The following is a 71,052-nucleotide window of genomic DNA, read 5'->3' on the forward strand; positions in this document are numbered from 1 at the left end:
GAATGAGAGTGATGGAGTGCTGCATCAGATGACCTGGCCTCCTCTGTCTTGCTTGTCCTATGTTGCTATGTCTTGCTTGTTCTATGGTGCTATTGTCTATATTGTAATTGTTTTTAATAACCTGCCCAGGGACTGCGGTTGAAAATTAGCCGGCTGGCTAAAACCGGCACTTTTACTGAAACATTGATTAATGTGCACTGTCCCTGTAAAAATAAAATAAACTAAACTAAACAATCCCCCGACCTCAACCCAATTGAGATGGTTTGGGATGAGTTGGACCGCAGAGTGAAGGAAAAGCAGTCAACAAGTGCTCAGCATGTGCTCAGCATATGTGGAAACTCCTTGGAAAATCATTCCAGGTGAAGCTGATTGAGAGTATGTCAAGAGTGTGTAAAGCTGTCATCAAGGCAGAGGGTGGCTACTTGGAAGAATCTCAAATATATTTTGATTTGTTTAATACTTTTTTGGTTACTACATGATTCCATGTGTTATTTCATAGTTTTGATGTATTCACTATTATTCTACAATGTAGAAAATAGTAAAAATAAAGAAAAACCTTTGAATGAGTAGGTGTGTCCAAACTTTTGACTGATACTGTACATCTACTGCATTTATCGCCATAAAGACAATCATGTGAAAAATTATGCAAATCTTGAAAAGAAAAGGCTTCCAGTGAAGAATACAACATGTCGATTCACAGAACTGACAACAGTGAGCTCAACATATTATCTTTGTTTTGTTTTACAAAAACTGCAGAAAAGACTTAATCCCAAAAGCTGCACAGAGGAGGAGTGGTATGCTTTCTATTTAATGAAAGAAATATAGAGCAGACTTTATTGTTTTAGAACTGTTGCTGTCATCCCACAGTAGACCTCTAGCCCCACACACACACACACACACACACACACACACACACACACACACACACCAAAAAGGTAACACACGTGTTACAAAACAAACAACATAAGATACCGTGCCTGGCTGTGTTGTCGTTTTGATAAAAATGACCGAAACAACAATGAAAATAATGGACACCCTGGCCTAGTTGCTAAGGACCACAGCTTCCCTAAGAAGGCAAGGTCTTTGGCATCTCTCTGTGTAAATAGCATACTCCAAACACTTACTCACACCACAAGTCTGCCTACATGCTCTTTTATGTTCTGTCAATGAGTCCACCCTCTGTTTGTGCTGTTTTTCCAGCTCTTATGATCATTGTCACAGAGAGTTTGCAAGACAGCACAAACATATCTGGAACCAGGCTAGTCCATCCCTACTGTCTCACATGGTAACATGGAGAGGAGAGGGTATTGTCTCTGTCTGCAGAGCAGAGCTGGGTCATTTGGCCTGGTCCTCTTCCCGAGTCTCCTCCTCAATCACCATTATCCTTAGGCATGAGATCTGCCCGTTAGCATCCAGCTCTACCCCTTCTACCTGGCTCTGCTGCCCGGCTTCGAGAACCTCCCCCTGAACAACCATTCCCTCCCCTCCCTTCCCCTCCTCCGAGACAATGGTCACATCCATCCCACCATGGACGACCATGGCGGAACCCTCCTCCCCAACCTCAGCCTTTCCTTCTTGGGCCAGCTGTAGCTCCATCACCGCCCCCATGGTCTGGTCAACCGGGGCAGGGTCAATCTCGGTCACTATCGTTTGTGCCTGGCTCTTGTCCTCTACTCCCTCCACCAATCCCTCCTGTATCATCCCTTCCTGGTGGAGTACCATTGGCCCACTTTCCACAACTTGGCCCATGGGCTGCTCAACCATCATCTCCCCACTGACGGTCACCCCTCCCTGGGTGAGTTGGACCAGCTCCAAGGGACTCATCATGGTTCCTCCCAGCTGACTTGGGTCCTGGAGGGTGGTGCCCACCAGCGTCAGCCCTTGGGATGGTTGGAGGGTCAAGGTCTCGGTCTTGCCGTCGGCCCCAACCATGGTGGTGATGTATTGGGTGAAGGTCTGGGTGCCAGCGGGTAGGGTGTGGAGGGTCACCGTGTTGTTCTGTTGACCCAGCGTGGCCATGGGGAGGCCTGACAGGCCAGACAAGCCAGACAGGGAGAAGGGCTGGCCCATGGAAGAGAATGAAATGGGGGAAAGTACAGTGAACTGCTGGGGCTGCAGGGTGGCTGTCTGGGGCTGGGAGAGGGAAGAGGTGAGGGGGGTGGTGGAGGCTGGCCGTTGCAAGCGAGGTCGTTTGGCCTTTGGCTTGGTGGGTTTGCCTCCTGGGGTGTGACTGATGTTGTTATCGGGCTGGGGGTGGCAGAGCTGAGCTCTGAAGTGCTGCTGTCGTCTCTGTTCCTCCAGCTGCAGCTCCAGGTCTGTGGAGATCAGTCAGAGGTCAGAAATGACTCAGATTGAGCTCTACAGTAATCAACCGTACCAATTAGCAAGTTTGAGGCCAGATCCAATACAGGTCCATCTTTACTATTGAATGTAGACTTGGCTTTTTTGTTTAAATAATATGACTAAAATGGAAATGATCCAAAACATCATAGGAATATTTATATACATATCTCAATCTCCCTTCCTCTGCCTGAAGTTACTGAATTGAACATTACTCACTGGTCAGTGTGCTAATGACCTGCTCCTCTCCAGGGTCAGTCTGTTCTCTCCTTACATTCAGGATGTGTTTGACTGAGTCCAGCAGGCCAAACACCTGGGCCAGGTTACTCAACACCGCCACCTCTACCAGACAGGAATCTGTGAACCATCAGTGGGCAACCAATCACATGGTCAGTAACAACACATCCATCAACCAATCACAGGGTCGCTTACAACACATCCATCCACCACCCCCCACCACTCCCTCATATCGTCTGTAACAACACATCATCAGTCAATCAATTAATCAAAGCAAAGAAGTGTAAACTTTATTCACTTACTAAAGTAAGACAATTAAACAAGACATAAAATGTGTCCCCTATTTTGGGGGATACCCCACAAAAGACCCATAATGTAGACTTTACTTTATTTAATCCCCAGACTTGATCAACAGAAACCAACATTGCACCTGTGTGACACCATGCATATACCCTTAGAAAGTACCCTATTCCCTGTGTCTTAGGTGCCAGTACCCACCCGCGTCCTGCAGGGCAGCCTGCTCGCTGCGTAGCTGCACTCCTCTCAGCATCTCCAACAGCTCTGTCCTGATGTTGTCTACCACCTCCCCCATCAGGCCCACGTCAGCTATGCCTTTCCAGAAGTTCAATGTCTCTTCTGGGGAACAAAGGACACAGCAGAGTTCAAAGTAGTTTATATGCCATTTGAGTAACAAGGTAGGGAGAGATGAGAAAGACCTTAAGTCAATTACTTGTCACATACTTTCAAATACTTGCGATGTGGTTGGTTTAGCTTGACCGGCGTATATAGGGTGGGCAGAGTTTGCACTTTGGGGATTATTCCATTGGTTCCATTTTACCGGTCGAGCTAATCCAATGGCACCCAATAGCAAGTATCTGACATAATGTATTTGACCCAGGTACGAACCTTAGATTGATACAAGACTAATGACCAGAAAACTACATTGAACAAAAATATAAATGCAACATGTAAAGTATTGGTCCCATGTTTCATGAGCTTAAATAAAAGATCCCAGAAATTTTCCATATGAAAAACTTTCTCTCAGGTTGAGCACAAATTTGTTTACATACCTGTTACTGAGCATTTCTCCTTTGCCAAGATAATCCATCCAGCTAACAGGTGTGGCATATCAAGAAGCTGATTAAACAGCATAATCATTACACAGGTGCCCCTTGTGCTGGGGACAATAAATGCTGACAGCAGGAATGTCCACCAGAGCTGTTGCCAAATAATTGTTTATTTCTCTACCATAAGCCACCTCCAACATCGTTTTAGAGAATTTGGCAGTACGGCCAACCGGCTTCAAAGCGCAGACCCCTGGTGTGTGCGAGGAGTTTGCTATTGTCAACGTCGTGAACAGAGTGCCCCATGGTGGCGGTGGAGTTATGTTATGGGCAGGCATAAGTTACGAACAAACACAATTGTATTTTATCAATGGCAATATGAATACATAAAAATATTGTGAGTTTTTTTAAAGGTATATGTGACCAACAGATGCATATCTGTGTTCTCAGTCATGTGAAATCCATATATTTTTTATAGATATTTTTTATTTATTTAACCTTTACTTAAATAGGCAAGTCAGTTAAAAATCTCTGAAGCTGGAGACTCATATCTCCCTCACTAGCTTTAAGCAGCAGCTGTCAGAGCAGCTCACAGATCACTGCACCTGTACATAGCCCATCTATCTACCTACCTCATCCCCCATACAGTATTTATTTATTTATCTTGCTCCTTTGCACCCCAGTATCTCTACTTGCACATTCATTTTCTGCACATCTACCATTCCAGTGTTTAATTGCTATATTGTAATTACTTCGCCACTATGGCCTATTTATTGCCTTAACTCCCTTATCTTACCTCATTTGCACTCACTGTATATAGACTTTTTGTTTTCTTTTGTTCTACTGTATTATTGACTATGTTTTGTTTATTCCATGTGTAACTCTGTGTTGTTGTATGTGTCGAATTGCTATGCTTTATCTTGGCCAGGTCGCAGTTGCAAATGAGAACTTGTTCTCAACTAGCCTACCTGGTTAAATAAAGGTGAAATAAGTTAATTAATTAAAAGAACAAATTCTTATTTAACAATGACGGTCTACTCCGGCCAAACTCTCCCCTAACCCGGACGACACTGGGTGCGATTGTGCGCCGGCCTATGGGACTCCCGATCACGGCCGGTTGTGATACAGCCCGGGATCAAACCGGTATGTAGTGACGCCTGTAGCACTGAGATGCAGTGCCTTAGACCGCTGCACCACTCGGGCGCCAGATTAGGGCCGAATTAATTTATTTAAACTGACTGATTTTCTCATATGAACTCTAACTCAGTAAAATCAATGAAATTGTTGCATGTCGCATTTATATTTTTGTTCAATATATTTGACATCAGTGTTGTGAGTGCAACTACTGTAAATAGTCACTAGTGGGAGCTGTTTGGGTGAAGAACACACCTGATATCTCACTGGTTTCCTTCTTCTCTGTCTCCATGGCTACAGCCCCTGAACTCCACTCCATTGTTCCAGTCAGAACATCTGACCTCTTCTCTGTTGTCATGGCAACCTGGCCACCATTACCTATCACCACCTGGGCTACATGTCCAACAGGGGAGAGACATGGTCAGCTACACTACTTACAATATTCAATACACAAAATAAAACAAATGGTTCTGGTCCTGGATGCTTATTGACTGATACTGAATTCCAAACTTGTGTATATATCCCAATGAAAATGTCAATTTAATGGACATGTGTACGATATCACCAATTAAAAAATACGTTAAAATGGGAGAAAATAGGATTAAAAGGTCCCTTACAGAAAATAACTGCCTGACAAACTTTTAAATTGTTTTGCTACAGACAACCTGAGATCTTTACAGCCCTCAGTGAGGGGTGTGTCTGGTCTCACCTTGTGAGGAGATGGGCGTGGTGAGTCCGCTGCCGTCAGGGGGGAAGCGTGTGTTGTTGATCAGCAGGTCAAACTTGGTGCTACGACATGTGTTGGTGCACAGAGTGCTGTGTTCATAAAAGTCTAGCTGACCCGAGTCCATCATCTTCCTGAAGAGAGATTATTAGATAAAGGACAAGAGTGAAGAAAGACAGAGGGAAGAGAAGGGACACATCGTCTACATCAATCACATCAGGTTGATTTTCCCCTCAGACCTGGGATCCTAACTGGCAACCCTCCAGTTTCTGGTCCACCTCTCTAACTTCAAACTACCTCTAGATTATGTCTGTCTATCAAATGATCTCAGATCTCTGCACAAGTGCTTAGGGGCTAGAGGGCAGGGGTTAATTTGGGACTGGTCAACTCTACTCTTCACCTGAGCATGACCCCTCCCATCCGGATAGCTCTTTTCCAGTCCTTCAGTGTAGCCTTCCCAGACATGTGGACAAACTGCTTGGGACTGATCAGTTGGTCTTCATACTGTATGGGGCAGACGTTATTGTGAGCGTTTAAAAAGGAACCATACCTGTTCACTGGGATTACAATGGGACTACACCACCTTATTAGAAAGGAGACAGCAAAGAAACAACTGGCCAATGAGAAACATTCAACCGATGTCTAAGGCATTGTTAAAGCAAACAACTGGTCCTGTATGGCTCAGTTATTAGAGCATGGTGTTAGCAATGCCATGGTTGTGGGTTTGATTCCTGGGGCCACTCAGAAGTCAAATGTATGCACACAAGACTAAGTGGCTTTGGATGAAAATGTCTGCTAAATGGCATATATTAAATGGTATGTGACAATCTCTTCTGCTGACAATGTACAAACAGGATTATAAGTATATCCATAGCTGGCAGGCTGAGCTGTTCCTTCTCTGCATACCAACATTTGAAAAACTTGATGATTTCTGTAGAAAATACAATGACCATGACTAACCTTGACACATTTGACGTTTATTCCAGGACAGACAAACCTCTTGACCAGCAGCACCGCTTTACACTCTCCACATGTGATGGGATAACCCAGCTCTACCTCCTCCCCATCAACTGTGGCTTCTTCTGAAGGAACATTTTTTATGATATACTTTGTTTGCTTATTTATGAGTGTGTTTATTTATATATGTGTATATGTCAATTACCTGGGTGTGCCTCCACAGCTGTGTCTGTCTCTCCTGACTCATCCATACTGCAAGGGAAAGTGAAACAACAAATTAAAATGTTGGCAAAAAAACACAGCAGGGTCTGACTATGTTAGCTCACTAACCTAAAGCCTGGGCAATTAGATTGGGAAGCCATCATGTGAGCATGGTTCACCGAACCAACTGTTACGCTAGTCTTGTCCCCTTTTCCCCTATCAGGTCCAAGTAAACATCAGTGTGTACCTACCCTGCTGTGATTGGTTGTAGCTGGAGGATGACCTGTGTGTTGCTGTCCTCATCATCACCATTCTCTTCATCAGTAGCCTTCACCACCACTAGGTCCCCCATAGAGACCGTTGTCACCTCAGTTTGTGCCATCCTCCCAGAGTAGCCTACTGAATGTCCAGGTGAGTATAGGGAAGAAGAACACAACGGTTACAAATACAGTAGATTAGATTAGTGTGTGTGTGTGTGTGTGTGTGTGTGTGTGTGTGTGTGTGTGTGTGTGTGTGTGTGTGTGTGTGTGTGTGTGTGTGTGTGTGTGTGTGTGTGTGTGTGTGTGTGTGTGTGTGTGTGTGTGTGTGTGAGAGAGAGAAAGAGAAAGAGACAAAGACTACAGGAGGACAGACTCGACAAGGCAGAATCTGGATAAGATGCTCTTAGGGCTGACCGTGCCCATAAACAGATTCAATTGCCTCAAGGTTCCAGCCAATGACTATGGCTTTTCAGCATTTTAACCTCCAGTGTTACTCAGTTATTCTGTCATATTTAGAAAAGGGGGCACATCATGGTTGCTAACTTGCTGTGCATAACTAGTAGCTAGCTATTGTTACACCAGATCTAACTGAAACTAGTGTACTGCACTGCCCATACCCACAGAAACGTTGCGTTAGCTAGCTACGAGTTAAGCTTTATGCACGGCAAGTTTTCACTATTTTTCTACTCACAACGTGTATATGGGTATGGGCAGTGTGGTGCATTAGTTAGTCATAAGATCAGGTCTAACATTGATAGCTAGCTGCTAATGAACCATTTTCCCGAATAGCCTACACCAGTGAGGTATATATAAACGGCTAACGCCCTTGCAATGACAATGTACTATCTTGCTAGCAAGATGGCTAGGTTAACTTAAGTAATATACTTTGGGCAGAGGTTTGGAGCTTAAGCAACCGAAGGCTGAGCTGTTACTAGCCACCTTGGATATTTACATAGTGACGGCGGTTACGTGACGCTTTTTTCTTAACAAGCGTGCGCCCGTTCGATCAACTATTTCCTTTTCTCCGCTCCCTCAAAATTACGTCCCTGTGCGGCAGCACGTACACGAAAACATCAACGCGGCGACGGCGTTGCCCCGCCATTCGGAGCGAGCCCGGGGTGTTGCCCCTTTACAAATACCAAACTCTACGTGGAGATAGACGTTGCCGAGCATATAAATCAGTTAGCCCTTATAATCCGAATAAACCTAAAATTACAAAACCATCGTTCTGATTTTCCTTACCGTTTTTACGAAGTCGAATACATCCCTACTGCTGGGCATGCGCACTTCGAGCAGTTACACTTCCTGAGATATAGCGCGGCTCGCCAGTCATGCATGCTGCTTCCCCCCAAAATAGGTCAAACATAAAACACAAGCCTGTTTACAATCAAGTCACTGTAAAAAAAAAAAAATTGACAGCAATCATCACTTATTTCACAGACGTTCGGGTTACGACCTGCTTTAGCAATTGAATATTTAATTTTGTGGACCAGTGGCACAAACCTGTCTGTGTTTGTACAGGCGTCGCACAACAATTAATCACTACTTTATTTGTACATTAAATTGGGGCGCAAAGATTCGCGTTCATTCGCAACCCCAGAAGTTAAAAATTATGCTTCCGAAATCTCTTGATATAGATTCCGCAGGAAAAGTGGTGAATCCCTACCTTCCCTGTGCTAAACATAACAGAAGCCCTTTTTTACGTTAAAACACACAGTTCTACAATCTGCTCTCTGAACACAGGGATTTCAGTCAGGGTAGATAATATAATTACCTTTATTTTACGAAACATGTTCTGTTTGTGATTTTCAGTTGGGTTAAATATGTAAATAATATTTTAGATGACAAAACAAGAGATAGCATTGAATCAAACAGAATTAATTTAATTTTACTGTCATTTTTCTGACACAAAGCATCATGGGATAGATAGGCTGACCTTACAATTGTTTTCCAAATCGACACTACCACCTACCCTCTGCGTCCCATTGCGCCTGAAGTGTGTACTTGTTCACGACTCCCCCGCAAATGTACAAATATTGGATCGATGTACTGGCGTTTCCATCCATATACCATTAATTTATTTCAAATCCATGAAGGGAACAAATGCACACTTCAGAAAAAAATGTGAGATTGTTGGGACACACCTCTAGGGGTCAATCATTCCGGAATGGGAAACTTTGATTGGGGTCCACAAAAAAACGGATCTCATCAATTGATTTAATTGTGCTATTATTGGTCTGCGGATTTCCCATCTCTGATCTAGACCAATCTAGACTCGGTACCAGGCCAAAATCCATGCTCAGTAGGCTTACAAAATACCTTTACTGTCACTTTAATAAAATAATTAACTTTAGAAAGATATGATCATATAAATGAATCAAGTCTTTCTTTAATTTAACATAACATTTATTTTATCTTTCACCACCTATCAAATAATCACACATTTTGGCAGCTTACAAAACCATATGATACAGCTCAGCTAAACTAAAGGTACATTAGAAATTGCACAGAGAGATTTGCACTGTCATTTTAATGGATTTGCACCTTTAGCTTGTGTGTATCTGCATTTCCTCACTCCAGATGTTTAATTGAGAACCACAGTTGTTTCTACCATAAGTCTATATATGGTTTCTAAAGGTGAGCTTGGACAACAGTGGAGGGTGCAAGTGAAAGCAATATCAGTGAACAGCTTCATTTCCACAAGTGATATTAATCTGTTATTGTTGATATTGATTAGTTATACCAATTAACACTTTTGATTTTCAACAGAGGCATATGAAAATTAAAACACACCATCACTGTTATTACCATACACAGCTTTATGTTTTTTAGTTGAAGTTTAGTATTTTATTTGCACTGTGATTCAGCTAAGTGGGTCAGGTATGCAGTTATGTTGTTACCAAAAGAGGACGCCACAACCCTGGCATGGAGCTGGACAATCATAATATGGCACCATGGACATAATGTTGTTTATTGACTGAATACCCCTTTAACAGTAGAGTACTTTGCCCAGAACATTTAGAATAGAAAATAAATAACATTTATTCCATCAAGCTGTGAACTGTGATCAGACTTAGTCAGAGGCAAAATAGAGGCATCAACTGCACTGCTGTGATGCTATGTCTAGTTCTAAGCTTGCCAAAAAACAGAATTTGCAAGAAAAATGCATTAGTGATTTGTCATATGTTGTTGTACTATCATGGACCTAAATAGATTGTTTTGTCGATTGATATTCGAGTTCTCCGCTCCCTCAAAATTACGTCCCTGTGCGGCAGCACGTACACGAAAACATCAACGCGGCAATGAAAATTGCCACTTATTACTTATAATCAACACTTTCTAAAATATCAATTACTAAAATCTAAACTTTTCTAGTTCGACTGGCAATGTGTCTAGATCCAAGAACCAAGCTCAATCTCTTCTTTCAAGTCCTTGAGCCTGATCTGTTGAATATAGCTGGTGCTCCATCTCAGTGACATGGGCATTTCTCCAGATACACCTTTTTCATAGACCGTCATCGGCATCATCATCACCACAGCTTGCTATTTCCTGTTTTCTTCATATCTCATGTAACAATAGAATAAGAATCCGTATCAAATTCAGTGATCAGGAATATGTTGCATTCACTGACAAGCAGCTGTATTACAGCACAAATTATCATTATTATAAGCATTAAAAATACAGCTGTACAAAAAAAACTGTTATAAATTGCACACAAAGCTGAAAAATGAAAGAGGTACGTACTATAAGGAACATGATTTGACTTTAACTTCCTTTGTGGATTAGAATGGAAACATTTGCTGCTTTTCAAAAGGAGTTGAATTGCGATGACTAAACAGACAGCAGCCTACATGATCATACCTCTGAAACCATGTCTGAAAAATATAATTCTCCATTTCTATACATTCCCAGGCAAGACTGTTTTTGTTCATTTAAAGGGTATGTCTCTTCTCCCTAGGCCTCGGTATTGCCTTCTCTTTGTGGATGTGTCCTTCCTAACTGTAACAAGAACATGGGATCAATACAGAGTGTAATAGATATTAGTTAGCCAACTGATTTAACTTTGAATGAAATGAGACATGGGTTATAACCTGTGATAACAGAGGTTTAATCCAAGTCTGTGAATGTTCACTGGAGCTGAAAAAACTGACCACGGCATAACTATAAACCTGGTTAAACCCATGAGTGCGGGAACAACTAAACTATGTTTGCATCAGACTTTGTAAAGCAAGAGGCAAAACATAGGGACTGTATGTAGACAAACACATACTGTTGTTAAGAAATTGTTGTTTGCCAGAATGTATGTAAAGGCTTACAAAAGTTAGTTAGTTAGACATTCCTTTCAACAAGTCAAGTCGCATGGCCATGATACAGCCCGGATGCTCCTGGACCTTGCCCAATGACCAACATAGAACACAATATCCTATAAAGCCACTGTTGCTGAATGCATAATGTCTCTCCTGTCATCTACAGTTTGTAAAATGTCTGGTGAGGTGTGGTGCTGGTGAGAGGTGGACAAGGTGAGCTGAGGGGAAGGAAGGAGGGAGGTAGGAGGAACCAGGCAAAGTGAGCTGTTATCTAGGCCCTGAGCCATGGCTGTACACTCCTATGGTAACACCAGAATCTACAGCCAAGTCTCAGCGCAACTGTTATCTGCACTGGGGTTTGCTGTATAGAGGTAGTAGCGAAAGGAAACTCTCTGCAAGCAGAAAGGGACTATAGACAGAGCAGTGCAAAATTCTGTCTGTCTTGATATCGGAACCATTCTGATGGAGCATGGAAGCCATTAGGGCCAAAATGTCATGTTCTCAACCAGATAATGTAATAATGCCAATAAATTGTTATTATGGCTACAAAAGCCCCATGTGAGCAGTCTTAAAGTCAGCCAATACCTCTCTCCAATTAAAGGAAAATTGTTTGGTGTGGTTTTCCCCCTTGAAGACCCACCTTGGAAGGTTTGTTTTGTTTTTAATATGCCATATAGTATTCAAATACAAAGAGTGACTACCAAATTGTTTGTGGCTTCAGCAATGTACTACAAATGATAGATATGTTTTTAAAAATGTTGAAAACATTACTCGTCTACTCTGAAGTAGGAAGTCCACAACATGAAAATGATTTGTCTTATGTGCACTTACATAGATTAGTAGTCTACAGGACCATATTAGCAGCGGATGGGGGGTCGTGGTGACACATAGAGTACAGTTTATTCTCCCTGCCTATTATCAGTGACGTTTTAACACCAGAGCTAACCATACCGAACATGATGTACAGTCTCAGGGGACTGCAGGCAGAGCAACGACATATATGCACACACACACACACACACACACACACACACACACACACACACACACACACACACACACACACACACACACACACACACACACACACACACACACACACACACACACACACACACACACACACACACACACACACACACACACACACACACACAGCCAACCAACAACAACGTAATGGGAGTGATGCCAGACCACAATAATGCATTGTCCGCAAGTCCTGACCTCGCTTCCTTGAGACTCCAGTAACTCCTGCAGCAGCAAAGGGCATCCAGGAATGAATAGGGTATGTACTGGAATAACTCAAGGCCTGATCGCTCTCATACAGGTGTCTCTGGCTGCAGCCAAATTCTGATCTTTTGCCCACCTATTGGCAAAAGGCCTTTTCTCATTGGCCAAATGAACAATAATTGGGCAAAATATCAGAATTGTCTGCCTGGGAAAATGCAGCCTCTGTGTCTGTCTTACCTAACTGGGCCCAAAGCTACCCAGGTGATGCAAATTGTTGTACGTTTAGCATGTACATGTATGATGATATTCCACTGCAAGGATTTACACTAGTGTTTGGCATAAAGACTCAGACTTTTGTGTTTGTAGAGAAGCTTTTGTCACATCAAGATGTATACTACAGGATGTGTATTGTGTACTCCCATCAGAAAACAGCCCCATCCTGACCTCTGTAGGAACTGATACAGAGGGGACTGGCATCCTATCTACACTAAGCATAAGGTGACACGTGGACGTGTGATGATGATGTCATAGGACAAGGGCCTCACTTTAGACTGTGGCTTAATTTTGATGGGAAACTGACTAAACTGTGAGACGATGTGAGATACTTGTGGAGATAAGAGAGGGGGAACAACAGTGGAGACATGAGTCGTGTTTATTAGGGCGCATATTGGAACACGTTTTCTAAAACGTTTCGCAATGGAAAATAAAAATCTTATTGGACAATTCCAAGTAGTCCCTCTCTTTTTCAGTCAGTTTTCTTCCATTTGGTGCCTAATGAACATGACCATGGATGAGGTCAGGGGTCAGAGATTGAGGCTCAGTCTCTCAGCAGTTGCAGCTCTTCTCCCTTGGCTCCACCTCAATGTCCTCTTCGCCTGGGTACAGGACTCCGGTGGTGAGGCCGCTCTTCACCCCATCCCATCCGTCCCTCGTGGTGATCTCCCCCATCTTCATCAGCTCATAGATGTCCCTGCTGAGCAGCTGGAAGGCCCGGTCCACGTTGCTGTTGCACTTAGCCGATGTCTCCACATAGCGGATCCCCATCTCTGCCGCCAGCTGCTCAGCCTCGTCCCGCGTCACCTTCCGGTCCTTGTTTAGGTCGCTTTTGTGGCCAATCAGAATGTAGACCATGTGGTGCGGCAGAATGTGCTCGCTCACTTCCTTGTGCCACTCTCTCACGTGGTCGAAGGTCTTGCGATTGGTCAGGTCGAACACGAGGAGCCCGCCCACTGAGTTACGGTAGTAGGAAGTAGTGATGGACCTGGAAGATGGAGTAGGAGATGTTACAATTCAGCTCTGACCCATAGTAAAACGTGAATTTAAACAATGCTGACTTGAATCTCAGTGTAACTCTGAACCGAACTACACTCATAGCATGACAATAGCCATATAGGAGTTGGCAAAACAGCATAACAAGATCCACGACTCCTTGCAGGTCCAGGGAAAACATAACTTGTGGCTTACAAAGGAACGATAACTAACAGTACAGACCTGTAGAGACAGTTCATTCATGCCACTGAGAATCTATTTTAGGTGTGTACTATGACCCTCCTAGGGGAAAACGGTCTTTCTTCCATAATATTCTGTCAGAGACATGCAGGTTTGGCTTCAAGAGGAAAGGGAGATCTGAGAGCAGTCTGCAAACATAATGATCTTAGAGGAATTGTATCTGAGACTACAGGCATCAGTGGAGAATGAATTATGTTGTTTACATGTTCTTTTCAACTACAATATACTGGCTCCTGGATGGCTACTGTACATGTCCGGGCATTGCAGACTAGGCTACAATGAGGCACATTACAACATGTATGTAATAGAGAGAGAGAGACATGCCTGCGGATTTACAGGCCATCTCAGCAGCAACAAACGACACTTACAGAATAACTGGATTTGAGTGTACTCCATTCAAAGACAAAAACCTTCTTATCATTGTATTATAAAAGGATATTTAATTAGTGTATTACACAAAACAATATCAAGGCGAGGTTGTTGCCCATCATCAGTGAATGAATGTAACTGATGATGCGCCACAATTTGGTGACTGTTTTTATAATGGAGATTGGAGTAAGGGGCCTCCGTTATTACAGTCATAGGGTAAAACATGACTGACGATGACTGACCTCGTTTCTCTGTGGGTTACTAGAGAGACAATAAAAACAAATATTTTTCTCCACTGTTATTCACCAACAATTGTAAACCAATCACAATAGATATCGTGAGGGCTGGTGCGTGTTACTTATTTGTTACAAATCGGTTAATTTATACTGATGGAAATAATGAATTACATGATCTTGTCAACAGATTATTGATAACAGATATAGGCCTAGGATCAAATTTATTGTCGACATCTCACCTGAATCGTTCCTGTCCAGCCGTGTCCCACAGTTGAAGCTTGATTTTAATCCCTTGCTCAATGTCTAGCGAACGGGCATAAAAATCCACACCGACCGTTGGATCCGCTACATCGCTGTAAATTCCATCTGTAAACCGTTTCAGCAAAGACGATTTCCCTACCGTCGAGTCTCCGAGCAAAATGATCCTGAACTGATATTGCCACAAAATATCCATGACATGGCTAGAGAGAGACCCACAATGGTGGTGGTTCCGAAACAAAGCTGCGCAGCACGTTGTGTTTACAAAGCCAGTGACTGCTGCTGCCTACTGCCTTCTGGTAAGACAGAGATGGGAGCGCCAGCGAGCAAAGAGCGATAGTGCTGCAGTCATGTGATAGGCTTACCTACCCAGGTCCATGCACGGGCTTTATTATAGGGCCTATTGCTTCAGAACATCACCATAAAAAGAATACAGCGTCGCATTTATGTTATGACAACTCTACAGCCTTATTGTATTTTATTCTAGCCTATGGGCCAAGGCTACGAAGCGTAATTTCGATAATGAAAATATGAATCGTACGTGAAGCCTATATAGTGTGAAAATATAGTTAGATAGCAGATGATAAGGCAAGATATTATCTGACTCTTAAATTGGTGTGAAATTCCATGGAGCCTATGCCTGGTCCGTCTATAAATTGCTTATTGACTTGAGATGGCCATGACGGCGTACCATGAGCTGTAGGCGAAACTATTTCCTGCGCTGTACACGAATTGTGAAATGCATTGCATGATATTCTTGTGTTTGTTGTGTTATGTCCGTTCGAAAGGCAATTAAATCCTGGCGTTTCAATGAAACTGTGGTCGCAGCAGTCATGGAACTGTCCCTGGTGCTGAAATGTTGAGACGGGTTTTTGGCGTCAGTCAGTGCGTGCGTTTGTTGGGTTGTTGACTTTGATCAGTTTAAATCTAGTTTTCACTTAGGCTTGCCTAACATCATTGATTAAAGTAACCACTTTAAACACTATTGGCCGACTAAAAATATACACCTCTATTGCATAGATGTCCTACAGACCTACACATCTATTTTCAAATCCGGAAGTTTCCCATTGTTGCCAACTCGTATAGGCATAGGACGTCTGGAATAAATACTAGTGTGTGGGCTTGATCAATCTCAGATGCCTAAATCCAAAAATCACAAAGTGCAGCAATCCATTGATTTGTCTTGTTCAGAACTACATTGACCAGGCGTAATAAATTAGCAATAGCTTCAAGTGAAAATGTTTTTGTATTTCAGGTATTTCTGTTTGGATTTTCATTTTTTTAAACCCGTCTATTTTGGTTGTATTATTTGTTCATTTTTTATTGTTAATCTTATGAGTAGCCAATGCATGCATTAGCTATCTAATTTATGCCACATTCTAGCATTAGTAGCTATGTTGATAGCGGTCTCTGATTTATGGCGAACGTCATATACCGTCATACATCTCGTCCATGTGACACATGTAGACCAATCGCCAGGTTGTCCCACACTATATAAAGCAATAGAGGGTGCATTTTCTCTCTCTTCAGTTCAAGCTAAATGCAAAGGTGAGTCACGAGCAAAAGAGTTATCGCCTGACATCAACTTTTAAAATCAACTGAAAGCTATTTAACTTATTTGCCAATATCACATGTTTTGGGAAAAGCATTTACTTTAATGTTAAAATGGGTTTTCTGACCATTTTGCTATCGGTTCCTAGGACGGGTAGAGTAACTTCCGTCGGGATCTGCACCTTCCTGTGCTCTCGTTGGCTATATAGCTAGCTAAGTTAGCAACTGAAGTAGTTTCTGTGGACCTTGTGGGTAAACTTATGTTAATCGTGAAGTTGCATGTACCATTTCGAAAATGCTTACCTACGCTAGTTCGATACTCATTGTTAGCCAGCTATGTTGGCCTGTGATTTCCACGTGGCGGCTGCTGCTCGCGGCCCTTACTGAAGCCGAGTCAGTACACTCTTCCGGCTGACTCGAACAACAAAGGAGTTATGGTTTTTACCGGACAGAACAGTGGGCTAGAACTGACTTTTTTTAGTGAGCCAGCAACTATGGCAAATCATGTCAAACATTGAGTAGATGGTTGTGCTAACATTTACATTTAAGTCATTTAGCAGACGCTCTTATCCAGAGCGACTTACAAATTGGTGCATTCACCTTATGACATCCAGTGGGACAGTCACTTAACAATAGTGCATCTAAAACTTAGGGGGGGTGGGGTGAGAGGGATTACTTAACCTATCCTAGGTAAGCCTAACAATTGTTACATTTTGTGCAGTGAGTGTAGGCCTACACAGCTAACGTTCGTTGGTTTAAGGTTAGCCCTACTGAGTATACCTCATTGATCTCTGCTTCTAGGTGGACAAACGGCATACGATAAACTCTGCTCAGCCCAATATGGCTGCATTGCTACTGCAGAATAGGTGAGCAGTGTCAAATAACTCTGTACAACCCATTCCAAAACTCAGGCACCTATCGAAGCCGTTCCTGCATTCTTGTAGCAGACATGGTCAACAGGATGCCAAAAACAATACTTTCACCGACGGTCGCTGTCCAGTTTGAAAGTAACTGACGCAGCAACATTAAGGGGAAGGACATTCCATGCACCACTGTACCTAGAAAATGTTGATGTATTGGTCATGTGATGGATGAAGTTTTCTAATTGGATTGCTTCCCTATGCCCTTTAAGCTCAATGGTATCTTCTGAACAGACCCCAGACGGCGGAATAACAAATGGATATGCAGAAGGTACGTTTATGCAGGATGATTTCGTGACGTTTGACCATCCTTCATTCTGGCTGTGATGAGACACTTGCCCTCACTTAGAGGACTGCCTCGATGCTGAGAACTTCTTAGTACTCGTCTGAGCCAAAATATATAATAGATTTAAACTGAATGTAAATTGTGTGGTTTTGACTACAACAACGTATCTCTATACCTGATCCTTATCTTCTAATGCTCTCTACAGGATTAGTCAATCTGAAGACCCTATAAACGGGATTTGAATGAACCAGTGGATGTTTTAATTGGAGGTAAAACTGATTTTATTTTTTATAAATCTGTTTAGGCTGTGATGACAAACTTGCCCTCACTTAGAGGAGTACCTCGTTGATGAGGATTTATAGTACTCGTCTGAGCCAAAATATTGTAATGATAGCAAATTGTGTGGTTTTTACCATGTATATAAAACAAAACACATGCAGCTGTCTCACCTGACTAAATTTTCTATATAGGCTTAACCTAGGATGGCTTGAGAATTAACCACGGAACATTCTGAAGGTAATTCAAAATGTCTGCATTTCATTCTGGCTGTGACACACTTGTCCTCATTGCCTTGGTAATTTAATCTACCTGGTTAAATTAAGGTGAAATGATAAATGAGGACATTCCAGTATTCAACTTCTGAGCCTGTTTATTGAAAGTAGTAATGAATTAAACATCAATGCTTTGGAATGGAAATGAACCTAGATTGATCATCCCACTAAGGTCACTTTGTTTCTCATTAGGTCTCGTACCAACTGAAATGGCAGGGGTGATGACCCAATCACCTTGTGATTGAACAGCCGGTAAGGATTTTTTTAAAACAAAGTTATCTGGTCGCATGCTATCCTAAGGACCCGGGCTCTGTCTGTAGCCTCTGGTTCTCCAAGTTCATGCCAGAGAAATGGGGAGTCTTTGACTGTCCTAGCCTCTCTGTGCCTGAGGCAGTCACTCTACTGTCCTACAGATATTTGGCTGCATCTTTGAACCATAGTAATGTTGCTTTGATAGTTCCACCAATGTAAACCCTGCCGTTGGCGCTTGATTTGTACACGGCTGAATTTCTAATGTCTGACTCTGTATTTCTGCAGGTATGGAGGTACAAGTGTGCCTTAACACTTAAGATGAAATGGCCCAATCTAGGTCCCTTGATGGGAATGTCAATCTGTAGGTATATCCTGAACTTTCATTTTGGGGGGGATAAATCACACTTTATTTATCTTAGAGGGCCTGGTATGTTCTAATCAATGCTGATACCTTTTTATGTGTCTACTGGATGAAAGATCAGAATAAATCCTTGGATATGTGTGTATATATCAAGACGCTAAACTTTATTTCATTTGCAGGTCTTATGAATGGCATTGACCAACTACACTTCAACATTGATATACCCGTAATACGGGTTTTAAGGTACTTCTGTTTTGCCTTGTGCTAATCAGTCATCTGTGCAGGGTCTGGTGTGTTCTGATCAATGATTGATACCTTTTTAAAAATGTGACTGATGGATGAAACATGCGGATATGGGACTGAGATCAGAACGGTACCTTCAAAGTGTATATGATACAAATTGTCTCCAGACACTAAAACATTACTTTATTCTCAGGTCTTGTGAAAAATGATTGAGGCCTGCCATACATCATAACATCCAATCACATTGACGTGGGAATTCTACTAACGAGCTGCTGCTCGAAAAATGGATAAGGCCTACATCCTAATGAGTGAAGCTAAATAAAACCATATTATTTGTGCCTTGGTATAAGCTCATCACATCCCATGAGCCAGGTTGAGTGAAACAATCCTCACTTGTAAAACCCTTTTTACTGCAATAAAGATGAATTAACCCTGCAATGTACAGATGTAATTTCTTGTCCAATATTAGGGGGGCTCCTTAGGACATTCAGTGTTTCAATGACACTCCATCCATTGATTTCATTTCAAGGGAGTTATCCAGGGTAAAGAAACCGTCACATCTTCAGTACTGCATGTTTGACCCAAACTGTCAGTTCCATTTGACATCCTGTTGGGAGCATATAGACATGCCAAACAATCCATTCAGGTCAGGAAAGAAACATCTCTTACAAGCTAATTTAGCCCTTGTCTTGATCCTCCGTTTAGAAAGGGATTTCCTTTTCAACACTTCATTGTTCCTTTCCCTCTGCAAGAGAAATGGTTCCAGCCAAATAAGTTGGGTAGCCAAACATGCTCCGCTTTAAAAGAAAGTCCGAATGAAATTGTTGCTTACCAGTTACATTCCTGTGAGATGGACTCAACTTTCTGAGTCTGGGGTGCTGCTGCCGCTCTGATCACTGTATGTGTCCCTACAGAGATGGTATAGAAACGGCATGTTACTATACAATGAAAGTTCCACAACACTTTCATTTAGCCAGTTCTCGTAACTATGCCTGTAACATTCATCACGGGTTTAGGAATCATACTGAGTGAATATTTGGTTACCGTGGAGACAGACAGCATCCCTTCTGTAGGTAGCTCTGTAGTTTCCCGGCTGATGCCAGCAGGAGGCCAAAGTAGGGAGGCGATGGTTTGATGGGGCGAGAGGTGAACTCAGGATGATACTGCACTCCTATGAAATACGGATGATCTAGAAATAAAAGCAGAGGGGTTAAGAGCTGTAGGTATAAAAGGTACGTGCAAACCAGACAAAACATTTTGTCCACTCATACACATGATCCCGGACACTTACCGTCTAACTCAATGACTTCCATTCGCTCGCCTTCTACGTCTTGACCCACGAAGTGAAAGCCTTTCCCTTCAAAGTGATCCTTCAGCTCTGGGTTCACCTGAGACCGGAAACAAGGTAAGTACACTGAAAAACTAGTGACATGTAGAGAAAGTATAGAGAGAAAGTGACGTGAACATGAACCTCAAAGCGATGTCTGTGTCTCTCATCCACGTACTCAGCATCTCCGTAAAGTCTTCCTGCAATGAAACAAGTATAAAACACAGCAGGTGAAGCTTTTTCCACATCGTTACCTTAGACTTACTGTAAAATGGATGAAAGTTTTTTCCCCTAATCAATCTACAAATCTGTTCCCTATAATGAAGCAAAAAAGGGTTTGAAGTTTTTGCAAATTCATTTAAAATAAACAAATATATTTACAGAAGTATTCAGACCCTTTGTTTACACCATATTTAGCTGAATCACATCCGGCAGCATCGAGTCTTGGGTATGACGCCACACGCTTGGCACGGCTATATTTGGAGAGTTTCTCCCATTCTTCTCTGCAGATCCTCTCAAGCCCTGTCAGGTTTGATCGGGTTAGAGTCCGTGCTCTGGCTGGGTCACAGACATTCAGAGACTTGTCCCGAAGCCATTCCTGCATCATCTTGGCTTTGTGCTTAAGGTCGTTGTCCTGTTGGAAGGTGAACCTTCGCACCCAGTCTGAGGTCCTGAGCAGGTTTTCATCAAGGATCTCTCTCTATACTTAACTCCGTTCACCATTCCCTCGATCCTGACTAGTCTTCCAGTCCCTGCCACTGAAAAACATCCCCACAGCATGATGCTGCCACCACCATGCTTCAACGCAGGGATGGTGCCTGGTTTCCTGCATACGTAAAGCTTGGCATTCAGGCCAAAGAGTTCAAATGGTTTCATCAGACCAGAGAATCTTTTTTTATCATGGTCAGATTCTTTAGGGGCCCTTTGGCAAACTCCAAGCGGGCTGTAATGTACCATTTACTGAAGAGTGGCTTTGTCTGGCCACTACCATGAAGGCCTGATTGATGGAGTGCTGCAGAGATGGTTGTCCTTCTGGAAGGTTCTCCCATCTCCACAGAGGAACTCTGAATCTCTGCCAGTGACCATTGGGTTCTTGGTCACCTCCCTGACCAAGGCCCTTTCCCCCAGATTGCTCAGCTTGGCCGGGAGGCCAGCTCTAGAGTCGTGGTGGTTCCAAACTCCTTCCATTTAAGATTGATGGATGCCACTGTGTTGTTAGGGACCTTTCAATGCTGCACAAATGTTTTGGTACCCTTTCTACAAGTTCAACAGTTTCTACAAGTCCCCAGATCTCTTCCTCGGAGCTCTATGGACAATTTCTTCGACCTCATGGCTTTGTTTTTGCTCTGACATGCACTGTCAACTGTGTGACCTTATAAAGACAGGTGTGAGCCTTTCCAAATAATTTCAAATCAATTTAATTCACCACAGGTGGACTCCAATCAAGATGTAGAAACATCAAGGAAGATGAATGGAAACAGGATGCACCAGAGCTCAATTTCTAGTCTCATAGCAAAGGGCCTGAATATTTGTAAATAAGGTATCTTTTTATTATTATAAATGTGCAAAAAGATCCTAAAAAATAGTTTTCACTTTAACAATGTGAAGTATTGTGTGTAGATTGATTTAAATAAAACATTTTCCTAATCCATTTTAAAATAAATCTAACATAACAAATGTTGAAAAAGTCAAGGGGTCTAAATACTTTCAGAATGCACTGTATAGTGTGTGATTACAACAGTGACTTTACTCTCAAAGTTTGGTCTCTTACTTAGTATACTGTTGGTAGTCTTGAAAATGGTCCGTCTCTTTCCCAGCCTCATGGTCCCACCCATCTGCCCAGGATTGTGTTCTGGCATGTCAATCACCTAGAAAGAACCAGTAAGGAATCAGATTGATTTTTGTTGGCCTTCACGACCAGTAAAAAAAAGGGAGGCGAGATCTTATGAAGGTGGAACCTACAACAGGATGCTTTGATTCGGGATGAAACTCTGTAGAGTTGGCATCTTCCCATTCTAGCACATTCCTGGCAAATTCACACACAGCCAGCTGCATCCCTAGACACACACCTGCAAACCCATAGAAGTCAGGTTAACGCTGCACATACATGAAGGAATGTGAATGGAAAGCTTTAATTCCACCATTAGGTGTAATTTGTTCCTTGATGTAAAGACTGCATCCTCATGGCTGCCTGCCACCAACACAGACAATTCTGTACCTAGGAAGGGTTTCTTCTGTTTGCGTGCCCAGTTGATGGCTTGGATCTTCCCCTCTGTCCCTCTGACTCCAAACCCTCCAGGTACCAGGATGCCACTGTGGAGGGAGGGAAACACCATTATCATGAACATAGTCACAATATTGACCCTGTTCTCTACCAGTCCAACTGACCCCCCGTGATGCCATATCTCAGTGTTTCTCCCCGTGTCCCCCCCAGCCACTTCTACTAAATACTTCTACTTGATGTATTTAAGTTCAGGCATACCCTATTCAACTGGATATATCAGCTGTGCTGGTACTGGACTACCTTACATAAAATAAGTAGAACTGTCTGGGGGTATAAGAAGAGGATTGGAGAACAATACCATAAAAGATGCCACATCCCACAGCTAGACCTTCTACCCCGGACCCTACCATACTTACTCAGCACTGCAGAGTTTTTGCCATGCCTCATGGTACTTCACAGGCTCCTCCTTCAGTGTGTTTGGCTCCAGGTCTGCTGAGTCAATATACTGAGAAAAAAAAATAGACGAGGGGAGGGGCAGACATGAGAATGGGTTGCTATTGACTTGATCGGACGTAGCTTATCCAATACATGTCAAACGATTTTACGGAGTTAAAGTTCATAGAAGGAAATCAGTCAATTTAAATCAAATTAATTCGGCCATAATCTATGAATTTCACATGACTGGGTAGGGGCAGAGCCATGGGTAGGCATAGGGTCACCCACTGGGGAGCCAGGCCAAGCCAATCAGAATTAGTTTTTCCCCCACAAAAAGCTTTAAAGACAAAACACTCCTCAGCAGCCCCCCGGTGAATAAGCCGGATATGGAGGTCCTGGACTGGCGTGGTTACATGTGGTCTGCAGTTGAAGCTGGTTGGATGTACTGCCAAATTCTCTAAAACAACGTTGGAGGCAGCTTATGGTAGAGAAATTACCCTTCAATTCTCTGGCAACCGCTCTGTTGGACATTCCAGCTGTCAGCATGCCAATTTGCACGCTCCCTCAAAACTTGACATCTGTGACATTGGGTTGTGACAAAACTGCACATTTTTGAGTGGCCTTTTAATTGTCCCCAGCACACGGTACACCTGTGTAATGATCATGATATTAAATCAGCTTCTTGATATGCCACACCTGTCAAGGTGGATCGATTATCTATGCAAAGGATACAGGCTCACTAACAGAAATGTAAACAAATTTGAGCAAAATAAGCTTTTTGTGCATATGAAACATTCCTGGGATCTTTTATTTCAGCTCTTGAAAAACGGGACCAACGCTTTAAATGTTGCGTTTATATTTTTGTTCAGTATCATTGACATGACTGCACAAACAAGTAAGACTTAAACATGAAATCACACATTATAGCAGCAATCTTCTTCAAAATAAAACCTATTCCTGAGGACATCCAAGCTAGAGGAACAGTATAATTTAGCCATGCTGTGAAATAAACTAAATAGAAAAAGAAGCACCGTCATGCACAGGTTAAGATGCTTGTGGATGTTGGGCTGGTCTCCCAGACACAGATTAAGCCTAATCCTGGACTAGAATGCGCTTTCTTCCTTGAAAGTCTTTCTTAGTCCAGGACTAGTCTTATTATATGTCCAGGAAACCAGCCAGTAGAGCCTTTCCAAATGTGTAGTTTGTACATGTGTTTTAGCCTGGCTGTGTGCGTTTTACCTTGATATCCAGTTTGTGGCAGATGGCTAAGGCCGAGTGTTCTAGCGCTTTGATGACTGACGCGTAGGAGTCTGTGAACTTGGTGTATTTCCCCACCAGGGCTATAGAACACTGCTCTAGGAGCCTGTCTGACCTGGGATTCAAAAACACCACAGGCAAAGTTATATGCCGTGTTCAAAACGGAGACCTCTGAAATCTCCAACTTCAGTGTTTTCAAGACAACTGGGAACTCGGAAACTATGACATTTTTCTAGAGCTCCCGACTTGAAGATAACCACTGTCATGATTTGACCCCCTTTTTCAGAGTTCCCAGTTGGCTTAAAGCACCAATCATCTGAATACAGGTCACTCCATAGCGCTGCAATACAACAGGTGAATAGGCAGAGTAATCAAACAGCATCATTACACGCCTCTGTAATTCTTTATCCAGAGGTCAAACTCAAACCCGGTGGGTCTAAATATGGGCTGCTCAATTCTGGTCCTGGAGGGTCGACACACTTGTTTTTTGTTTCTACCTGGTAGTTAATTCACAGGTAGTATCACATTTTCATTTCATTTCATTACAGTACAACGGTTTGATTTGTTTGATCGTAGCTAGCTACATAGCTAGCTACATAGCCGTCTTTGTATCAAAGATAATTGTGTAGTCTAGAGCGATTTTCTAGGTTAGCTAGCCAGCTATTGTCGTTCTTTTAACGCAACGTAATCAACACTGCTAGCTAGCCAGCTGGCCCCCGAATAGCAGCACTGTCGAAACTATTACACTCAACGGAACGACTTGATTAGTGTAGTGTCAACAACGCAGCCACTGCCAGCTAGCCTACAAAGTCAACAACGCAGCCACTGCCAGCTAGCCTACTTCAGCAGTACTGTATCATTTTAGTCAATAAAATTCTTGCTACGTAAGCTTAACTTTCTGAACATTCGAGACGTGTAGTCCACTTGTCATTCCAATCTCCTTTGCATTAGCGTAGCCTCTTCTGTAGCCTGTCAACTATGTGTCTGTCTATCCCTGTTCTCTCCTCTCTGCACAGACCATACAAACGCTCCACACCGCGTGGCCGCGGCCACCCTAATCTGGTGGTCCCAGCGCGCACGACCCACGTGGAGTTCCAGGTCTCCGGTAGCCTCTGGAACTGCCGATCTGCGGCCAACAAGGCAGAGTTCATCTCAGCCTATGCCTCCCTCCAGTCCCTCGACTTCTTGGCACTGACGGAAACATGGATCACCACAGACAACACTGCTACTCCTACTGCTCTCTCTTCGTCCGCCCACGTGTTCTCGCACACCCAGAGAGCTTCTGGTCAGCGGGGTGGTGGCACCGGGATCCTCATCTCTCCCAAGTGGTCATTCTCTCTTTCTCCCCTTACCCATCTGTCTATCGCCTCCTTTGAATTCCATGCTGTCACAGTTACCAGCCCTTTCAAGCTTAACATCCTTATCATTTATCTCCCTCCAGGTTCCCTCGGAGAGTTCATCAATGAGCTTGATGCCTTGATAAGCTCCTTTCCTGAGGACGGCTCACCTCTCACAGTTCTGGGCGACTTTAACCTCCCCACGTCTACCTTTGACTCATTCCTCTCTGCCTCCTTCTTTCCACTCCTCTCCTCTTTTGACCTCACTCTCTCACCTTCCCCCCCTACTCACAAGGCAGGCAATACGCTCGACCTCATCTTTACTAGATGCTGTTCTTCCACTAACCTCATTGCAACTCCCCTCCAAGTCTCCGACCACTACCTTGTATCCTTTTCCCTCTCGCTCTCATCCAACACCTCCTACACTGCCCCTACTCGGATGGTATCGCGCCGTCCCAACCTTCGCTCTCTCTCCCCCGCTACTCTCTCCTCTTCCATCCTATCATCTCTTCCCTCTGCTCAAATCTTCTCCAACCTATCTCCTGATTCTGCCTCCTCAACCCTCCTCTCCTCCCTCTCTGCATCCTTTGACTCTCTATGCCCCCTATCCTCCAGGCCGGCTCGGTCCTCCCCTCCCGCTCCGTGGCTCGACGACTCATTGCGAGCTCACAGAACAGGGCTCCGGGCAGCCGAGCGGAAATGGAGGAAAACTCGCCTCCCTGCGGACCTGGCATCCTTTCACTCCCTCCTCTCTACATTTTCCTCCTCTGTCTCTGCTGCTAAAGCCACTTTCTATCACTCTAAATTCCAAGCATCTGCCTCTAACCCTAGGAAGCTCTTTGCCACCTTCTCCTCCCTCCTGAATCCCCCCTCTGCAGATGACTTCGTCAACCATTTTGAAAAGAAGGTCGACGACATCCGATCCTCGTTTGCTAAGTCAAATGACACCGCTGGTTCTGCTCACACTGTCCTACCCTGTGCTCTGACCTCTTTCTCCCCTCTCTCTCCAGATGAAATCTCGCGTCTTGTGACGGCCGGCCACCCAACAACCTGCCCGCTTGACCCTATCCCCTCCTCTCTTCTCCAGACCATTTCCGGAGACCTTCTCCCTTACCTCACCCCGCTCATCAACTCATCCCTGACCGCTGGCTACTTCCCTTCCGTCTTCAAGAGAGCAAGAGTTGCACCCCTTCTGAAAAAACCTACACTCGATCCCTCCGATGTCAACAACTACAGACCAGTATCCCTTCTTTCTTTTCTCTCCAAAACTCTTGAACGTGCCGTCCTTGGCCAGCTCTCCCGCTATCTCTCTCTGAATGACCTTCTTGATCCAAATCAGTCAGGTTTCAAGACTAGTCATTCAACTGAGACTGCTCTCCTCTGTATCACGGAGGCGCTCCGCACTGCTAAAGCTAACTCTCTCTCCTCTGCTCTCATCCTTCTAGACCTATCGGCTGCCTTCGATACTGTGAACCATCAGATCCTCCTCTCCACCCTCTCCGAGTTGGGCATCTCCGGCGCGGCCCACGCTTGGATTGCGTCCTACCTGACAGGTCGCTCCTACCAGGTGGTGTGGCGAGAATCTGTCTCCTCACCACGCGCTCTCACCACTGGTGTCCCCCAGGGCTCTGTTCTAGGCCCTCTCCTATTCTCGCTATACACCAAGTCACTTGGCTCTGTCATAACCTCACATGGTCTCTCCTATCATTGCTATGCAGACGACACAGAATTAATCTTCTCCTTTCCCCCTTCTGATGACCAGGTGGCGAATCGCATCTCTGCATGTCTGGCAGACATATCAGTGTGGATGACGGATCACCACCTCAAGCTGAACCTCGGCAAGACGGAGCTGCTCTTCCTCCCGGGGAAGGACTGCCCGTTCCATGATCTCGCCATCACGGTTGACAACTCCATTGTGTCCTCCTCCCAGAGCGCTAAGAACCTTGGCGTGATCCTGGACAACACCCTGTCGTTCTCAACTAACATCAAGGCGGTGGCCCGTTCCTGTAGGTACATGCTCTACAACATCCGTAGAGTACGATCCTGCCTCACACAGGAAGCGGCGCAGGTCCTAATCCAGGCACTTGTCATCTCCCGTCTGGATTACTGCAACTCGCTGTTGGCTGGGCTCCCTGCCTGTGCCATTAAACCCCTACAACTCATCCAGAACGCCGCAGCCCGTCTGGTGTTCAACCTTCCCAAGTTCTCTCACATCACCCCTCTCCTCCGCTCTCTCCACTGGCTTCCAGTTGAAGCTCGCATCCGCTACAAGACCATGGTGCTTGCCTACGGAGCTGTGAGGGGAACGGCACCTCAGTACCTCCAGGCTCTGATCAGGCCCTACACCCAAACAAGGGCACTGCGTTCATCCACCTCTGGCTTGCTCGCCTTCCTACCACTGAGGAAGTACAGTTCCCGCTCAGCCCAGTCAAAACTGTTCGCTGCTCTGGCCCCCCAATGGTGGAACAAACTCCCTCACGACGCCAGGACAGCGGAGTCAATCACCACCTTCCGGAGACACCTGAAACCCCACCTCTTTAAGGAATACCTAGGATAGGATAAGTAATCCCTCTCACCCCCCCCCTTTAAGATTTAGATGCACTATTGTAAAGTGACTGTTCCACTGGATGTCATAAGGTGAATGCACCAATTTGTAAGTCGCTCTGGATTAGAGCGTCTGCTAAATGACTTAAATGTAACTGTAATGTTAATTGCACTCACCTGGTGTCCCAGGTCTGAATCGGTCCCTTATTAGGACCGACAATTAACAGCCCAGGGCCCAGTTTCCCAAAAGCATCTTAATCACGGGAAACTGAGCCCTGGTCAAAATAATCAAGCACTACCAGTCCCAGAGACTGCCTGCCCGTATGCCTGTCAGACACACCCACCTGTCAGACATCTCCTTCCACTTAGTGAGCATCTTCCTGGGGCGTGTCTCTATAGGAAGGTCTAATCTCTGACAGAAGTAGCCCACCACCCCCTGGTTCTCTAGTAGCAGAGGCACTCTGTAGATGGACGACACGTCTGCCACGCAGATCACCTGGGAGAGGAGAGGAGAACTAACACTCAGTCACAACTAGAGGCTTCAGTGGTTCTTTATTCATCTTTCCTTGATTCTTCACATCAACCAAGGGGAGATTTATTGGACCTTCTCTAATACAGTTGAGAAGGAGGTGACAAGGTAGGATGTGAGGAATCACTGGGAAGATTTATTGAGCCAGTGTCATTTCATCCTAGTCTGTGACTGTACGATCAGGTCTTACCTGTTCAGGTTCTACATGACAGAACATGGAGATCTTCTCTTTAACAGAGTTCTCCAGGGAGGTGGAGCAGCGACACATGATCTGGAGGGAATTGACAACAAACACAATTAGCTAACAGACAATCCTTGCACTAAATGTACAAATGGACAGAAGTGGTTATGATGGCTTGCTAGGATTAGAAAAAAACTTGGGTTCATTTAAACTCACCAGATCAGGAGACAGGCCGAGTCCTCTGAGCTCTCTGACACTGTTCTGAGTGGGTTTGGTCTTCTGCTCTCCTGTGGCACTGGGCTGTGGGACCAGGCTGACGTGGATGTTACAGAAGTTCTCCCTCTTCACCTTGAACTGGAACTGCCTGAAGGCTTCGATGAAAGGCATGCTCTCAATGTCTCCCACAGTGCCTCCTAGCTGCACACGTGAAACACGACATACCGGGAAACACAATTACACAGGAATACAACTAGTAACTACCCAGCCTGAAATGGCTCCTCAAGTACACACGTCACACTATTATCAAACCAATAAAGGTTCTCTGGAAGTCATTGATCTACCAGTGTTAACCATAATCTTTTACCTCGATGACACAGATCTGAGGCTCCACACCGTCATCGTCAACAGGTACTCTGGCCTGACGCATCACCCACTCCTGGATCGCATCAGTGATGTGGGGCACCACTGCAAGGATACACCAAACAGGGACAGTTAGTCTAGAGATGCAGAGAAAGTGACGAGAACTTGATAGCTCATATCCTTCCTTTTTGTCATTGGTTCTTCATAGGATATTGGACTGAGGTCAGAACTGCCATGTCACACAAGCTAAATCAAATGCACATCAACTATTCAACAAGGGTCTGAACTCCTGTATACCCAGTCTCTCTCCCAGCATGACTATCTTTCCCAGGTAGCCTCTTCTTCCTGTTGATGACAGATTGGTAGCTCTTCCTTTAACCCCTGTATATACACAGTTTCTACAAGTCATCCCAGCCCTTGTCCCGCACTGTCTTATAGTTAATCTTACCCTGTACGGTCTTTCCCAGGTAGTCTCCTTTCCTCTCCTTGTTGATGACAGACTGGTAGATTTTGCCGGTGGTCAGGTTGTTGTCTTTGGTCAGCCTGATGTCCAGGAACCTCTCGTAGTTCCCCAGGTCCAGATCCACCTCACCCCCATCGTCCAGCACAAACACCTCACCTGGAGGGAGAGCAGAGGAACAGCATTAAAACACCTCACCTGGAAGAAGTCGAGTGGTATGGTTAAAACCCTAGCCAACACGCAAACATGTCACATAGACAAAGAGCGAGGGACAGGATTCTGTATATTTGAATAGGTGTTCATGTCTCCATCTGTATCGATGTTGATCTAGACCAGGGGTATTCAACTCTTACCCTATGAGGTCCAGAGCCTGCTGGTTCTCTGTTTGACCTGATAATTAATTACACACCTGGAGCCCCATGTCAAAATCAGTCCCTGATTAGAGGGGAGAGGAACTGACTTCAAGGTCCAGAGTTGAGTTTGAGGGATCAAGACTATTGATGTTGAGGTACCCTTCTGTGTACACAGGACACCATCACACATTCCTAGTAACATTTATTGTATGGCAATAACATTTTCTGATTCTGACAACTGTGCTTGAGCAAAGAAAGTAATTCCATAACAAACAGAGAATAGTACTTAGGAGGCCTCATCATGGCATATAACTGCATTGACAGTGTCGTTTCAACCTATAATAGTTAGTTAGCATTTTCTTCTGTTTCATGACCCTGGACTCACCATTGTGAACCAGGTTACACAGCATACACACATACAGATCTTAACATCACTATTTCTATAATACAGAACATTTCCTGAACTCACCATGCTCGTATGGAGAGAAGGTCCCTGCATCTATGTTGATGTAGGGGTCAATCTTGATGGCGGTGACACGCAGACCACATGACTTGAGGATAGTTCCCACACTGGAGGCTATGATGCCCTTCCCGATGCCTGAGATGACACCACCAGTGACCAGGATGTACTTCATTGTGGCACTGGGTAGGAGACAATAATACGGATTACAGTAATGTAGTTAATTGATTCTAGTAGCTACTTGAGGCGGCAGGTAGCCTAGAAGCTGGAGAAGTGCATCAAAAACTGGAACATTTCTGGTTTGAATCCCAAGTCTGACTGGGAGGATTCTAGGTATCCTACACCTAGATGCCATCTCCTGCTGTTGTGACCTTAAGCAATACACATTAGCCCTGTCTTTTTCATGTGGTGTTGCTCAACCAAGCAGGTCTACCCCTCTGAAATGGTGGAAAAATTGCACTAGAGTTGTTTTGTACCGTAATCAACATTTCTTCCCCTCGGGATGGGAGGGGTCTTGCTGATTCCTATCGTTCAATAGTACAGTACATGCAAAGACCGTACAGTGGTACCTGCGTGGTGGCTAACGTTACATTGGTCAGAGAAATAAAGGACAAAGAGGGCGCGCGCATCTAAGGCATAAACGTTACTTTTTTTTCTAAAATCGGAAATCTAGCTACTCTGAGCAGTTACAACCACCAAGTAAATGCAACAATGAACAACAACGGAGCTCGTTGATAAACATTGCAGTTAGCCAGGTGCAAAGGTTGTAACACAAGTGACCTAACAGTAAAGGTCTTGCAACATATAAAGTAACGTTATCTACAGAACAGTTAGCTTTACTAGCTAGTTAGCTTAATATCCTATTACATTATCAATAACTTTAAGCCACACTAGCCGGATAGCTAGCTAAACTGAATCCTAACCTAGGACAATGCATTGATGTACCACGCGCCCAAACCTGTCATAATACAGTACAGGGGATGTATAACACGCGGACTCCACGGGAAACAGGCCCGAGGACCCAGTCATAGATAAAACAACGAGCTCTACAATGATTTGACTCCATAAAGGTGATTTTTGTAATATGAATAATATTTAAAAAAATATATATAAAAAAATATTTGACTCCATCGCGTCAATTGAGCTAACAAGCGAACCGCAGGCTAGGCTACCTCAGGGCTGCGGTGAAGTTCACAAAGGAAGCATGTTTTTCAACTCACCAAAACGAAATAGTGTAACGCGGTCAAATGGTAAATATTTGGACTTGATTGATTTTAAATTGTCGATATATATACACATTTAAATTCTTCCTTCAAATCTTGAATAATACTTTAAAAAGGTGACTTAATTAGAATTGACTATCCAATCCACTCCAAGTTCCAACACGTGTTCACTGGCCAAATCTTGTATCAGAGCAGTACAGAAAACTACGCGCGACTAAGCCAGAGTAGCCTTGTGGTCGAGGACGCCAAGGTTGCGTAGGGTCTGCGCATTCACCACGCTGGAAATGTAACTATTGTATTTTTTAAGGGTAGCTATATCAATATGCCAATCGTTATTGCAATTTTTTGTCTACACTTTCATACTAATTGCATTATTGTGAGTAAAATAGTCAAACGATGTCCGATACAAACCAGCATACGACAATAATGTTTGTACCATGTTTTGTGCTGCTCCCATGTTGCGTTGCTACCATGTTGTTGTCATGTGTTACTGCCTTGCTATGTTGTTGTCTGTCTTAGGTCTCTTTATGTAGTGTTGTCTCTTGTCATGATGTGTGTTTTGTACTATATTTATGTTATTTAATTTTATCCCAGCCCCCAAAATACCACAGGGGGTATTTTGCCTTTTGGTAGGCCGTCATTGTAAACAAGAATATGTTCTTTAACTGACTAGTTAAATAAACAGACAAATACTCCGAACAGTCCACATGATGGCGGGGGTAAGTGTTTACAGCTGATAATTAGTGGGACAACCGGCAGGTGACAGTATTGCTCCATCTAAAATTCTTGTTGGCTGCTTTGACGGGTTGTACATGGCAGAAAAATGCAATGAATAAACTAGAAACAATAAACGTTGTCTTTAATGCATAGACATATTTTGAAAAGTATATAATATATTCTGCAATGGAGGGAGTACAATAGTGGTGCAATGCCTCTTCGCTCTACCCCTGGTACCTAAGGCCTTTATAATTATGTTTACATGCAAACACACAAGATCACAGGGGAGTGTCACGGGTACATTATCCATTTCAAATTATATATTTCTAAAACATGTACTAGTAGGCTGCCACTCAGAAGAAGAAGAAAAAAATACAGAGTTTAAGTAATAATACTTTCAGTATAAACAGGAAAAGAAAACAAAAAGAAGTGGGCCTCAAACCCCAACCTCATGTGTCCCCCACGGAAACCTTCCCACCCCCCTAGCAACTACGGTTGCTCATCAGGCAACCCCCACCCTCCCTCAGATCAGAGAAAACCATCCCCATATCAACCCTTTCTCATGGGCCTGAAAGCAAAGAAAGTAAAAAAGATTCAAATATAGTATATATACTGAGTGTATAAAATAATAGAAGCACATGCTCTTTCCATGACATAGACTGACCAGGGGAATCCATGATCCCTTACATGCTTGTGTTGGGCTTTATGAATGGCTCATTTGTAAGTGTTGGGCTTTTGCTGAGATATTTCTTTAACTAGGCAAGTAAGTTCAGAACAAATTCTTATTTACAATGACAGCCAACACTGGGCCAATTGTGCACCACCCTATGGGACTCCCAATCACAGCTGGATGTTATAGAGCCTGGATTTTAGCCAGAGACTGTAGTGATGCCTCTTCCACTGAGATGTAGTGCCTTAGACCACTGCGCTATGCAGGAACCGAATATACTTGACTTTAAAGTCAAGTATATTTGTCCAGGCCTCAATTGTTCTTTGACTAGCACCATTCCTTCTCACTGTTGAATTTTATAACTTCTAATAGTAACTTTATCCGCTGGCAAATTGGGAGAGAGTGAGGTGATTGCCTTCTAAGAGCCAACATGTTTCTTGCTGCAGTGCTGCCTGCCAGCAGTAATCGTCTCTGATTTATGGAGAGATTCAAGGAGCTATCATTGTTAGGTAACACAATAGATGCAAATAATTGAATATTTACATTCATGCACAAATAAAAACTTTACCCTATAAGTAACTGCAGGGCACTCCCACATCAAATGGAGGAATGTGCATACCTAATTCAGGGCTCCTGTGTGGTGCAGAGGTCTAAAGCACTACTTCTCAGTGCAAGAGGTGTCACTACAGTCCCTGGTTCAAGTTCAGGCTGTATCACATCTGTCAGTGATTGGCGGTCCCATAGGGCGTTGCACAATTGGCCCAGCTTCATCTGGGGTAGGCTGTATTTGTAACTAAGAATTTGTTCTGAACTTACTTGCCTAGTTAAATAAAAACTCTGGGAACAGTGAAAAGATGGGAGTTGGGGCCAATTTCATCATAAACTGTTTCCTTGGTGTTAAAAACAGTTTGTGAGCAAACGGTTGATGGTTCTGTTTACGGGATGCCAAGGACATATTTTTCCATATTCTGTTCCAGATAAAGGGTTGTTCAGATTCAACATAGATCTGTGGACCATACTTTTTTAATGGCTAGCTCAGACTATGAGCTTTCCAAAAGTTGACCAGATCATTTATTTATAAATACCATCATTAGCTAGTTCGGTAGTTGGGTTTCCCAAGGGACTCCATAGGCAGCATAGTTGACATAAATTGTCAATATAGAAAAAAAGGATTTGCCTGGTAATGTGTATGTATCTTTCAAATCACGGAATGTTCTCAAACCATTACTGTCCATGATATTGACAAGGGTATGGATTACACATTTAAACCATTAGGGGGATGCAAAAGGTGGTCCTCCAGATCGCAAGTCATTATTGTGAAATATTTGAGTAGGCGCATGCCATTTTGATTCCCAGTTACATTGTTTTAAAATGTTGCGCCAAATAGAAATTCTGGGAGCAATAATAGGACCAAAGCATAGTTTGCATTAAGGGATACAGTGGGGCAAACAAGTATTTAGTCAAATCAAATCAAATGTTATTTGTCACATACACATGGTTAGCAGATGTTAATGCGAGTGTAGCGAAATGCTTGTGCTTCTAGTTCCGACAATGCAGTAATAACCAACAAGTAATCTAACTAACAATTCCAAAACTACTGTCTTATACACAGTGTAAGGGGATAAAGAATATGTACATAAGGATATATGAATGAGTGATGGTACAGAGCAGCATAGGCAAGATACAGTAGATGAAATCGAGTACAGTATATACATATGAGATGAGTATGTAAACAAAGTGGCATAGTTAAAGTGGCTAGTGATAGATGTATTACATAAGGATGCAGTCGATGATATAGAGTACAGTATATACGTATGCATATGAGATGAATAATGTAGGGTAAGTAACATTATATAAGGTAGCATTGTTTAAAGTGGCTAGTGATATATTTACATCATTTCCCATCAATTCCCATTATTAAAGTGGCTGGAGTTGAGTCAGTGTCAGTGTGTTGGCAGCAGCCACTCAATGTTAGTGGTGGCTGTTTAACAGTCTGATGGCCTTGAGATAGAAGCTGTTTTTCAGTCTCTCGGTCCCAGCTTTGATGCACCTGTACTGACCTCGCCTTCTGGATGATAGCAGGGTGAACAGGCAGTGGCTCGGGTGGTTGATGTCCTTGATGATCTTTATGTCCTTCCTGAAACATCGGGTGGTGTAGGTGTCCTGGAGGGCAGGTAGTTTGCCCCCGTTGATGCGTTGTGCAGACTTCACTACCCTCTGGAGAGCCTTACGGTTGAGGGCGGAGCAGTTGCCGTACCAGGCGGTGATACAGCCCGCCAGGATGGTCTCGATTGTGCATCTGTAGAAGTTTGTGAGTGCTTTTGGTGACAAGCCGAATTTCTTCAGCCTCCTGAGGTTGTCGGCGCCGGAAGTAACCTTAGTCAGCCACCAATTGGGCAAGTTTTACCACTTAAAAAGACGAGAGAGGCCTGTAATTGTCATCATAGGTACACTTCAACTATGACAGACAAAATGAGGGGAAAATTCCAGAAAATCACATGGTAGGATTTTTAATGAATTTATTTGAAAATTATGGTGGAAAATAAGTATTTGGTCACCTACAAACAAACAAAATTTCTGGCTCTCACAGACCCTTTAAGAGGCTCCTCTGTCCTCCACTCATTACCTGTCACCTGTTAATGGCACCTGTTTGAACTTGTTATCAGTATAAAATATACCTGTCCACAACCTCAAACAGTCACACTCCAAACTCCACTATGGCCAAGACCAAAGAGCTGTCAAAGGACACCAGAAACTAAATTGTAGACCTGCATCAGGCTGGGAAGACTGAATCTGCAATAGGTAAGCAGCTTGGTTTGAAGAAATCAACTGAGGGAGCAATTATTAGGAAATGGAAGACATACAAGACCACTGATAATCTCCCTCGATCTGGGGCTCCACGCAAGATCTCACCCCGTGGGGTCAAAATGATCACAAGAACGGTGAGCAAAAATCCCAGAACCACACGGGGGGACCTAGTGAATGACCTGCTGGGACCAAAGTAACATAGCCTACCATCAGCAAGGACATTGAAGATGAAATGTGGCTGGGTCTTTCAGCATGACAATGATCCCAAACACACCGCCCGGGCAATGAAGTGGCTATGTAATGCAGTGGCTTCGTAAGAAGCATTTCAAGGTCCTGGAGTGGCCTAGCCAGTCTCCAGATCTCAACCCCATAGAAAATCTTTGGAGGGAGTTGAAAGTCCGTGTTGCCCAGCAACAGCCCCAAAACATCACTGCTCTAGAGGAGATCTGCATGGAGGAATGGGCCAAATGACCAGCAACAGTGTGTGAAAGACTTACAGAAAACATTTGACCTCTGTCATTGCCAACAATGGGTATAGAACAAAGTATTGAGATAAACTTTTGTTACTGACCAAATACTTATTTTCCACCATAATTTGCAAATAAATTCATAAAAAATCCTACAATGTGATTTTATCTGTCATAGTTTAAGTGTACCTATGATGAAAATTTCAGGCCTCTCTCATCTTTTAATGTGGGAGAACTTGCATAATTGGTGGCTGACTAAATACTTTTTTGCCCCACTGTATATCAGTGAAGACCACCTCTTCCAGGGCAATAGAAGACACCATATTTCTCTCTATACTCAGTCGGGGTAAACCATGTCTAAACCAATTTAGGATTGGGTGAAATGCTAATGCTTGGAAATACTATTTATGTTTGGTATGGATAGTCCTCCTACGTCTTTCCCTTTTTGTAGGTTTGTTCATTTTTTCCCGGGATCATTTAGCCTACCTTGCCATATAAATTTAGAAAACGGCATTATGAATTTTGGATCGCCTTGTATGCTGCTTCTCGTGATTCTGAACGGAGTAGAGAAGATATTGTCTCTTATAACTTTGGTTGAGGGATTAAAGCATTTTAATCATATGCATGAAGTTGGAGCCAATTCCCATATGTTCCAAGACAGACCAGAGATATGGCCATTCTTGTCTGTCAAAACCTTTTTCTGTATCGAGAAATAAGCAGTTGTTTCTGATGAAGCATTTAAGATATGTAATAGTCAATTGAGGTAATCCGGGGATAAAGGCATTTTTTTAAACAAACCAGCTCTGGTCCGTGTGGAACAATTTGGGTAAGTAAATGGATAGACAGAACCACAACATTTTGTAAAACAGTTTAATATCTGTGTTCATCAAAGATAGTGTACGGCTTTGTTAATCATTTTGTGCAATAGTGGACCTAATTGATTTAAAAACGTTATTTATTTTTTATTTAACCTTTATTTAACTTCAAACATTTTAAATAGACTTCAGGAGGAATACTGTCCCATCCAGGTGATTTGCCTTTATTCATGCTATCCAATGTCCTTTTGAGTTCATTGAGAGTGATTTGGTCTCCCAGCGAGGTGGCTACCTCTGTTGAAAGAGGAGTTCTTCATTCTTCTGTCCTGACTTTTGGAAAGAGTAACAGCTACCAAGGTCTGAAATGAGTGTTCGTTGAGAACGCTCTATCACAGTTAACAACCTTTAAAATTAGGATATCTTCTTTAATTGTGATTTATTCAACCTAGATGCAAATGCAGTTGCATTATTTTTTAATAAAGCCTTTGGTGGCATCCCATAGAATCCAGGGGTCATCGACTGAATTTTTGTTAAATAATATGAATTCATTCAATTCAGTTTCAAATTCTTCACAAAAAGTAATGATTTTGTAGTAAGGAAACATTAAAGCACCATCTTGTGGCTCTTTTAGGAAATTCTGAAATGTGTAACAGGCAGTAGTATGCATGATGATCAGATAGGCTCATATGCCAAATTTCTATTTTTGTGATTGAAGAAAATAGAGTAGTAGATAATCGTTTTGAAATGGGTTTGGGAGAATGTTTTGTGCCTTTTTGAATGGAAAGTGTACGCTTTGGCTTTAGGGTTATGAGTTCGCCTGGCATCAATGAGGTTGTAATCAGAGAGTATATGTTGGAGAGCCTTAGTTGCCTGTGGATTGTAGTTGGTCTTATTAGATTTGTCCCACATGTCCAAAATGGCATTCATGTCTGTCCCAATATCCAGTTGGAATTCAATTAATTCTAACAATATGCTCTTCAGAGACTCAAAAAACTTGGAACATACACATTAATAAAGGCCATTTTTGTTATATTTTGGATATATTTTAGGAAAGTGATTCTACCTTTGCCAAGGATGGTGATTTTGAGTTTCTTATGTATCAGTATGATTACACCCTTAGTTTTGTATGGGGCTGATGAACAAGCAGCCAGTTTGAACAAATGGTTCTCTATTCTATGTGAGTCCTTTTGGAGTTTGTGTGTTTCTTGGAGCATTGCTACAGTATATCAATATGGTTTCTTGGAGCATTGCTACAGTATATCAATATGGTTTCTTGGAGCATTGCTACAGTATATCAATATGGTTTCTTGGAGCATTGCTACAGTATATCAATATGGTTTTTTGGAGCATTGCTACAGTATATCAATATGGTTTCTTGGAGCATTGCTACAGTATATCAATATGGTTTCTTGGAGCATTGCTACAGTATATCAATATGGTTTCTTGGAGCATTGCTACAGTATATCAATATGGTTTCTTGGAGCATTGCTACAGTATATCAATATGTTTTCTTGGAGCATTGCTACGGTATATCAATATGGTTTCTTGGAGCATTGCTACAGTATATCAATATGGTTTCTTGGAGCATTGCTACAGTATATCAATATGGTTTCTTGGAGCATTGCTACAGTATATCAATATGGTTTCTTGGAGCATTGCTACAGTATATCAATATGGTTTCTTGGAGCATTGCTACAGTATATCAATATGGTTTCTTGGAGCATTGCTACAGTATATCAATATGGTTTCTTGGAGCATTGCTACAGTATATCAATATGGTTTCTTGGAGCATTGCTACAGTATATCAATATGGTTTCTTGGAGCATTGCTACAGTATATCAATAGGGTTTCTTGGAGCATTGCTACAGTATAGCAATATGGTTTCTTGGAGCATTGCTACAGTATATCAATATGGTTTCTTGGAGCATTGCTACAGTATATCAATATGGTTTCTTGCCAGTGACATGTTGATGTGCTTCCAAGCATGCAGGCAGTTTATCAGGGTACAGCAGGACTGGCTAATATCATTTGTGGGGGAAGTAAAAGCACATGTTTTAGGGTGAGTTTCAGTTCAGTGTAGTTGAACAGACAAAGGTTACCCTCTTATGTAGCAAACTCCAAAACAAACCGTCCACTTGTAGAGCCTCCTGGGTAGGACAGAGTGGTGCATCTTACACGATCTCCTTCTGACTCATAGTAATTCATAGGAGTACTACACTTACATGCTGTCCTCCACTCCAACGCACGGGCTCCGTGTGTGTGTGTGTGTGTGTGTGCGCGTGCGTGCGCGTGTGCATTTCCCTTAGCAGGTACATTTTATGTTGTTCAAATGCAGATAAATAAAATTCACACTGGGAGAAGGAAAAAAATACAATTTAGAAATAATGCTTTTCAGCCTATTCATTGATGGAAATAGAAGTGGAAGTTGGTCTATGAGTTCATTTGCATAATTCAGTGGAATTCAATTGGTGCGTGTGTATATTCGTTATGTATCTTATTTATCACACTTTCACAGCATACAGATACAGAGCCTGTCCGAAAGCGCTTTTATAAGCCCAATCATTGCGCAACAGTTCTAAATGAAAGATTCAAAAGAGCTACTCTTTTTATTTCACAACTGGTAATTAATTGAAGCAAGCTTCCCATTCGCCGTTCAAATGAATAGACAACGGAAGGCAGACTTCATCGGCGCTTCACACACCACTTTGCAATGATCTGGAGGCAGTTCGCATTTTGAAAACATATAGCTACTTAATTGTTTGTAACCTGAATGTTTTACTACAAATGATGAGGCATGTTTTACCTTGCCTCAAGGTAGTCTAGGCAAAATTCGTCCATATCAGAAGAGGCAATTATTTTGTAAGACTTCCACATGCATTGGAACCAGTAGTCTATTTCTCTCATGTTCTTTGGTTTTCAACTTTCTTTCATTGTCCGGTAGCCAAATGCAGATTTACGAGCAGCCTACTGCCGTGTGCGCGTTGATGTGCTAACAATGTTAAGAAATAATAGTTTCTCAAAATGTTAAGATAAACGTTCTGATCTGCTGCATCAGATTTAATCACTTTAAACATGTTTTTATGTAGCCTAGGCCTACTGGTTATATGAATTTGGGATCTATCTTCCCACTACTGTCCCATAGTCTTGAGTTATTTCTTTTTCGACATACTGACCAATAGAATACGTACACCGTTCTACTATGGGGGAATGTTACTGAACAAAAATATAAACATCTAACAGTTTCAAAGATTTAACTGAGTTTCAGTTCATACAACGAAATCAGTCACTTGAAGTAAATAAATTAGGCTTAGGGCTTTATTTGCAAACATTTCTAAAAACCTGTTTTCGCTTCGTCATTATGGGGTATTGTGTGTAGATCAATGAGGAAAACATTTGTTAAATAAATAAAAAAATATGGCTGTAATTTAACAAAGTGTGGAAAAAGTCAAGGGGTCTGAATACTTTCTGAATGCATTGTAACTATTTGTTCAGCTCTTTTGAGATGTACAGAGACAGAATTCAGAACATGAGCCATTCTTACAGTATTTTCCCTGTACACCAAGTCAGAACGTTAGGATAAGTAAAGGGGACATATAAGCTGACAATATTTTTAAATATTTTATGACATTTCTCTAAAACAGGCTAAAGGCTACATGTCCACCACCAAGTCAGAACAGTAGGCTAAATTATGAAAGGAAAAGGGACTAAATTATAGGGTGAGGCACATGGACTGTTAGGACCAAATGATTATGGTGAGGCACATGGGCTACCAACAGCTTACACAACATACACTTAGTATTACTTTCTTAGGTACAGCATATCATTTATGCAGCAACATACAATACATTTTTGTACTCACCTTGTTGTGCTGTGCTCACTTGAACAGGAAGGGGGTATGGCGGTCCTTCATGGGCAAATTCTGTCATCAGACTTTGTCATCAAAGTCTGGCATTCTCTGGAATTATGGTGCTTTCAAAACAACTGGGAACTCTGAAAAGGAACAAGGTTGAATCATGACATCAGTGATCTTCAGGTCAGAGCTCTAGAAAGAGGCTCGAGTTCCCAACTTGCAATTCCAAGTTGGATGACTTTTGAAAACGTATTTTCCCAGTCTGAGCTAGTTTTTTCAGAGTTCCAAGTTGTCTTGAACTCACTGAAGTCTTGAGGTTTCCCAGTTTGAAGTTTCCAGTTGTTTTTAACGTGGCAGAAGTCATGCTGGATTGAAAATAAACCTTTAAACCCAGATTTGGACCACACAGCCACTCCACTGAATAGCAGGCTAGTGATTGTTTTGCAATACTTGCAGTTAGTCACTGATTCCTTCAAAACCACTCATTGTTGAATTTGTGATTTCTAACTTATTGTGTGATGTTTATGGTCGATGAGCACCGATATGTTTGATCTATAATTTCTCTTCAAATGACAAGGATTGAAAAGAATTTGCCAGTAGATAGCCGACTTGATTCATGATGATGATTGCATGCTTGCTAGCTAAGATTCTGAAAGTATGATGTTGATATGATCTGACCAATCAAAGCTATGGTAGATATAACGTGATTTGACATCATTTTATCTGGCCAATGACCTTGAGCCTTCTTGGATGGGCACTTCTATGGCAGCAACCTAGGTGCCTGAATTCTTTAGCTCTCCCCATACAATTTGAGGTGACGTAGCGTCCCCATGAGTGACCGAACACTGAGCCAATCATGGCACAACTAGAGAACATCACCAACCCCTACGCGCTGTATTTTCCGCTGGCTGCCCCACTACCACAGAAAACACTGAGCTTGGCTCAAACACCTGCATTTTGGAGCTGCCTTATTGAAGAAAGCAAAAAAGAGACCATGTTGGTATGCAGCTTTATTTAACTCAATTATTAATAACATTTTTTACGTTGTTTGCAAACTGATATGTGACACGTAATAATGCCAGAATTACATGACATTTCCATTTATTTTTTGCTAACAGGTGGAGCTCAACATAGGTGGGGCTCTGTCCCACCTGCCCTGAATGACGGGTCGCCACTGGCCAATATACAGGAGAGCAGGGTTGTCTTCAATATTCCAATATGGCACACAGTAGGAAAACATTTAGCAACAGACAATGAAAATATGTGTTCAGGTAATACCTCCCCGTTTTGGAATGTTAATCTATATTGAACACAACCCTGGGCATTGAGTATTGGAGTGTCTGACTGACGACCGGACCAGAGGGGTGACGACCACAGCACTTCCTAGGGCTAAATGATTCCTTTAGTCCAGAAACAGTCATCCCACGCTAGTGAATATTATCATCAGGCCCCTGTCTCTGGGAAGTAACGCCTAATGAGTCCATTTTAATATGGAATCTGACCATGGCAATGATCTCATTAAACTCCCACAGTGTGACTGGCTGATTGGCTGCCTGCCTCCTCCACAAGCCATTTCCTCTGGTTAGAAATGGAAAAGCAGCATGGCAGCTGATTAACCACATGATGTACTAGGCCTAAGTCCCATATGCCTTGTGTGATAAAAGAAAAGAACAGGGTTTCATCCCTTTCTCAATCATTCATGAAAACCTCCCTGACTGATCTATGAGGCTGGAGACTGGGAAGTGCAGGTAACAACATAGGGGGTGGGAAAAGAGAGTAATATCTTTGGGTCAGGCTGGGTTGTAATAAAGGTAGGGGTCAGACCTAGTGGAGGCTCTTTAATGCTGGTGTGGATTACCTTGGCATGCTCAGAGCATACCACTGACCAGGCTGATGGAGTGAGTATGTGTGTGAGGGGGGAAGGGTAGTGAGGACTATGTGTTCTTGCTCTCTCTCACTGTCTTTCTCTCTCTCTTTCAATCTTTCTCTCACTTTCTAATCTACAGCTATCTCCCTAGGGTCTCAAGTCAGGAGGACAGCCACATGTATCCACACATGTTATCTCATCAACATCAGAACAACCAAATCCCAGCTAACCTAGTCATGGTACACCAGTCATTGCGTCTCTCAATACATACATTTTAAACAAACTTACAAACAGAAATTTAAACAAAAAAGCTCAGTTTGTTAGGTTCCACACATGGAATGTACAGTGTAGGGTGTTTGGGGCTGTTCTCCTCCACCCACTGTGACTTTTATCTCATTTGATTATTCTGAGAGGATGACATTCAACCAGAACAACCAAATCCCAGCTAATAGTCATGGGGGTTTATACATGGACTTTTATCTCATTTGATTATTCTGAGAGGATGACATTCAACCAGGGGGTTTATACATGGTGCGATATCGCGCTGTCATGTTGGAGTGTCACACACACACACACACACACACACACACACACACACACACACACACACACACACACACACACACACACACACACACACACACACACACACACACACACACACACACACACACACACACACACACACACACACACACACACACACACACACAGCCAAACCCAGGCCCCGTCTCCCACTCTCCCATCCATTGGCTAATTACATTTAGCCTTCTGCTCCACGGTGACTGTTGGAACAGCTGGGCTTGGTGGTTCCTGGAGAACAGATAACACAAATCATGAATCAAACTACTGTTGCTGCCATGGAGAGAGAGGCAGTGAGGGTGGGGAGCGATGAGAGGGAGAGTAGTGGGGAGAGAGAGAGAGGACAAGGACACAGTGATAATATTTAAAGCCTCATCCCCCACACATCTCATTCATATCTATATCACAGGCTGAAAAGAGGGAGATGGAAAGGCCAGCATATGACTGTTTCATGGTCAGAACAACGTGATGCAGCTGGTTGGCTGTCTTCCTGGTCCAACAGAACAACGTGATGCAGCTGGTTGGGTGTCTTCCTGGTCCAACAGAACAACATGATGCAGCTGGTTGGGTGTCTTCCTGTCCCAACAGAACAACATGATGCAACTGGTTAGGTGTCTTCCTGGCCCAACAGAACAACGTGATGCAGCTGGTTGGGTGTCTTCCTGGCCGCCCAACAGAACAACGTGATGCAGCTGGTTGGGTGTCTTCCTGGCCCAACAGAACAACGTGATGCAGCTGGTTGGGTGTCTTCCTGGCCCAACAGAACAATGTGATGCAGCTGGTTGGGTGTCTTCCTGGCCCAACAGAACAACGTGATGCAGCTGGTTGGGTGTCTTCCTGGCCCAACAGAACAACGTGATGCAGCTGGTTGGGTGTCTTCCTGGCCCAACAGAACAATGTGATGCAGCTGGTTGGGTGTCTTCCTGGCCCAACAGAACAACGTGATGCAGCTGGTTGGGTGTCTTCCTGGCCCAACAGAACAATGTGATGCAACTGGTTGGGTGTCTTCCTGGCCCAACAGAACAACGTGATGCAGCTGGTTGGGTGTTTTCCTGGCCCAAAAGAACAACGTGATGCAGCTGGTTGGGTGTCTTCCTGGCCCAACAGAACAATGTGATGCAACTGGTTGGGTGTCTTCCTGGCCCAACAGAACAACGTAATGCAGCTGGTTGGGTGTCTTCCTGGCCCAACAGAACAACGTGATGCAGCTGGTTGGGTGTCTTCCTGGCCCAACAGAACAACATGATGCAGCTGGTTGGGTGTCTTCCTGGCCCAACAGAACAACATGATGCAGCTGGTTGGGTGTCTTCCTGGTCCAACAGAACAACATGATACAGCTGGTTGGGTGTCTTCCTGGCCCAACAGAACAACGTGATGCAGCTGGTTGGGTGTCTTCCTGGCCCAACAGAACAACATGATACAGCTGGTTGGGTGTCTTCCTGGCCCAACAGAACAACGTGATGCAGCTGGTTGGGTGTCTTCCTGGCCCAACAGAACAACGTGATGCAGCTGGTTGGGTGTCTTCCTGGCACAACAGAACAATGTGATACAGCTGGTTGGGTGTCTTCCTGGCCCAACAGAACAATGTGATACAGCTGGTTGGGTGTCTTCCTGGCCCAACAGAACAACGTGATGCAGCTGGTTGGGTGTCTTCCTGGTCCAACAGAACAACATGATGCAGCTGGTTGGGTTTCTTCCTGGTCCAACAGAACAACGTGATGCAGCTGGTTGGGTGTCTTCCTGGCCCAACAGAACAGCATGATGCAGCTGGTTAGGTGTCTTCCTGGCCCAACAGAACAACATGATACAGCTGGTGAGGGGAAAGGAAAAGAGAGGGACAAAAACATATTCATGCTGAAAAACAAATCCCATAAAATCTTCTAGGATGTTACTTTGTGTGAGATCTTCCTAACCTATATATTCCACTATGACCTTGGCAGTACAGTATAATGGTGCATACACAAGCTGCAGGTTTCACATATTGTATTATACTATCCCAATGTATCCTTTATGTCATTCCCTGATGAACTTACATAGTGTAAATCCTATTGGTTCTACTGTATATCTACTGGTTGGTTGATGTATCTTCCTGATATATGCCATTTAGCAGAGACATTTATACAAAGCAACATACAAATCAAATTGTACTTGTACGAGCCCCTAACCAACAATGCAGAGTTTAAAAATGTAAGAAAATGTTGCTAAACTGAAAGAAAAATAGTAACACATTAAAGAATAATAACGAGGCGATATACAAGGGCTACCGGTACTGAGTCAGTGTGCAGGATATGGGTTAGTCCAGGTAATTTAGGTAATATGTATATGTAGGTAGAGGCAGTGACTATGCATAGATAATAAACAGAGAGCAGCAGCAGCGTATGTGAAGGAATGTGAGTGTGAGTGTGTGTGTTGGAGTGTCAGTGTAGTATTTATGAGTGTGTGGGTAGAGTCCAGTGAGTGTACACTGAGCCTGTGCAAGAGAGTCAGTGCAAAAAATAGTAATAAATAAGGGGGTCAATGCAAGTAGGTGGCCATTTGATGAACTGTTCAGCAGTCTTATGTCTAGAAGCCTTTTTGTCCAAGACTTGGCGCCTCTGGAGTCTTTGACAATTTATGGCCTTCCTCTAACACCACCTGGTATAGAGGTCTTATAGTAGGCTACAGTATGTGCATCCATTTTGTATATGACTCTTGTAGGAATCAAACCCACAACCTTGGCGTTGATAGCATCACACTTTTACCAATTGACCCACACAGGACTACTATTTCTCTGTCAGAGGCAGATGTGTGTGTGGGTAAATTCCAACCGCTGGCTGTATTAGTGACCTTCCTAGACATGATGGCCAGGCCAGATGATTGGACAGTCTTCAACAGATGTTTGATTTGCTGTCTTTAGTGGTGACAGACATGCAAACCAATATGTCTGTCCATTTGGGGATGTGTGTGTGTGTGTGTGTGTGTGTGTGTGTGTGTGTGTGTGTGTGTGTGTGTGTGTGTGTGTGTGTGTGTGTGTGTGTGTGTGTGTGTGTGTGTGTGTGTGTGTGTGTGTGTGTGTGTGTGTGTGTGTGTGTGTGTGTGTGTGGGGGCAGGCAGGCGGTGGTAGCTATGATTCATAATAACAGTTTTGGCACTGCCCTAACTCATTTGCTTATATCCGATTCCTTATCAACTTTGTTGATGGCTAGCTGAGGCTTGCGGTCACATGGTCGGGGGTAGGGAAGGTACTAGGGAGAGGAGGATCAGTCACATGTTTACTGGAATGTTAGGATGGTGTGAGAAGGCCGGACACACAGTCATCAGTGTACAGAATTGCAAAGAGGAAGCAAAAGCCTTTTGGACACAGCATTGCTGCCTTGCCACTATGTAGACACTCATATCTGGAGGAGCAGGAGAGGAATGGAAGAGTGCAGCTATATAGAGAAGAAAAATATTCCATAAACTGTAATGATTAATGGTTACTAGTCTAGCACCCTATATCCACCTCCCTCTCCTCCCTTGTTCCCCTTTTCTCTGTTCCCCTTTTCTCTAGCTCTATTCCATTTCTTTAATGGTTTGAATCCCTACCCCCCCCACCATTTTTTCCTCAATATAGTTTATCCCCTCTCTCTCTTGCTCTCCCCCCACACTCTATCTCCTATATCTCTCTCTCTCCCCTGCCCCCTTCCGTTCCCTGCTATGTGTTTGAAGTGCCCTTGTGACGCTAGGCGGGCGGGGTCTTTGAGGAGCCCCGTGAATTGCTTGTATAATTGTGTCTTATATAACAGTGAATTAGGCAGGATATATGTTTCAAACAAGGGCAGCAGTGGGGGGGGGGTGTGTGTGTGTGTGTGTGTGTGTGTGTGTGTGTGTGTGTGTGTGTGTGTGTGTGTGTGTGTGTGTGTGTGTGTGTGTGTGTGTGTGTGTGTGTGTGTGTGTGTGTGTGTGTGTGTTAAAGAGAGTGGGCAAGAGAGACGGAGAAGGATGTTTGCATAGGCACAATGTTAACAATGAGTCACAGCTGTACTGAAGAACAAGTGACATGAATCCTTAGAAGCCTCATGAAACATAAGCTATCTGACAGATTCATGAACACTTTGCGCCATAGTACATGCTTAACAATACAAAACGTTTCATTGAATGGGGTAAAATTGTACTCTTGTGTAAGGTCCAAGCTACATCTACAGTTCACAACCCATATGATCTGTGCCTTTCTACAGTAATCGGTTGGCTGTGTGGGACAGGCGTGTAGTATGTAGTAACCATGTAGACTCAACACTTCACGGGTACTGCCATGTTGCCGGACTTCAATCTTGTTTGGGACAAAAAAAGTCAACCTTCTATGGACCTTTGTGTACATCGAATAAAGATGCAGTAACTCACTTTTTTGTCACCCGGCAGTCGAGAACGCAATATGCCAAGTCAAATAGCTGGAATATAACTGGAGTTCAAATCAAATAAAATCCAAGTTTATTTGCCACGTGCGCCGAATAAAACAGGTGTAGACCTTACAGTGAAATGCTTACTTACAGGCTCTAACCAATGGTGCGGAAAATAAGGTATGTATGTGTGTGTGTGTGTAGGTAAGTAAAGAAATAAAACAACAGTAAAAATACATTTGAAAATAAGAGAAGCAAGGCTATATACAGACACCGGTTAGTCAGGCTTATTGAGGTAGTATGTACAGTGGGGCAAAAAAGTATTTAGTCAGCCACCAATTGTGCACGTTCTCCCACTTAAAAAGATGAGAGAGGCCTGTAATTTTCATCATAGGTACACTTCAATTATGACAGACAAAATGAGAAAAACAAATCCAGAAAATCACATTGTAGGATTTTTAATTAATTTATTTGCAAATTATGGTGGAAAATAAGTATTTGGTCACCTACAAACAAGAAAGATTTCTGGCTCTCACAGACCTGTAACTTCTTCTTTAAGAGGCTCCTCTGTCCTCCACTCGTTACCTGTATTAATGGCACCTGTTTGAACTTGTTATCAGTATAAAAGACACCTGTCCACAACCTCAAACAGTCACACTCCAAACTCCACTATGGCCAAGACCAAAGAGCTGTCAAAGGACACCAGAAACAAAATTGTAGACCTGCACCAGGCTGGGAAGACTGAATCTGCAGCTTGGTTTGAAGAAATCAACTGAGGGAGCAATTATTAGGAAATGGAAGACATACAAGACCACTGATAATCTCCCTCGATCTGGGGCTCCACGCAAGATCTCACCCCGTGGGGTCAAAATGATCACAAGAACGGTGAGCAAAAATCCCAGAACCACACGGGGGGACCTAGTGAATGACTTGCAGAGAGCTGGGACCAAAGTAACATAGCCTACCATCAGTAACACACTATGCCGCCAGGGACTCAAATCCTGCAGTGCCAGACGTATCCCCCTGCTTAAGCCAGTACATGTCCAGGCCCGTCTGAAGTTTGCTAGAGAGAATTTGGATGAACCAGAAGAAGATTGGGAGAATGTCATATGGTCAGATGAAACCAAAATAGAACTTTTTGGTAAAAACTCAACTCGTCGTGTTTAGAGGACAAAGAATGCTGAGTTTCACCCAAAGAACACCATACCTACTGTGGAGCATGGGGGTGGAAACATCATGCTTTGGGGCTGTTTTTCTGCAAAGGGACCAGGACGACTGATCCGTGTAAAGGAAAGAATCAATCCTTCTTCCAACAGCAAGGGCATTGAAGATGAAACGTGGCTGGGTCTTTCAGCATGACAATGATCCCAAACACACCGCCCGGGCAACGAAGGAGTGGCTTCGTAAGAAGCATTTCAAGGTCCTGGAGTGGCCTAGCCAGTCTCCAGATCTCAACCCCATAGAAAATCTTTGGAGGGAGTTGAAAGTCCGTGTTGCCCAGCAACAGCTCCAAAACATCACTGCTCTAGAGGAGATCTGCATGGAGGAATGGGCCAAAATACCAGCAACAGTGTGTGAAAACCTTGTGAAGACTTACAGAAAACGTTTGACCTCTGTCATGTAATGTCATTGCCAACAAAGGGTATATAACAAAGTATTGAGATAAACTTTTGTTATTGACCAAATACTTTTTTCCCACCATAATTTGCAAATAAATTCATAAAAAATCCTACAATGTGATTTTCTGGATTTTTTCCCTAATTTTTTCTGTCATAGTTGAAGTGTACCTATGATGACAATTACAGGCCTCTGTCATCTTTTTAAGTGGGAGAACTTGCACAATTGGTGGCTGACTAAATACTTTTTTGCCCCACTGTACATGTAGGTATGGTTAAAGTGACTATGCATATATGATGAACAGAGAGTAAAAGTAGCGTAAAAGGAGGGGTTGGCAGGAGGTGGGACACAATGCAGAGAGTCTGTGTTCAGAAGTCTTATGGCTTTGGGGTAAAAACTGTTGAGAAGCCTTTTTGTCCTAGACTTGGCACTCCAGTATCACTTGCCATGCGGTAGTAGAGAGAACAGTCTATGACTGGGGTGGCTGGGGTCTTTGACAATTTTTAGGGCCTTCCTCTGACACTGCCTGGTGTAGAGGTCCTGGGTGGCAGGCAGCTTTGCCCCAGTGATGTATTGGGCCGTACACACTACCATCTGAAGTGCCTTGCGGTCAGAGGCCGAACAATTGCTGTACCAGGCAGTGATGCAACCGGTCAGGATGCTCACAATGTTGCAGCTGTAGAACCTTTTGAGGATCTCAGGACCCATGCCAAATCTTATTAGTTTCCTGAGGGGGAATAGGCTTTGTCATGCCCTCTTCACGACTGTCTTGGTGTGTTTGGACCATTCTAGTTTGTTGTTGATGTAGACACCAAGGAATTTGAAGCTCTCAACCTGCTCCACTACAGCCCCGTCGATGAGAATGGGGACGTGCTCGGTGCTCCTTTTCCTGTAGCCCACAACCATCTCCTTAGTCTTGGTTACGTTGAGGGATAGGCTGTTATTTTGGCACCACCCGACCAGGTCTCTGACCTCCTCCCTATAGGCTGTCTCATTGTTGTCGGTGATCAGGCCTACCACTGTTGTGTCGTCTGCAAACTTTATGATGGTGTTGGAGTCGCGCCTGGCCATGCAGTCGTGGGTGAACATGGAGTACAGGAGGGGACTGAGCACGCACCCCTGGGGAGCTCCAGTGTTGAGGATCAGTGTGGCAGATGTGTTGCTACCTACCCTCACCACCTGTGGGCGACCCGTCAGGAAGTCCAGGATCCAGTTGCAGATGGAGGTGTTTAGTCCCAGGTTCCTTAACTTAGTGATGAGTTCTGAGGGTACTATGGTGTTGAACACTGAGCTGTAGTCAATGAATAGCATTCTCACATAGGTGTTCCTTTTGTCCAGGTGGGAAAGGGCAGTGTGGAGTGCAATAGAGATGGCATCATCTGTGGATCTGTTTGGGCGGTATGCAAATTGGAGTGGGTCTAGGGTTTCTGGGATAATGGTGTTGATGTGACCCATTACCAGCCTTTTAAAGCACTTCATGGCTACAGAAGTGAGTGCTACGGGTCTGTAGTCATTTAGGCAGGTTGCATTTTTAGTTCTTGGGCACAGGGACTATGGTGGTCTGCTTGAAGCATGTTGGTATTACAGACTCAATCAGGGACATGTTGAAAATGTCAGTGAAGACACCTGCCAGTTGGTCAGCACATGCCTGGAGCACACGTCATGGTAATCCGTCTGGCCCCGCAGCCTTGTGTATGTTGACCTGTTTAAAGTTCTTACTCACGTCAGCTACGGACAGCGTGAGCACACAGTCATCCGGAACAGCTGATGCTCTCATGCATGCCTCAGTGTTGCTTGCCTCGAAGTGAGCATAGAAGGGATTTAGCTTGTCTGGTAGGCTCGTGTCACTGGGCAGCTCGTGGCTGTCCTTCCCTTTGTAGTCTGTAATAGTTTGCAAGCCCTGCCACATCCGACAAGCATCGGAGCCGGTGTAGTATGATTTAATCTTAGCCCTGTATTGACGCTAAGATTGAATCATACTACACCGGCTCCGACACTCGTCGGAGTGAAGGTTACTCGGGATCTTGCAACACACCTGATATTGTTTATACTTCCAGAACCATTACGGTTAGTAGGGTGTATTGTGTTGTTTTTTCAGTTCAGGGTGTTATGTTTTAGAAATTATGATGACAATGATGATGATTGTGATGAAGATTGGGATAGTTATGAATGAGGCCAGCTGCGTCCACACTGTCCAATCAGAACGTATGGAATGTTGAGAATGTTTTGTTTCTCTCAGAGCTAACAGCAAGAGAAAATAGAGCGAGAGGAGGGGAGAAAGAGAGGAAAAAGGAGAACACAATATCTGTGTCCTAAGTCTGTTTGTTTCAGTTCTAAGAACTAGTGGCAAGTCTTACGAACGTAGCACAACACCGTGGAACAAATGTATTCTGCTTGCTAGGAAAAACAAGACAGAGAGAGAGAGATAAGTGTGTGTGTAGCACATGGGGAGATGTAAAACGTTCTCCTCAGCCTGAAGTGGCACCACTTGTGCCAGTGAGTCGCTAGCTTTTCACGTGGCGTGACTGGTAAGGTGCTTCAGGAGAGTGGTCACATGTGCTAGCACAGCAGAGGTCCTCTGTTCAAGCCTTGGTGTGAGCCGAATCAGGAGGATGTGGTGCTTGCTAAGCAAGCAGCGTGACGTTTTTTACGTGTGTGTGAGAGAGACATGCCCCTTACTCAACTCCCTCTCAGCATCGTGACACAGTCCTGTATCTTGTGTGTCATCAGAGCTGTTCTGAGCAGCTTAACATGCACCCAGCAGGCCACGGGACACTGGACAGCTCCAGAACTGACCAGTCTGTTTGGAGAGCTGATGTGTTTCACATCAATGGGAAGTGAGGCAATGGTTTGGTCTCATCATAACCAGCAGTAGGGTCTTCCTATGCTATCATGACATAGCATTTCTCTCCCTCTCTCTCCCTCCTCATTCTCTCTCTATCAAACTCTCCCCCCTCTATCTCTTTCTAGGTCTCTCTCTCTCTCGGTCTCTCTCTGTCTCTCTCGGTCTCTGTCTCTCTATGGATGGGTAGCCATGACAGTGTTATATAGCTGACTGTGTTTAAGTCGTGATTAAGGACATAGAACTGCTGTGTCGACGTGTGATGAATACTGAAAAACCAATATGCACGCTATCTTTTTTCACTCAGGAAAAACACATACTCCCCTGCCTGTGGAACTCACTCTTCTCCTCCTCTCATTCTCTCTCTCTCTCTCTCTCTCTCTCTCTCTCTCTCTCTCTCTCTCTCTCTCTCTCTCTCTCTCTCTCTCTCTCTCTCTCTCTCTCTCTCTCCCTCTACTCCTCTCTCTCAGAGCTGCTATACATGGCACACTGCACTGTCCCTGTGTGGTGTTGTGCCTTGTTATGAATTATCAGGTCTCCACAAGACCTTTACAGAGGCCATAAGGATATCAACCTCCCCAACGAATACATACAATATGTTGGTGTGAGTAAAGTGCCTTGCGAAAGTATTCGGCCCCCTTGAACTTTGCGACCTTTTGCCAAATTTCAGGCATTTTTTCAGGTATTTCTTTGTGAAGAATCAACAACAAGTGGGACATAATCATGAAGTGGAACAACATTTATTGGATATTTCAAACTTTTTTAACAAATCAAAAACTGAAAAATTGGGCGTGCAAAATTATTCAGCCCCTTTACTTTCAGTGCAGCAAACTCTCTCCAGAAGTTCAGTGAGGATCTCTGAATGATCCAATGTTGACCTAAATGACTAATGATGATAAATACAATCCACCTGTGTGTAATCAAGTCTCTGTATAAATGCACCTGCACTGTGATAGTCTCAGAGGTCTGTTAAAAGTGCAGAGAGCATCATGATGAATAAGGAACACGCCAGGCAGGTCCGAGATACTGTTGTGAAGAAGTTTAAAGCCGGATTTGGATACAAAAAAGATTTCCCAAGCTTTAAACATCCCAAGGAGCACTGTGCAAGTGATAATATTGAAATGGAAGGAGTATCAGACCACTGCAAATCTACCAAGACCTGGCCGTCCCTCTAAACTTTCAGCTCATACAAGGAGAAGACTGATCAGAGATGCAGCCAAGAGGCCCATGATCACTCTGGATGAACTGCAGAGATCTACAGCTGAGGTGGGAGACTCTGTCCATAGGACAACAATCAGTCGTATATTGCACAAATCTGGCCTTTATGGAAGAGTGGCAAGAAGAAAGCCATTTCTTAAAGATATCCATAAAATGTGTTGTTTAAAGTTTGCCACAAGCCACCTGGGAGACACACCAAACATGTGGAAGAAGGTGCTCTGGTCAGATGAAACCAAAATTGAACTTTTTGGCAACAATGCAAAACGTTATGTTTGGCGTAAAAGCAACACAGCATCAACACAGCATCAACACAGCATCACCCTGAACACACCATCCCCACTGTCAAACATGGTGGTGGCAGCATCATGGTTTGGGCCTGCTTTTCTTCAGCAGGGACAGGGAAGATGGTTCAAATTGATGGGAAGATGGATGGAGCCAAATACAGGACCATTCTGGAAGAAAACCTGATGGAGTCTGCAAAAGACCTGAGACTGGGATGGAGATTTGTCTTCCAACAAGACAATGATCCAAAACATAAAGCAAAATCTACAATGGAATGGTTCAAAAATAAACATATCCAGGTGTTAGAATGGCCAAGTCAAAGTCCAGACCTGAATCCAATTGAGATTCTGTGGAAAGAACTGAAAACTGCTGTTCACAAATGCTCTCCATCCAACCTCACTGAGCTCGAGCTGTTTTGCAAGGAGGAATGGGAAAACATTTCAGTCTCTCTATGTGCAAAACTGATAGACATACCCCAAGCAAAAGGTGGCGCTACAAAGTATTAACTTAAGGGTGCTGAATAATTTTGCACGCCCAATTTTTCAGTTTTTGATTTGTTAAAAAAGTTTGAAATATCCAATAAATGTCGTTCCACTTCATGATTGTGTCCCACTTGTTGTTGATTCTTCACAAAAAATACAGCTTTATATATTTATGTTTGAAGCCTGAAATGTGGCAAAAGGTCGCAAAGTTCAAGGGGGCCGAATACTTTCGCAAGGCACTGTATGTATGTGTACATGCCTGTTTGTGTACACTGTCACTGTTTATGTGCCTGTGCGATCTCTCTCTCAATGTCTCTCTCGCTGTCTCTCTATCTCTCAGGGAGAGAACTAATCCTGGTCCCCATGGGAGCAGATGTCACAGGCACAAACAAGCGACAGATTGCCTCAGTGTCAGCTCCCAGCTCCCTTCCCCTGGGCCAGGCCTCGGCCAGGCTGAAGAAGGGAGGGAGGTCATTAATGATGGGCCTCAGCCCTGGGCCAGGCTGAATGTGTTCTGCCTCAGTCCTGCTACCAAACAGAGCATGGTCGTGTTCATTAGGGCAAGCAAATATTGTAGCAAAAATTTAAATGTAGCAAAACGTTTTGCATAATGCACAGTCTCGGCCCCAGTCTCTGTGGCGTTGTGGTTAGGTAATTACTGGGAGAGACAGGACTGGAAGGCACAAATGAAGAGTCCTTTGCACTCACACTGCTTTCTACAAGGCTATTTTCCTACCAGCAGCTCTCCAGCTTTAGGTGCTCAATGGCCCCAACAGAAAAGCTGCCTGCTATAGAAACATAGCAGGAGTCTCACTGGTGATGGTCTGAAGCTGTAGCAGCGTGAGGCGGCAGGCAGGATGACAGCATCAAAACACAGCAAGGCTACGCCGTGACCCCTTTCACAGATCAGACCTGTCAAACTGTCAAACCCCAGCTCATATGTAGCAGAGATAAATTGAAAGATGGAGAGACACACGCACAGTCTGCTTCTCATCCTGCAAGTGAAGTTCTGCAAGTGAAGTCTTTTTAAAAGCATGTTGAAAGAGGTTTGAATCCCCAAAGGGAGAAACCCTCTAAGCTACATAATTAACTTGGGTGTCAGGGAAAGGAAGACGCAGGGTCCCATGGGAGGAAGGCTGTGTGGCAGACCTGAGTTCCCTATTCCAACTCTGTCAAATACTGCGAGTTTGCCTGAACCTGCCCTGGTGAGCTCGATGAGCTGGGTTTGCACTTTTGGTACTATTCCATTGGCTCATTGGGCCAGACAAGCTCAATCAAGCACAGTGTACGTGTCTGCTGTGCAGTGTGTTTCCTTTAAACAGAGAGAAGCAGACAGACCAGACAGACAGACAGACATCTCCATTCTGCATGCTTCAGTCAGAACTACAGCTTATGTCCAACAGACATTGTGTTAACCTCGATACAAGGACACACATCAGACTGTCATCCCTCCATTACTCAATAGTACCCATCCCCCTCTTTCCCTCTCCCCCTCTCTCCCTCTCCCTCTCTCCCCCTCTCCCCCTCTCCCCACCCCAACCAGATGTGCCGAGGAGAATTCCTGTAGTTAAACAGGATTTGGGATATTTCGTGAGAACATGTCCAGCAATTCTACCTCATCATCGCTTACAGGTGATTTGTGAGACTGAAACACTTATGGAATTAAAGCTCTCTCTGTCTCTCTCTCTCTCTCTCTCTCTCTCTCTCTCTCTCTCTCTCTCTCTCTCTCTCTCTCTCTCTCTCTCTCTCTCTCTCTCTCTCTCTCTCTCTCTCTCTCTCTCTCTCTCTCTCTCTCTCTCTCTCTCTCTCTCTCTCTCTTCTCTCTCTCTCTCTCTCTCTCTCTCTCTCTCTCTCTCTCTCTCTCTCTCTCTCTCTCTCTCTCTCTCTCTCTCTCTCTCTCTCTCTCTCTCTCTCTCTCTCTCTCTCTCTGTGTCCTTAACTTTCTATTCTCTATCTAGGCTAGGCAGGAAGGCAGACAGGCCTGGTCTTCTGGGCTAGGTTATATAACATCATCCTCCATGGTAGAGGGAAGTAGAATCATCTGGGCCTTGGGCTACTGCACTCACTGACCTCTTCTTCTATGAACACTACAGCTATAGGAGGGGGGATGGTTGTGTGTGTGTCGTGTGTGTGTGTTTGTCATTTGTGTGTGTTTGTGTTTATGAGTGCGTGCGTTCATGCGTGTGCGTGTGCTTTACAAAGTGCCTGGGCCTGGAGTCAGATAGCCAGACGTGCAGGTCCTTAAATAGCTCTAATCCTGTGCTACCCCCAGCTGCTGCTTTCCTATGACTACAATAGGGCTGAGTGCCAAACAACACCCTATTCTATTAGTCAGCTACTTTGACCAGTGCCCATAGGCCAGCCTAGGTATCTGAGAGTACATGGGGAAGTATTAGCCATCCGCAATACTGTTCTGGGGGGTGTCATGAGGATATAGGTGTAGAACCGTTTCTTAACCCTGATCCCAAGCTGCAAGTGATCAATCTATAGACAGTCAATACATCCATCACATTAGTAAGGATCAGTGGTCCATTACGTATATGCTAAATGACAACATATGAAAGCCCCCTCCACTTATAAAGCAGAGAAAGACACATAGCCAGACATTCATTCAATATACCAGTACACAGTACACATAGTACACAGACTGCTTCACCCCTCCCTCCCTCCCTGCATCCTTCCACCTGTCCATCACAACACCCCCTCTGTTCTCTTTCTCATCTCTCGCTTTCTAATTCTCTCCATTCTCTTTTCTTCTGCTTTCTCAGTGGCCCTCTCCGCTCCTCTCTTTGTCCCAGTCTTTCTTTGTTGTGTTTGTCTCTCTTCCCTCGACAATGGACTCCATTGGAGGATGTGGTGTGTGTGTGTGTGTGCTTTTCCTTCCACCCAGACTGGCTGCCTGCTGCAACAATGGGCTCCTTCAGCCACTGTGTGTGTGAGTATGTGTGTGAGTGTGTAAGAGTGTGTGAGTGTGTGAGAGTGTGAGTGTGTGCCGCGGTGTGTTGTTGGAAGGAGTCCGCAGGCTGCTTCTTTAAGCCAGGAGTGTAACAGCTTGCAGCTATGCACCAGCCTCTACCCCCCACCACTAAACATACTGCCACACACTGTCACACACTGCCTCACACACTCAGCTCAAAGCTTTATTTGCGGGTTCACAATGACACATTGTAACACATTGCCATAGACTCGCCATGGACTCCTCATGAGTTTAGATAAATCCTTAGATAATATTCGAGGGTATAATAACATCAGCACACATGCATAGAATAATAGTTTAAAACACCATTCATTAGACTCTCGGTTTTAGCCAACAATGAACCAGAATACAACTTGCCTGTGGCCAGCCATAGTGAACTATGAACGTGGTCATCCAACTTAGGCTGTCAGGACTGGCTGGGTTTGACCGCCAGCCAGCCTTCTTGTGTCAGTGGATGCTCCGTAGAGGAGGAAGGGGAGGACCATCCTCGTTATGGACTGTTTTTTTTAAAATGGTTAAACATTTAAAAAGTTATTATCTTTAGATAAAACTATGCTAAATACAATCACATATGACCAAATAATTGATGAAAACACACTATTTTGCAAAGAGTAGTCTCAGCAGTAGTCTCAGCAGCACTCTGTAGGGCAGCACCATGGTGTAGCCGGAGGACAGCTATCTTCCATCCTCCTCTGGGTACATTTACTTCAATACAAATCCTAGGAGGCTCATGGTTCTCACCCCCTTTCATGGACTTACACAGTAATTATGACAATGTCCGGAGGACATCCTCCAATCTATCAGAGCTCTTGCAGCATGAACTGACAGTTGTCCACCCAATCAAAGGATCAGAGAATGAATCTAGTACTGAAATCATAAGCTACAGCTAGCTAGCACTGCAGTGTATAAAATGTGGTGAGTAGTTGACTCAAAGAGAAATACAGTAGATGAACAGTTTTTAACAAATTAATTTCTTCCAAAATGAAAAAGAAGCAAGAGAGAAATAAAGAGAGAGATTTCCTCTTTTTTTCACCTTCAGTTTCATTTAACGTTACTTAGCTAGCAAATGCAGCTAGCTAGTTTAGCCTACTGGAACACCCTGGTCAAACAGAGGGATGCGATGTTAGCTAGCTGGCTATGACTTCCAACACAACACTGGAACTCTTCCATGTCAAGGTAAGCTTTTGATTTGACTAATTTAATGCCACCGGGGACGGCCGGTGTAACCACTTACTGACTGTACCCTGTAACGTTACTGTATGAAAGTAGTGGGTTTACTAACACATTAGTTCTATTAGCTATGCTGACTATGGCATTACTTTAGCTAATATGGTGACAATGATGTAGGTTGTTTGTAGAGGTTTGGCTTGAAAATATTTTTTTTCGCCTGGTCACATACAGCTGATGTGTTGTGCATTGAAGTCCACAAGTGAAGGGAAGAGGTGAGAGGAGGAGACGCATAGATGCGAGAATTAATACAATGTGGCTGCTATGAAAGTGAACTGTGTTTACTTGTGATCAGGGGTGTATTCATTCTGACGAATCTGTTGAAAAACGTTTCTTAAACGGAAGCAAACGGAACAAAACGGGGATAAACATACCTGAATTTGTACAATAGAAACTCTTGTTTGCAACTGTTGGACTAATGATTACACCCTATATCAGCTAGATGCAGGCAAGAGTGTGCAAGACAGTATTGAATGTCACTGTCTGTCCATGTGTCACTGTCACCTCAAATTCGTCTCTACCTGTGTGCACCTACGTTGCAAACTTTCATTCATAGGCTAGGTTGTATCAACTTCATGATGGGTATAGGGAAAATTAGAGTATCATGTAGTAGCCTAAACCTACCGATGTTACATTGAGCTGGGTGAATGGAATATGAATGACAGTCATCCAACATGCTGTAATAGAAATAAGGCCATGCTCATGAACAAAACATTGTCCTTCCTCATCATAAATGGCACTGACCGCCACTGGTGTGTGCGTGCGTGTGTGTGTGTGTGTGTGTGTGTGTGTGTGTGTGTGTGTGTGTGTGTGTGTGTGTGTGTGTGTGTGTGTGTGTGTGTGTGTGTGTGTGTGTGTGTGTGTGTGTGTGTGTGTGTGTGTGTGTGTGTGTGTGTGTGTGTGTGCTGGTTGTGCTGACTAACCTGGTGGGTAATTGAAACAGCTGTTTGGCAGATTGTGAGGGCCAGGCCTTGGGTGGTCAGTGGGGAGTGGCCAGGGTTAGTGCTATTGAGTATCCTTGGGACATCCTTACCCTAAACCCTTAACAAACCCTTATCGTAACCATTTTAAATGTCAACTCGAATTGGGTGACGTCAGACTTGGGTGTTCCAAGGATCCCTGATGGCAAGGACGAGTGGCCAAGCCAAGGAGAGCAGCTGTATCCACTGGATGGATGTGCTTACTGTGCTTTATTATCATTATTATTATGGGAAACATGTGTTAACATTGCCAAAGCAGTGAAGTTGATAATATACAAAAGTGAAATAAACAATACAAATTAACAGTAAACATTACACTCACATATGTTCCTAAAAAATAAAGACATTTCAAATGTCATATTATGTATATATTTGCAGTGTTGCAACGATGTACAAATGGTTAAAGTACAAAAGGGAAAATAAATATGGGTTGTATTTATAATGGTGTTTGTCCTTCACTGGTTGACCTTTTCTTGTGGCAACAGGTCACAAATCTTGCTGCTGTGATGGCACACTGTGGAATTTCACCCAGTAGATATGGGAGTTTATCAAAATTTGATTTGTTTTCGAATTCTTTGAGGATCTGTGTAATCTGAGGGAAATATGTGTCTCTAGTATGGTCATACATTGGGCAGGAGGTTAGGAAGTGCAGCTCAGTTTCCACCTCATTTTGTGGGCAGTGAGCACATAGCCTGTCTTCTCTTGAAAGCCAGGTCTGCCTACGGTGGCCTTTCTCAATAGCAAGGCTATGCTCACTGAGTCTGTACATAGTCTAAGCTTTCCTTAAGTTTGGGTCAGTCACAGTGGTCAGGTATTCTGCCGTTGTGTACTCTCAAATAACATTCTAGTTTGCTCTGATTTTTTGTTAATTCTTGCCAATGTGTCAAGTAAATCTCTTTTTGTTTTCTCATGATTTGGTTCAGTCTAATTGTGTTGCAGTTTTTTCCCTCTAGTCCCCCCCCCCCCAGCCACCCTGTGCTGTCCTCCTGCAGGCAACGTAACAGACCCTTTGTTTTGGGTCAAAGACATGCCAAACAAAAGGAAGACTTTGTTCTCATTACTATCTTCTCCTTCCCTGTCTCTCTCTCCTCCTCTCTCTCCTCCCCTCCCTTGTTCCTCCTAGCCAGCAGATGGTTAATGATTCATGGAGAGTGTGCCACACACATGCTTCTGTGAGGGTAGCGTTACTGTGAGGACGTGCAGGCAAAGAGCGATGATCTGTGTGTTTGGTGTGTGTGTGTGTGTCTGTCTGTCTGTCTGTGTGGTATGTGCGTGTGAAAGAGAGACAGAAACAATGACAGAGAGAAAAAGGAGAGAGAGAGAGAGAGAGACAGAAACAATGACAGAGAGAGAAAAGGGAGAGAGAGAGAGAGAGAGAGAGAGAGAGAGAGAGAGAGAGAGAGAGAGACAGAGGGGGAAAGACAAGAGAAAGAGAGACTGGCTGAGTGGTAATTATTGAGTGAAGATGCTACCCAGATAGCATTTCAACAAGCAGCTTTTCATTTGGTATCTCTATTTAAACTCTATCTTCCTCAAACAACTTCCTGCTTCTCTCTGTGTTCATCTCCCCCTCTTTTCACACTCAGATTCACATGTACAGGGTTGCAGGTGTGTTTTCAGGGTACAGTGAAACTCCTGTCCTGACTATGTGAAAAAAAGCAATAAAAGGGGTAATAAAACAACAACAACAACAATAGAAATAAAAATAGCTCTATATACATCCTAAACTGGGATATTCTTAACACCCCGGCAGTCCTACAATCTAAGTTAGATGCCCTCAATCTCACACAAATCATCAAGGAACCCACCAGGTACAACCCTAAATCTGTAAACAAGGGCAGCCTCATAGATGTCATCCTGACCAACTGGTCCGCCAAATACACCTCCGTTGTCTTCAACCAGGATCTCAGCGATCACTGCCTCATTGCCTGTATCCGCTACGGAGCCGCAGGCAAACGACCACCCCTCATCACTGTCAAACGCTCCCTAAAACACTTCTGTGAGCAGGCCTTTCTAATCGACCTGGCCCGGGTATCCTGGAAGGACATTGACCTCATCCCGTCAGTTGAGGATGCCTGGTCATTCTTTAAAAGTAACTTCCTCAAAAAATGCAGAACTAAGAACAGATATAGCCCTTGGTTCACTCCAGACCTGACTGCCCTCGACCAGCACAAAAACATCCTGTGGCGGACTGCAATAGCATCGAATAGTCCCCGCGATATGCAACTGTTCAGGGAAGTCAGGAACCAATACACGCAGTCAGTCAGGAAAGCTAAGGCCAGCTTCTTCAGGCAGAAGTTTGCATCCTGTAGCTCCAACTCCAAAAAGTTCTGGGACACTGTGAAGTCCATGGAGAACAAGAGCACCTCCTCCTAGCTGCCCACTGCACTGAGGCTAGGTAACACGGTCACCACCGATAAATCCATGATTATCGAAAACTTCAACAAGCATTTCTCAACGGCTGGCCATGCCTTCCGCCTGGCTACTCCAACCTCGGCCAACAGCTCCGCCCCCCCCCCCCCCCCCGCGCAGCTACTTGCCAAGCCTCTCCAGGTTCTCCTTTACCCAAATCCAGATAGCAGATGTTCTGAAAGAGCTGCAAAACCTGGACCCGGACAAATCTACAAATCAGCTGGGCTTGACAAACTGGACCCCCTATTTCTTAAACTATCCGCCGCCATTGTCGCAACCCCTATTACCAGCCTGTTCAACCTCTCTTTCATATCGTCTGAGATCCCCAAGGATTGGAAAGCTGCCGCAGTCATACCCCTCTTCAAAGGGGGAGACACCCTGGACCCAAACTGTTACAGACCTATATCCATCCTGCCCTGCCTATCTAAGGTCTTCGAAAGCCAAGTCAACAAACAGGTCACTGAAAATTTTTTTTTTTAAAAAAATATGCCATTTAGCGGACGCTTTTATCCAAAGCGAATTACAGTCATGTGTGCATACATTCTACGTATGGGTGGTCCCGGGGATCGAACCCACTACCCTGGCGTTACAAGCGCCATGCTCTACCAACTGAGCTACAGAAGGACCACGTGACCATCTCGAATCCCACCGTACCTTCTCCGCTGTGCAATCTGGTTTCCGAGCCGGTCACGGGTGTACCTCAGCCACGCTCAAGGTACTAAACGATATCATAACCGCCATCGATAAAAGACAGTACTGTGCAGCCGTCTTCATCGACCTTGCCAAGGCTTTCAATTCGGTCAATCACCATATTCTTATCGGCAGACTCAGTAGCCTCGGTTTTTCTGATGACTGCCTTGCCTGGTTCACCAATGACTTTGCAGACAGAGTTCAGTGTGTCAAATCGGAGGGCATGCTGTCCGGTCCTCTGACAGTCTCTATGGGGGTGCCACAGGGTTCAATCCTCGGGCCGACTCTTTTTTCTGTATTTATCAATGATGTTGCTCTTGCTGCGGGCGATTTCCTGATCCACCTCTACGCAGACGACACCATTCTATATACTTCCGTCCCGTCCTTGGACACTGTGCTATCTAACCTCCAAACGAGCTTCAATGCCATACAACACTCCTTCCGTGGCCTCCAACTGCTCTTAAACGCAAGTAAAACCAAATGCATGCTTTTCAAACGTTCGCTGCCTGCACCCGCACGCCTGACCAGCATCACCACCCTGGATGGTTCCAACCTTGAATATGTGGACATCTATAAGTACCTAGGTGTCTGGCTAGACTGTAAACTCTCCTTCCAGACTCATATCAAACATCTCCAATCGAAAATCAAATCAAGAGTCGGCTTTCTATTCCGCAACAAAGCCTCCTTCACTCACACCGCCAAACTTACCCTAGTAAAACTGACTATCCTACCGATCCTCGACTTTGGCGATGTCATCTACAAAATTGTTTCCAACCCTCTACTCAGCAATCTGGATGCAGTTTATCACAGTGCCATCCGTTTTGTCACTAAAGCATCTTATACCACCCACCACTGCGACTTGTATGCTCTAGTCGGCTGGCCCTCGCTACATATTCGTCGCCAGACCTGACTCCAGGTGATCTACAAGTCCATGCTAGGTAAAGCTCCGCCTTATCTCAGTTCACTGGTCACGATGGCAACACCCATCCGTAGCACGCGCTCCAGCAAGTGTATCTCACTGATCATCCCTAAAGCCAACACCTAATTTAGCCGCCTTTCGTTCCAGTTCTCTGCTGCCTGTGACTGGAACGAATTGCAAAAATTGCTGAAGTTGGAGACTTTTATCTCCCTCACCAACTTCAAACATCTGCTATCTGAGCAGCTAACCGATCGCTGCAGCTGTACATAGTCTATCGGTAAATAGCCCACCCATTTTTACCTACCTCATCCCCATACTGTTTTTATTTATTTACTTTTCTGCTCTTTTGCACACCAATATCTCTACCTGTACATGACCATCTGATCATTTATCACTCCAGTGTTAATCTGCAAAATTGTAATTATTTTGTCTACCTCATGCCTTTTGCACACAATGTATATAGACTCCCCTTTAAAAAAAAAATGTCTACTGTGTTAGTGACTTGTTAATTGTTTACTCCATGTGTAACTCTGTGTTGTCTGTTCACACTGCTATGCTTTATCTTGGCCAGGTTGCAGTTGCAAATGAGAACTTGTTCTCAACTAGCCTACCTGGTTAAATAAAGGTGAAATAAAATAAAAAAATAATAACAACCGTAGCAGTATGAATAAACACATTTCCATTGGGGTGGGTGGAGGCAGAGTAAATCAATAGATTTTCACTGTACCCTGCAATCACACATGCAACCCTGTACATGTGACTATTAAACACTCTGAATCTCTGAATCTGTCCTGGAGGGCAAGCAGTGGGCCCCCAATGGTGAGTTCGGCTATGGGTTTTACCCTCTGAAGCCCCTTGCAGTCCACGGCCGTGGAGTTGCCGTACCAGGCTATGATGCAGCCTGACAGTACGCACTTGATGGTTCTTCTGTAGAACACTGTGAGGGCCCGAATTTCTTCAGCATCCCGAGGTTGAAGGGTCGCTGTCGTGCTTGTGTGGTTTGACCATTTCAGATCCTCTGAGATGTGTACGCTGAGGAATTGGAAGTTATTGACCTTCTCATCCCCCTCTCACCACCTTCCTCCTCTCCCCTTCTTCTTCCTCTCCCCCTCTTACCCCTCTCCCCCTCTCTCACTCCTCTCCCCCTCTCACTCCTCTCCCCCTCTCCCCTTCTCACTCCTCTCCTCTCCTTCCCTCTCTCTCCTCTCTCCCTCTCTCTCCTCTCTCCCTCTCTCTCTCCTCTCCCCACTCTCCCTCTCTCTTTCCTCTCCGCCCTCTCCCTCTTTACATTCTACCGCCTACTCCTTTTTGTCTCTCTCCATCTTGTTGTCTGTCCTCTCTCCAAATCGAACACCCTTGAGATATTCCACCGCTCCCTCCTCCTCCTCCTCCTGTTACTAAACCTTCCTCCCTCGCTCACCACTTCTACATCCATACAGTACAAAACACACCCCCAGCAGCTGCCTCAGAAAATACACTTTTCCTAAACAGAAAACCACCAGGCGACAGTTGTGTTGCGTTGAAAGGAAGTGCAGTCTTTCTCCATCCCCTTCCTTCAGCAGGGACACACAATGCAGGGAAGTGATTAATAGTGGGTCTACAGCAACGCCACACTGCTCAGGACAGCCCCATCACAACAATATGGGGGATTCAAGGGAGGGGACAGGATGCACACACATACGCTGCCACCCTCTACAAATGCACCCACACACAGACACACACAGATGCATGGACGTAAGCATGCACCCACACACACGCACACACATACACTCACACATGGCGTAGGCCAACATCAGCCAGCCAGTCTATTGTGTTTTCCTCTACCTCCTCTGTCTGCCCCTGTCACCTCCCTCCACCCTGCTATAACAACACAATAATCACAGAGAGAGAAGAGTGATGTTCCCCCCACAGCCTGGCCGAGCTCCCAGCTGGATGCACAGACAAAGGGCGGGAGGGAGAGAGGGAGAGGGAGAAGGAATGACATCCAAATCGACCCCAACCTCCAGACCAGCATTTACATTTTTTTAATTTAGCAGAAGCGCTTATGCAGAGTTAGTGCACTCATACGGTAACGGTTAGTACACTCATCTTACGGTAGCTAGGTGAGACAACCACATATCACAGTTGTAGATATCAGACAGGCGTGAGCATTCTTTTGTGTGACTATATTGTACAGACTGAGGGAATTCAATTCCTATCATTCATATATATGGCTAGGCTACCCTCTGCTACACTAGGCCAGACCAGACCAAAACAGACAGACAGGAAATTCCTATCATTTACATACATTGCGAGGCTATGTTGTTTCTGTTCTATGGCGTTTCCCAATGAGGCAGCTGACCTTTCTCTCATTCCACACACTTGTCCAGAGAACACCCAAGGAGGGGAGGGAGGAATTCAAGTTGTATTGAAGAATGAATTCCATGAGACAGCTTGAAGCTGCTCACCATCTGAGCGTCAGAAATAGCACTCTACTACAGCAGATAACAGACGCATACCAAATCCGGAGAGCTCTACTGAGACGCTTAGCTGTGGGATATGTCCCAAATTGCACCTTATTCCCTATGGGCCCTGGTCAAAAGTAGTGCACTCAATAGGGAATAGAGTGCCATTTGGGACACTGCCATGATCTGAGGGGCTTTGTTTGTTCTTGTAATTCTAACCTTCTGACTATACATAACGGCAGTCATGGACAGAGAATTGTTGTTGAATAACAACATGCTAACAGTAGGGCACTTGTGAAATCAAAGCTCTCCATTTGGTCTGAGAACTGAAAACCAAAACCAAATATGTTTTCTTATTAGGACACTGCAGCTGGCAGTTCCGTGTCTGTTTCATAGTTCCTAGTTATCAGTTCAGAGGAACACAGGGGACTTTCCCACTCACAACAGAAGAGACAAAGAAAGGGGACAAAAACCCCATCTGTTCTTGAAATAACCGCTGCTGGTGTAGATCATGGCTTAACATACAGATCCATTGTGTGTATCCATACTCCACAGCTTTGTGACTCTCCATCCCATCACAGACATGTAAACTGCCCTCCTGACAACATATGGCCTCTATGGGGCACTTCCTTATACCAGGGCCTTTTGGGACGCAGACATAGACTCTCCTGAGTCAAGTGGTCCTCCATCCACTGCCATGAAGTGTAGTATGCATGTATGTATAGACCACCTGCTGTGTGTCTGAGCTGAGCTGCCCTGTGTGCCATGACCAGATGACAGTCAAGAGACAGACAGTAGACTATATAGCTAGAGGGCAGAAGAATAAAGGAGAGACTGTACTGACAGTCCACTTACCATGACAGGGCTGCCATTCACTGGTGTCTGTGCGTGCGTGCGTGCGTGCGTGCGTGTGTGTGCGTGCGTGTGTGTGCGTGTGCGTGTGTGTGTGTGCGTGTGTGTGTGTGTGTGTGTGTGTGCGTGCGTGCGTGCGTGCGTGTGTGTGTGTGCGTGTGCGTGTTTGACTGTTCTTCCATAGGCTGTCAGATACAGGCTCCGTCACTCGATGGACACAAAGACGCTACTTAGCCGCTGTTCTAAACATTATAACCGCTTTCGTGTGATTATATTGCATGCATTTAAAACCGTAATTCAGAAAGGAATACATTAAAAAGTATTCATATTCATTTCCAGATAGACTACCCTCTTCGTGGTCCATTGGGATCAGCCACGCCAGGATGCATTGGGATCAGCTATCCCAGGATGCATGCATTCTTCTGAGGAGTAGATTAGACATTCCTCCCTCTGGAGAATCAGTGGCTTTCAACGAGACTGAATATCTCTGCTATGCTTTATTGATTACCCGTAACATTCTTTATACAATGATAATCTTCCTCCAGAATGTGAGATGTCGGCATGTTCAGTAATAAAACACCCTGATGAAGGTCGTTTGACCGGAATGTTGGTAAATAAGATCCATTAAATTGTTGGAAGCATTCAGATTACCAGTGTGCTCGAGTTGTTCTTCTTTATGCCCCGCAGCGGCGGACTGGCCACAGGGCAGTTCCCGGCAACTGCTAGATAGGCTGGTCCATTTTTAGCCCAGTGTGCCTGTCAAAACGTAGGGTTTTGCACAAAATGTCCATTATTTGGCTAATAATGAAGGTTTTTAAGGGAAAAAATGGTCCGGTGTGTGTGAAATACCCCTTATTTCTGGTACCAGTTCATCCCTGATGCTCAGTGACGAGGGCGGAAACCCTGAACAGAAAAGTGAATGTACTAACTAGAAGGTGACGATCTCTGATCATTCATCCAGCAAGGACCTTTTAACAGAATGCACACACACGCAGCCCTGGACCTGGCTCTCACCACCAAGAGACATGAGAGAGAGAGAGAGAGAGAGAGAGAGAGAGAGAGAGAGAGCGTTATCTGGTGGGGGCTCAGCCCATTGTGCTACATGACCATGAATGTTGTTTCAGGGTGGAAAACAGCTTCTCTCTCCTCTCCTCTCCTTGCGTGCCCAACATGCCTTCATGGACTAGTTTAATTAGAATATGAATAACTCATGGGTGGCTGAGCTCTCTCTTTTTTCTGTCACTGTCACTCTGTCTTTCCCTCTCTTTCTTTTCCACTCTCTCTCTTTCTCTCCCTGGCTATCTCTCTGAATCATGTGGTGTGAGAGGGATGGGTTTGGCACAATAATAGTCCTCCCCTCCTCCCCCCTTCCTTCCTCCCTTCCCCTGGCTGTATATGACATGTATGACCATGAGGAAGGTGACCACAAGCTGTTTGATATTATACCATATATAGCCTGAGGTTGAGGATTCAGAGAGGTTTGAAGGGCAGTACATGTTTGAACATATTTCAACCCAAGCATGGTCAGTGGTGCTCCTATTTTATAGTTTGGGTTTGTAGTGTGATGGACTAAAATCACTTTTGTCCTTTTCAATCATATCCGAGGGAAGCATCCATCGCAGTGACCTCTAAATCTATTGAGTGGTAAGGCAAAAGCAACTGACTGTAGACAAGTTGAGGAGTGGAGTTGGGGGACAGCCAGAAGTCGGACACTGATGTGGTTTTCCTACAGCAAGGCTCAGTGTAACATGGCAGTCTCCAACCCCAAATCACACGTCACTTATATATGCCATTTTTTTTAGCAGACGCTTTTATCCAAAGCGACTTACAGTCATGTGTGCATACATTCTACGTATGGGTGGTCCCGGGGATCGAACCCACTACCCTGGCATTACAAGCGCCATGCTCTACCAACTGAGCTACAGAAGGACCAAACTGAAAACAAACTGAAAATATACTGCATGTGTGAACATTGTTCAATCAATTAGTGAGAGAGAGAGAGGTCACGTTTAGGTGGGTCAAACAAAACACCTTAATGATTGGTTAACAATAGATCCTCCCACAATGCAGGTGATGGCTGCAGGATGAACAGTTTCCACAGTTGCTCTTCACTGTCTTCATCCATCGTCTGTATTGCTCTATTGGCAACCAATCAATTTGGCTGTTTTTGTTTGACGCATGCGAACGTGACCAAAGACATGACTGAAACGGGAACCAACTTTGCTGCAATTCATGTATGCTAGTGCATATGTACAAATTAATGTGATATTTAAGACCCTCTCTCACCAACTGATTGTACAATGTACACATGCACTGAGTGTACAAAACATTAGGAACACTTTCCCATAGACTGACAAGGGGAATCCAGGTGAAAGCTATGATCCCTTATTGATGTCACCTGTTAAATCCACTTCAATCAGTGTAGATGTATGTGTGCAATTCAGAGGGTGAATGGGTTATGGTAGTAGGTGCCAGGGGCACTGGTTGGGTTTTTAACGCTCAACAGTTTCCCGTGTCTATCAAGAATGGTCCACCACCCAAAGGACATCCAGCCAACTCAACACACCTGTGGGAAGCATGGGCCAGTATCCCTGTGGAACGCATTAGAGACCTTGTAAAGGTCATGCCCCGACGAATTGAGGCTCCTCTGAGGGCAAAAGTGGGCGCAACTCAAAATTAGGATGGCGTTCCTAATGTTTTGTGCACTCAGTGTGTGATATGGCGGTTGGAGACATGTTTATTTGGACCTTTTAGAGAAAAACTTTTAGAAACGATGACAACTGCCATGTTGCACTGAGCCTTTCTGTTAGAGAACCGCAGAATAGAATGAGAGTTGAATGGGTACGCCTCTTCTAGTAACTTTATTACAATGTATTATACAATATTCAAGACAGATTTATAGTATCATCCTCCTTTCCACTGTGTTAACTGAAATTGATGAAAGGAGAACAGCCCTATACCAGCCAACCAGGACAAAGGCTCTGTGACGACAGTATAGCCTAGCTACTCAGTCCCAGGTTAGTTACCACGGTGATAAATGGCTGATCCATCACGCGGACAGGAGAAAATTATCTGACGTGGCTCAATGGGATCCAAAGGGCAGTCATTTCAGTTTACTCTGTTTATACTCTCTCTACTCCCTCATTCTTTCTATCACTCTCTCTCTCTCCCATTCTCTACTATCGCTCTACTCTCTTTCATTCTCTCTCTGTACTCTCTTTCTCTCTACCCTCCCTCACTCTACACTCTCACTCTATCTACTCTCTCTACTCTCTCTCTCTACACTCTTACTCTTTCTACTCTCTATCTACTCTCTGCTCTCTCTAATCTCTCTCTCTATCTACTCTCTACTCTCTTTCCCTCGTTCTACTCTTGCTCTCTCTCTACTATTCAATTCAATTCAATGCAAGGGGCTTTATTGGCATGGGAAACATGTGTTAACATTGCCAAAGCAAGTGAGGTAGATAATATACAAAAGTGAAATAAACATTAAAAATTAACAGTAAACATTACACATACAGAAGTGTCAAAACAATAAAGACTTTACAAATGTCATTATGTATATATACAGTGTTGCAACGATGTACAAATGGTTAAGGGTACACGGGGGAAAATAAATAAGCATAAATATGGGTTGTAAAAAATATGGGTTTACAATGGTGTTTGTTCTTCACTGGTTCTCTCTACTCTCTCTACGCTCTCTCTACGTTATATCTATTCTCTCTAATCTCTCTTCTCTCTCTACTCTCTATCTACTATCTATTCTTTCTAATCTCTCACTACACTCTCTATCTGCTCTCTGTACTCTCTCTACTCTCTTTAGTCTCTCTACTCTCTCTCTCTGTCTCTCTACTCTCTATCTACTCTATGCTCTCTATCTACTCTCTCTCTCTCTCGCTCTACTCTCTCTGTACTCTCTCTCTACTCTCTAATTACTCTCTCTCTCTACTCTCTATATAATCTCTCTACTCTCGCTCTCTCTATGTTCTATCTTCTCTCTCTACTCTCTACTCTCTATATAATCTCTCTACTCTCGCTCTCTCTACTCTCTCTCTCTATGTTCTATCTTCTCTCTCTACT

At 44.0% G+C, this 71,052-nt stretch overlaps 3 protein-coding genes, 1 long non-coding RNA gene and 5 other non-coding genes across 14 annotated transcripts; 5 read left to right on the plus strand and 4 right to left on the minus strand.

Annotated features, from left to right (window-relative positions):
- Positions 1-477: 477 nt before the first annotated feature.
- On the minus strand, positions 478-8,596 carry LOC124011972 (glucocorticoid modulatory element-binding protein 1-like). 5 transcript variants are annotated; one of them, XM_046325262.1, is made up of 11 exons: positions 8,421-8,596; positions 8,160-8,255; positions 6,909-7,053; positions 6,662-6,708; positions 6,460-6,581; positions 5,900-6,003; positions 5,485-5,633; positions 5,031-5,168; positions 3,076-3,213; positions 2,560-2,697; positions 478-2,315 (listed from the first exon to the last, which is right to left on the minus strand). In XM_046325262.1, exons 3-11 carry the CDS (start codon positions 7,037-7,039, stop codon positions 1,336-1,338), a joined length of 1,947 nt encoding a protein of 648 aa, XP_046181218.1. In that variant the 5' UTR covers positions 7,040-7,053; positions 8,160-8,255; positions 8,421-8,596; the 3' UTR covers positions 478-1,335. The 5 variants fall into 5 exon arrangements, with proteins under 5 accessions (XP_046181218.1, XP_046181220.1, XP_046181216.1 ...); XM_046325264.1 differs by having other exon boundaries at positions 6,460-6,578; positions 6,909-7,056; XM_046325260.1 differs by having other exon boundaries at positions 6,909-7,056.
- Positions 8,482-8,617, minus strand: LOC124013455. The gene has a single exon (XR_006834880.1). It is a non-coding gene; the product is annotated as a U11 spliceosomal RNA (small nuclear RNA).
- Positions 8,618-13,088: 4,471 nt separating this feature from the next.
- LOC124012300 (ras-related protein Rab-39B-like) lies at positions 13,089-15,139 on the minus strand. Its single transcript, XM_046325765.1, has 2 exons — positions 14,808-15,139; positions 13,089-13,715 (listed from the first exon to the last, which is right to left on the minus strand). Exons 1-2 carry the CDS (start codon positions 15,020-15,022, stop codon positions 13,280-13,282), a joined length of 651 nt encoding a protein of 216 aa, XP_046181721.1. The 5' UTR covers positions 15,023-15,139; the 3' UTR covers positions 13,089-13,279.
- A 1,197-nt stretch (positions 15,140-16,336) lies between these two features.
- On the plus strand, positions 16,337-19,425 carry LOC124012301. Its single transcript, XR_006834692.1, has 9 exons — positions 16,337-16,374; positions 17,179-17,243; positions 17,510-17,568; positions 17,789-17,852; positions 18,054-18,099; positions 18,327-18,386; positions 18,672-18,747; positions 18,927-18,990; positions 19,184-19,425. It is a non-coding gene; the product is annotated as an uncharacterized LOC124012301 (long non-coding RNA).
- On the plus strand, positions 17,285-17,420 carry LOC124013447. Its single transcript, XR_006834873.1, has one exon. It is a non-coding gene; the product is annotated as a small nucleolar RNA SNORA16B/SNORA16A family (small nucleolar RNA).
- LOC124013445 lies at positions 17,614-17,693 on the plus strand. Its single transcript, XR_006834871.1, has one exon. It is a non-coding gene; the product is annotated as a small nucleolar RNA SNORD103/SNORD85 (small nucleolar RNA).
- On the plus strand, positions 17,884-17,962 carry LOC124013446. Its single transcript, XR_006834872.1, has one exon. It is a non-coding gene; the product is annotated as a small nucleolar RNA SNORD103/SNORD85 (small nucleolar RNA).
- On the plus strand, positions 19,044-19,118 carry LOC124013458. The gene has a single exon (XR_006834883.1). It is a non-coding gene; the product is annotated as a small nucleolar RNA SNORD99 (small nucleolar RNA).
- Positions 19,157-32,101, minus strand: LOC124012299 (CTP synthase 1-like). 2 transcript variants are annotated; one of them, XM_046325764.1, is made up of 17 exons: positions 31,897-32,101; positions 30,686-30,858; positions 29,852-30,022; positions 29,408-29,508; positions 29,041-29,241; positions 28,834-28,914; positions 28,459-28,610; positions 24,216-24,348; positions 22,958-23,046; positions 22,536-22,630; positions 22,280-22,386; positions 22,089-22,185; positions 20,462-20,517; positions 20,282-20,378; positions 20,035-20,179; positions 19,823-19,898; positions 19,157-19,597 (listed from the first exon to the last, which is right to left on the minus strand). In XM_046325764.1, the coding sequence occupies exons 2-16, from the start codon at positions 30,849-30,851 to the stop codon at positions 19,847-19,849; spliced, it is 1,743 nt and encodes a 580-aa protein (XP_046181720.1). In that variant the 5' UTR covers positions 30,852-30,858; positions 31,897-32,101; the 3' UTR covers positions 19,157-19,597; positions 19,823-19,846. The 2 variants fall into 2 exon arrangements, with proteins under 2 accessions (XP_046181720.1, XP_046181719.1); XM_046325763.1 differs by having other exon boundaries at positions 19,157-19,735.
- Positions 32,102-71,052: the final 38,951 nt, after the last annotated feature.

The sequence above is a fragment of the Oncorhynchus gorbuscha genome, linkage group LG24 (assembly GCF_021184085.1).
Source record: "Oncorhynchus gorbuscha isolate QuinsamMale2020 ecotype Even-year linkage group LG24, OgorEven_v1.0, whole genome shotgun sequence".
Taxonomy (NCBI): domain Eukaryota; kingdom Metazoa; phylum Chordata; class Actinopteri; order Salmoniformes; family Salmonidae; genus Oncorhynchus; species Oncorhynchus gorbuscha.

Bases quoted from the DNA above. Each gene is read 5' to 3' on its own strand.
- LOC124011972 (XM_046325262.1), bottom strand. From the start codon at position 7,039: ATGGCACAAACTGAGGTGACAACGGTCTCTATGGGGGACCTAGTGGTG. The intron at 3,214-5,030 runs GTGTGTTCTTCA...TTTGTTCCCCAG, and splicing joins GGAAACCAGTGAGATATCAG to AAGAGACATTGAACTTCTGG. The intron at 2,698-3,075 runs GTGGGTACTGGC...GATGGTTCACAG, and splicing joins GGCTGCCCTGCAGGACGCGG to ATTCCTGTCTGGTAGAGGTG.
- LOC124012300 (XM_046325765.1), bottom strand. From the start codon at position 15,022: ATGGATATTTTGTGGCAATATCAGTTCAGGATCATTTTGCTCGGAGAC. The intron at 13,716-14,807 runs GTGAGATGTCGA...TCCATCTTCCAG, and splicing joins GCTGGACAGGAACGATTCAG to GTCCATCACTACTTCCTACT.
- LOC124012299 (XM_046325764.1), bottom strand. From the start codon at position 30,851: ATGAAGTACATCCTGGTCACTGGTGGTGTCATCTCAGGCATCGGGAAG. The intron at 28,915-29,040 runs GTGAGTTTAAAT...AATTCCCTCCAG, and splicing joins TCGGCCTGTCTCCTGATCTG to ATCATGTGTCGCTGCTCCAC. The intron at 23,047-24,215 runs GTAAAACGCACA...TTTTTTTCTCAG, and splicing joins GCCACAAACTGGATATCAAG to TATATTGACTCAGCAGACCT.